At 40.2% G+C, this 72089-nt stretch overlaps 1 long non-coding RNA gene across 2 annotated transcripts, besides 2 other annotated features; it reads right to left on the bottom strand.

The window, feature by feature from the left end:
- Window positions 1–20957: 20957 nt before the first annotated feature.
- Window positions 20958–41364, bottom strand: LOC107985460 (uncharacterized). 2 transcript variants are annotated; one of them, XR_001737819.1, is made up of 3 exons: window positions 41246–41364; window positions 27312–27426; window positions 20958–21058 (listed from the first exon to the last, which is right to left on the bottom strand). It is a non-coding gene; the product is annotated as an uncharacterized LOC107985460 (long non-coding RNA). The 2 variants fall into 2 exon arrangements; XR_001737818.1 differs by lacking the exon at window positions 41246–41364 and adding an exon at window positions 31566–31845.
- Window positions 62198–63397: an enhancer, noted in NCBI's record as "MED14-independent group 3 enhancer chr1:208618537-208619736 (GRCh37/hg19 assembly coordinates)". NCBI's record gives its function as "activates an origin of replication core promoter dependent on BRD2, BRD4, P300/CBP and CDK7 cofactors, and independent of MED14, by STARR-seq in HCT116 cells {active_cell/tissue: HCT116}" and the evidence as "EXISTENCE:reporter gene assay evidence [ECO:0000049][PMID:35650434]".
- Window positions 62538–63038: an enhancer, noted in NCBI's record as "H3K27ac hESC enhancer chr1:208618896-208619396 (GRCh37/hg19 assembly coordinates)". NCBI's record gives its function as "activates a minimal SCP1, AML or CMV promoter by ChIP-STARR-seq in primed H9 embryonic stem cells {active_cell/tissue: H9 hESC(primed)}" and the evidence as "EXISTENCE:reporter gene assay evidence [ECO:0000049][PMID:30033119]".

Here is a 72089-nt window from a genome sequence, read left to right as displayed (position 1 = left end):
ACCAAGTGTCCTTTAAACAGAAAAGTCAAAAGCTATAAAAGAAAAGGAAATGGCATTTGCCTGGCATAGAGGATGGATAATTTAGAGGCCAATGCTTTAAGTTATAGAGAATCTGTCAGACCAGGTTCATGGACATTTATTTCTCCCTCTTGCCAGTAGGTCCTAGAAACCCCAGTTCTGTCTATAAAAGCAAATGTCAGGGAACCTGTAGCTCTCCCCTCCACGACCAGACATTAATGCAGGTAGTGCAGCACTAATGCCTTGAATTATTTGTTGCTCCCGTCTGCATTTTCTCAGAAGTTCCCTTTATCGACAACTTATGTGTATTAACACTTTGGGGGTGAGACAAAAGAAAATCATGGTGAGATTTGAGGCGTCTGCCTCATACTTGGCGGAAATGCTGGCTCAGCCACCGCCCAGATTGTTAACAGATCTAACCTGCAATAATGGTCTCCTTCTGCTCAAGAAAGCTCTACTTGATGTCATGCTGCTACTTCGGTGGCTGTCACTGCCTCTCCTCCTTCTCCTCCTCCTCCTGTTATTGGGGTATAATTCACTTTTTGTGTACCATTCTATAATTTGACCAATGTATACATCCACGTATACCCACCACCACAAGCAAGATATAGAAAATTTCCATAGCAACCAAAAATCCCCCCATGCTCTTTCATCATCCACCCCTACCCCCTCGCCTCAGTCCTATCCACCACTGATCAGTTTTCTGTAGTTTTTCCTTTTTCAGAATGTCAAAAAAATAGCATTACACTGTATTTAGCTTTTCAATTTTGGCTTTCTCTTAGCATGATGCATTTTAGACTCATCCATGTTGTTGCGCGTATCAGTAGCGTGTTCCTTTTTATTGCTAAACCAGAGGGTTTTTTTTTTTTTATTCACCAGTGAATGATATTTACATTGTTTCAAGTTTGGGGTAATTATGAATAAAGCTGCTTTAAAAATTTGCATACAAGTTTTTGTGTGAACCTAAGATTTCATTTTTCTTAGGTAAATACCCAATAGTGGGATTGCAGGGTTTACTTTTAATTGACACATAATAATTGTATGTATTTATGGAGGACATAGTGATATTTCAATACATACAATGTATAGTGATCAGATCAGGGTAATTAGCATGTCCCTCATCTCAACATTTATCATCTGTGTTGGGAGCGTTCAATATCCTCTCTTCTAGCTATTTGAAAATATATGTTAGTGTTAACTAGAGTCATCCTTCAGTGCTATAGAACACTAAAACTCATGCCTCCTACCTAGCTGTAATTCTGTATTCTTTAACAAATCTCTCCTATCCTCCTTTTCCTCCTACCCTTCTCAGCCTCTAGTAAATTCTATTCTACTCTTCACTTTTATGAGATTAACTTTTCTAGTTTCCGCATCTGAGTGAGAATATGCAGTGTTTAACTGTTTCTGGCTTATTTTACTTAACCTAATGTCCTCCATGCTCATCCATGTTGCTACAAATGACAGAATTTCATTCTTTTTATGGTCAGATAGCATTCCATTATGTATATATACCACATTATGTATATATACCACATTATGTATATATACCACATTATGTATATATACCACATTATGTATATATACCACATTATGTATATATACCACATTTTCATTATCCATTCATCTGTTGTTGGACACCTAGTTTTATTCCGTGTCTTGGCTATTGTGAATAATGCTGCAATAAACCTGAGTGGTGGGGCAAAGGGGAGGTAAAGATATCTCTTTGACATGATTTCCTTTACTTTAAATAAATACCCAGTAGTGCGATTCCTGGATCCTATGGTAGTTCCATTTTTAGGTTTTTGAGGAACCTTCCTACTGTTCTCCCTACTTAACCATACTAATTTATTCCTACCAATGGTGTATGAGAGTTCCCTTTTCTCTGCATCCTCATCTTTTGCTTTTTAACTGGGATGAGATGATATCTCACTGTGGTTATGATTTGTATTTCCCTGATGATTAGTGACTTGAATACTTTATAAGTTCAAACTGTTTTCCCCAATAGCTGTAGCAATGGGGATTCCTACCAGCAATGCATGAGAGTTCCAGTTGCTCTGCATCCTCGTCAGCACTTGGAATTGTTGTTGTTTTTTTTTAATTCCTTTTAAAATTTTAATTATTTTGAGAGTTGTATAGTGATATTTCAGCCATAGTTTTAACTTGCATTTTCTTAATATCATTCTCTAATATCTTTTTTTTTTTTAATGGCCATTTTTAAAATTGGGTAGTTTGTTTTCTTATTGAGTTTAGAGAGTGTTTATATATTCTAGATACATATCTTTTGTGTTTTACAAATATTTTCTCCTATTCTGTGACTTATCTTTTCATTCTTTTAATAGTGTCCCTTGAAGAACAGAGGTTTTCAATTTTTTGAACGTCCAATTTGTCAATGTTTTCTTTTATCGATCATGCTTTTGATGTCATATCTAAGGAATCTTTGTTTCACCCAAGGTCACAAACATTTTCTCCTACATTTGCTACAGAAGTTTTATAGCTTTAAGTTAAATATTTGAGTCTATGATCTATTTTTAGTTTCATGCTTCTTTTTAAGTTGGTTGTCTTTTGAGGACAGAGAGGAAGAGGAAGGAAGAGAAATTTGACTTAAAGTCTGTAAGGAGTTTGTCTGACGACAGTCAGCTCATCACTACACAGGAGGCCACATGATGTAGTGGTTAAACCTTAGGTTCTGACATCAAGTGCCTATGAATCTGCCATCCATATCGTAAGTTGTAACATAGAATGATTACATATACTTGAGGACCCTCAAGAAAATGAGTTGTTAAAAGAACTTGAAAATGAGTTGTTAAAAGAAAAGTTAAGATTAGAACCAGGAATGTGGTATTGGGCTTTAGAACCAAGGCCCAGTGGTTTCAGCTGGTTCTGTGTAAGGACAAAAAGAACTCTCAGCTGGGGAATTCCCTAAGAATGTTTGCCAAAGTGGTTTCTTGCTCAGTACTAGAATAACAGATGAGGTTCTATGATTGAGCCACTTGTATTCCCCATACTGCATATGGCTGCCTTTGCAGCCTGGTTCTACCTGTGTTCCCTGGATCTGAGCTAACAGGGAGCACTGGCTTCCTTGCTGCTGCTCTCACTGCTCCAGGCCACTCACCTACTTAGATGTGTCATTGCTTTACCTGTGCTCCCTGCTCCCAAACTCTCCATCTTTCAGCCCTTTGTTTGGAAGGAGCACCTATCAGCTTTTGTTTGGACTGTTTCTTCCACAAAGACACCTATTCCACACTCGAGAAAGGAAGACTTACAAATTCACAGCTAGCCGGGCACAGTGGCTCACGCCCATAATCCCAGCACATTGGGAGGCCAACGCAGGTGGATCACTTGTGGTCAGGCGTTCGAGACCAGCCTGGCCAACATGGTGAAACCCTGTCTGTACCAAAAATACAAAAATTAGCCAGGTGTGTTGGCACGTGTCTGTAGTCCCAGCTACTTGGGAGGCTAAGCCAGCAGAATCCCTTGAACCCGGGGGGTGGAGGTTGCAGTGAGCCGAGATTGTGCCACTGCACTCCAGCCTGGGTGACAGAGTGAGACTCTGTCTCAAAAAACAAACAAATAAAAACTTAAAAAACCCAAAAAAACAAATTCACAGCTAGAAATGATCAAAGATGTTTTTCTTCTCTGTTCACAGCATCGAGGCAGGCCTACCCTAAAATCTTCTGGGAAACATACATCCAACTAGTTAAATGAGAGGCAACGTGGCATAGAGAACAGCAGGTGGGGATGGGAGCACAGTGGTTTTGTTCTGAAACTTGAGTTAACATCACAATTCTGGCACTTATTTAAATGCCACTTTGGGCAAAGCACTTGCCTGCTTAGCCTCAGTTGCCCAATCTCAGGGTGAAGAATTTTGAAATCTTTATTTGGTTTCATGAGCGTTAGATGATATAGTAACTGCTTGTGAATTATCTGGTACATTGTGGCAACTTTCATAATTATGATGATAAAGTGTGCTCAGCCTTCCTCGACCCTCATTTCCAGAATTCACAACTCTTTCGGAGGAACTTCTTTTTTCCTGTCTAATCAAAATGCCCCCTGCTGCTGGCACAGCTCACTTCTAGGATCACATCTAATCAATGGCCCTCAGACTATCAGATGGAAGTTGAGAACATCCTAATGGCTTTTGAATTTTTTGTAAAGTACATGTGTATGTATAGTGCAATCCACTTGTGAAGAACTTGTAGCAGATCAATTACTGTAAATGCCCTAAACAGCCTCAATTGATTGCCATGCGTGATTTGAAGTTCTGATTAATACAGGCTTTGTTCAAAGGGGAAAGCTTTTCTGAAAGAGAAGGAAAAAAAATCGTTGTCCACTCTTGCCAATATCCTGAATTATGAGGCCGCAAAATAGTCTCCATTAGCAACTCCCCGCGTCCAGCAACCTGCTACTTCCAGAGAAAGTCTTGCTTCAGTGGGCACATCTCTTACTTGTTGGGAGGCTTGGAGAAGCATCTGGGATGATCTTGTTCCAGAACAAATTTTTCCCAGGTTGCCTCGGCTGAAAGTGCTGTTTTTTATTCCTGGGTGAGGGGCTATCTTATGTATCTTAATCCTGTGCAGCCTTGGTGACTCACCACAGCTCTTTGGGGCTTAGCTTTGAATTCCCTTGACTTTGAAGTTACAAACGTCAATCCTTCCACGTTACTTTACCTTCATTTCTGGAGCACTCGTGTGCATATCTAACCCCTGCGTGCACATGAGTATTCATTTGCCTGGAAGTCTTAAAAACGTTAATGTAAAATTGGGCTAGAATTCTACAGGCCAGACTCTGACCTCAAATATTAATCATGCCCGGGTAGCCAAGGGGAGCCATGGTCATTGTAAAGAGAAGGCATAAGCTCCCCCTGAAGCACAGTAAGGCAAACTAATCGAAATCAAACCCCCATTTTAAACCATTTCACTCATCAGCAGGCTGTTCATTTTTCTCAGGTGTACATCTTGTTTTTGATCAGACAGAAGCAGTGATCTGATCAACTTTTCGATGGAACAAGAAACCAAACAAGACATGGCCAAGTCACATCATGTTTCTCGAGTGGTTTTTGATAGAAATCTACTTTTTTGAATTCTGTTCTTGTTTATTCAAACATGATCTCAAAAAATGCTTTTTCTATCTCCCTCTTCTCCACCTCTACCTTCCTTCCCCCACCAACTCCCCTCCTTGCTCCCAGAACACTTTCTTATGTGCTGAAGAGTTATTTAAAGATGGGACCTGAAGTTCAACACTCTGGAGGGATCCCTTTTTAACTCTAGACCGTCCCCACCCAGAGGTCTTCGAGGGGGTCTCTGGAGTGCACCTGCTCTGTCAGAGCATGCCACATGGGTGCCCAGCACTGGGCCAGCATTAGTCAGCCCTGACTTGGGAGCAACAGTTGCAGTGTGGTCACCCTGCCCAGCTCCCCAGTGCCTTGACAACTTGGCTCTTGTCTATTTATTAAGCTCCTTCATTATGTCAAGGCCTGGGCCAGGTACTTTCATTTGTGATAGTGTATTTGATCTCAGTTAGTTCTTACAACAATCATGTGACTTAAGTGATATCACCATCTTCATTTTAGGCATAAAGATAACCGACCTAATAAAAGTTAGAGCTGAAATTCGAACCCAGCTTTTATGACTCCAAAGCTTATCTTTTTTTCCTCTGTATCTCACTGCCTCTAAATTACCATGCAGTTTCCTTCCAAGAAAATAAGACTTATACATAGGACAAGATTTTCTTTACTGGGGACAGAGATGACCTTACAGACCAATTGGTGTAAAATTTTAAATAATCAAATGATTTAAAAAAGGAAAAGAAACTAAAGTTGAGAGGCTATGTGACTTACCCAAGGTCACACAGCTATTGACTTGGATTTGTTTGCACTAATATTTGTACGGCACCATTCAGGATACCCTGCCCAGTCAAAGAGATGAAGGGACTATGCTTCAAAGTAAAAGGGATAAAGCCAAAGCCATATTACTCTTCCCTGGAGGGCAGTTACAAAGATTGCTAGATCCTACTATGTCTCATGCCCATAATATGGTCTTTCTACCACTTCTTCAATTCTCTATGGTTTATAATTTTGTTTTCTTACTGCCTAATTTGAGATTCTTTCTATGAATATGAAGAATAAAACAAAACAACAAAGTACCCACAAGTGCCCTGAAATATTTGAACAACTCTGAGCCTTTCTTTAGGTTTTCTTAGATTTCTATTAAACATGCCTCTAGCAATTTGTGAAAAAAGAACAGTCTTTCTTGTTTTATCTGGAGTGACCTGGTCTAGTTGTTTGTCTCAAAACAAGAATGAGGTGACCTCAAAACAGAGTATTACAGGCTGTAGCCATGTCCAGTGTTACTTGAGGGTAAGAAAGAGATAAAAAAGAACTCAATTATACTAGAGAGAGAGATTTCCATTCCTTCAGCAATTTTTTGCAAAAACAAAGTACCTATTAATGCAATGAAATACAGATCAGCAAACGGGTAAGGTATTTGGTTTGGGACTTTCTCATTGGTGTCTCCATCTAATGATTTGTCTCTTCACAGAATCTATCCTCCCAGGGCATCTACACATCAGGAGAACTAAAGGAAAAAGAAGTATTTCTTGGAATTAAGCCACATTTTAACCCTGGGGAAATATCTCCAGAAAGGAGAACAAGCAACATATGTGTGTTGGCCTAGTCCCCAGACCTGTCTCTATCCAATTCCCACCTTACTTTGTAAGGAAATGGGCCAAATCCGTACCACAAATACATTGAATTCGACTGGCAGTGATTTTGTCATTGTCAGCTCTGACCCTTGATCCATGAGTAGGTCAGCCTCCACCCCAACTGAGCTATGTCAGTGCAATGTTTGTTCATTTATTCACTCAATAAATGCCAAGCACCATTTTGTTGGGTGTTGGGGACATAGTAAACAAAATGGATAAAGATTTCTGCTCACTTTGTCAGATAAACAGAGAGGTGGAAATGAAAGGCCAGGCAATGATAAGCACAAGGACAGAAGGAAAGTGGTAAAGGAAGGTTCATAATGATAGTCAATAGATGAAGATGCCACTGGCACCTGGGCCAGCTTCTGTCTACCTGTTTCCCCTCCTCCTCACTGGCTGCTGTCTTCTCCACAATCCTCTTTGCCTTGGTCAACTGCGTCTCGGCCCAGAGATGCTCATCTTAAGAGAACTTCACTGAAATCATTTGTGTTCATTCTTCTGGACTGAGGTGTCCAACTGCTCCCAGCTTTTGTGTGGTGTCCATTTCCTTCCTCTTCCTTCTAGAATCTCTCACTCTGCTCCAACCCTTGAGCTCTCCTACATGGGCTTACATGTGTGTCTTTCTGATTCCCAACTCTCCTGGCTTTCTCTTCTATTTCCTGCCACAAAGCTTCCTTGTACTCGATGGTCCCTAATCTCTTCAGGGAAGAGTTTCCCTTTACTGTGTTTTTTTCCACACCTGGTTTTTGGAACCCCAGCAGTAGTCTGTAACTGTTACTTCCACAAACCTTGCTCTGGCATCTGTCTCCAGTCCTACATGAAAAGCCAAAGATGATTTCCAAATATCTTAAAGCAAAGAAGTAGCCATTTGTTAAGCACACATATACAGGTGCATCCACATATAGGTGGTGCTTTTATGAAGTCCTCACGCGAAAGAGCACAAGCCTGCCTGGGGCATAGTCCCCACAAAGCTTTGTTGTCCCACAAATTAAAATTCACTCACAGAACAATACTCCCAGGGAGATGGGACCGCCCCATGTATTCAGCCATAAGCCTAATGGGTTCTGAGTTTCCGTTAGTCCTTCCCCTCAACAATATCTTATGGCAGCCAGGGTCCTCAGGTTAATTATACCTTCCTACATTTAAAATAATTTCCTTTCTTAATCCACTTAAAATATGTGTCCTTCAGAATCAGAATGCTGCTCTCCCCATCTGGAGATGTCATATAACTAGATGCCTAAATGGATTTTCAGATGCACTAATTACTTTACAGCTTTCTCTGCCAGAGCTGCTGCAGTCACTGGCTCATCAGAGCCGTGGCTGTTGTTGCTCACTGGCACTGCTGTCCTGATGGCCTGGCTATGCTTGTTCCTTTTGGCTGTGGAACGGCTCTTCCCAGACAAGCCATTTATCTAACTCCTGGTATCCACAGACTTTAAGTCATCAGCTTTGGATCATTTCCAATGAACTACCAATATCCATCCTACTCTCCAGGAGAAAAAAAAACCTACCCTGTGATGGTTATTATTAAAAATTAGTAATAGATGTGTAAGCTTTAAATGAGTACATTTGTTCCTTGTCTTTTAACAAACATTATATTTTACATGAAAGTTAAATTGGAGTACTCCCAGTTACGTAGTCAACCCTGAATACACATGGATTCAGCTACCTGCCTTCATTTCATTTCTTTCTTTCTTTTTGAGATGGGCTGTCACTCCATCACCCAGGCTGGAGTGCAGTAGGGTGATCTCTGCCATTGCAACCTACACCTCCCAGATTCAGGTGATTCTCCTGCTTCAGCCTCCCGAGTAGCTGGGATCACAGGCACCCACCACAATGCCTGGCTAAATTTTGTATTTTTAGTAGAGATGGGGTTTGACTATGTTGGCCAGGCTGATCTCAAACTCCTGACCTTAAGATATCCACCTGCCTTGGCCTCCCAAAGTGCTGGGATTATAGGCATGAGCCACCGCACCCGGCTTCTGCCTTCATTTCGAGAGTAAGTTTATAATGGCCTGAATGTTTGCTTGGGCTTCTGCTCAAACCTTATCTGCAATCCCTGTGGCACTGCATCTTCCTGTGTTTAAACAGTAGATTTGAAATAAACAAGGATGGCACTACGACTGAAAAAGCAAAGAAAGAGAATTTGAGTCATTTCAGATTTGTCATTCTATGTGACCACTTGGAGTATTTATTTGTGTTTGATATTTAAAACAGTGAGTCAGAGTATAAACTGGGAGGTCTAATATTTTTGTTTGATAAGTGCCAATTTTAGTTTGTGCATAAAATGCCATGCTAAATCTGAACGATATCTTTAAAATTGAAATTTATTCATTTTGTTTTAAAACTAAAGTATGAATTAAGAAAAAAGGGTTTTATTAAAATTTATTAATTAGTTATTAGACAATGATGTACATTAAATATTATATCTGATTTTTATCAAATGATCCAAATTCAAACTATTAGGTATATATAAAACTGTAGAATAAATAGTTGTGATTTTTTTCTCGTTCTAGTAGGAACATGGAGGAACTTGAAACCATGACTGTATTGGCTCATAATTATTATGAATTTTGTAAAGAGATTTGAAGTGGGAACCCGACATAATGACATTGACTCAGTGAAGTTCAACAAAGATAATTATGAAACAAAACAAAACCAGAGGAAGTGACGCAACATCTAGATCTACTTTGAACTATATAGTGCCTTCAAAATCACATATAGCTTCATTTCATAATTGTCACTGAAAATAATTTTGTTGTACAGAGGAGGGAGGTGTTAAAAAATTATGTGTTCTAACTGTCAAATATGCTAGAGATTTCACCAAATTACTGTTGCTCTAGCATTTCCCTGCTTACTGGGAAAATGAGTGTCTTTTGTGTTTATTAAACATTCATGTTTCTTATTTTACAAAATGTTTGCTAAATCTTGTGCCTATTTTTCTATTGGGATTTATGATCAATCTGTACAAGTTCTTTATATATTCTTAGTATTAACCCTTTTATCCTCAAACATGAGTCTGTTCTTTATGTCCCCGAATTACCCTATCATGTATCAATATTTCGTGAGATTCTATAAGGCTATCTTTTTGTTCATGATTTTAAAATTTATTGTATTGTGGTTAAAGAACTTGGATTCTATGAGAGAAACTCCTTGAGATTCTGGATTTCATATTTCTTGTTAAATAGATTCTTTAGTTTTTATGCAATGCCCTTAGTTATTCTTAATAATATTTTTATTCCAGCCTATTTTGTCTTTTACTAATATTGTTAACACCAGGACTTCTGCTTCCCACCCAGATGGGGTAAGCAATGACTGGATTTACCTTCCTTCCTAAAAACAAACAAGCAAACAAAAAAGCAAATAATTTTCAAGTCACTAGATAGCAGATTATGAAGAATAATTTGAGGGATGGGAAACAAATGCAGTGAGCAATTGGTCTAGCTTAGGTCTTGATAGAGGTTCCAGGATGTGGAGCATGGAGGAAGAACTCAGGTAAAGTTTGGCAGACTCCCTGAATAAACAGAGCTCAAACTCAGCTGAAAACAGAGCTCAAAGTCAGCTGAGAACCAGGTGGCTGGGGTGCACAGGAGAGAATACTGAAAAGAAGGGAACTACAGAAAAGAACTCTGGCAATTGTAGAGGGTGCCGCTCGAGTATTCAGCTGAAGACTAAGTGCAAGCATGTGAGAAAAACCCTGAGGCTGAAGAAAGAGCCACTCAGAAAGGATTAGAAGGAACAGTAACCAGTGCTCACATAGGTCAAAGAATAGTTCCTTTCCCACCAGCCAAACTGGAAGGTTTTATGATTCATGGGTCTTTGGGTAAACTATTCCGAGGAATCTTTCCTCAGTGGTGGAGAATCCTTAGTGCTGCTCCACATACCACTCTGGTCCCTTTTAACAAAGATTAAAAGCAAAACCCAAGAGAGCCGGACTGTTTCAAAGTAACTTAACTGTATTCAAGAACAAAGCTCAAGACAATTTAAAAGAGTACAACATATCTAAGAACCAACAAAGTAAATGTGTAGTACCTGGCATCAGAAAAAAAAAAAAAAAGAAAAAGAAAATTATTTCATTTTTTTTCCAAGATGGCATTAGAGGCTTTTAACATGCCTCAGCCACTTGGAAATAGCAAGGTAGTGCATAAAAATTGACTCTGTGAGCTTTATTTCAAAATGGAAATGGGACACCCCAGATCCTGGGGAAGAGAACACCAGCAAAAAGCCCCCGTGAAGACATTCAGCTGATAAGAGTGAGTGCAGCCCCAGAACACGGGAGAGGCAGAGAGCTACCCTCCATGACTCACCTGTCCACTGGGGATCCAAGCCACCCAAGCCAGGGAGAAAACTTTGTTTCTCCCCAAGACCTAGAGCTAACTTGGGGACAGGCTTGGAGATCCTCAGAGGAAAAGACACTAGGAAAAGCTGCAGACATTTTCCCAGACTGGGAGCAGGAGCAGTTTTAATCTGGGCACACACAAAGTCATCATTTGGTAACGCAGCAGTGTCGCCATATAGACATTTTAATCTGAAGCCAGAGATCGGGAACATGTGCTTTGGAGCAGAGTAGGAGCCTCCATAGACATAGCTATGGAAAGCGCCTCAGCAGTAGGTGCTGGAATTGTGCCCCCGCACCCCATGTTACAAACCTGGGCCCAGTTTCTCCCGGGAAACGAGACTTGCAGCCAGGGCCAGCTTGGTGACCTGGAACCTGTCTGCATGTGTCCCTGCAGGGTGCTGAGGGAGAATACCTTCAGCAGTCACCGAGCACCCAGAGGTGTGCCTACATGTGGAGCTGGGAAGCCTCTTTGGCTCCAAGATCTTGGCCTGCTGCCCTGAGATCTTGGTGCGATGAGGCCCTATCTGCTCCACACTCAGGCAGATCTCCAGGCATTTGGGGCACCTACTCGCCTGGATGAGCAACCTGAGCTGCCCCACCGTTCCTACACAGAGATCCTGGTGCAGGGGGGCTCCTTCCACTCCATGCCTGGCAGATCACCAGGCATTTGGAGCACCCACTCAGTTGGACCAGCAGCCACTCCACCCTTCCTGTGCAGAGATTATGATGTAGCAGGGGCCTCTCTGCTCCATACCCATGCAGCTCTCCAGGCAGTCAAAGCACCCACTCACCTGGATTAGCAGCCTGAGCCACCGTATACGTTGTGGTACAGCAGGGCCCTCTCTGCCCATGCCTAGGCATGTCTCCAGGCATTCAGAGTAACAGCTCACTTGGATTAGCAGCCTGAAACACCTCACCCATCCTGTGCAGAAACCTTGGTACAGCAGGGCCTTCCATACTTCATGCCCTGGCAAATCTCTAGGTATCTGAAGCACCCAGTCTCCTGAATTAGCAGTTTAGGCCACACCCCCTCCCCATGCAGAGTACTTAGGGACAAGGAGGTTTCCCAGCTCCACATCTAGACACACGTCTGGGTGTTTGGTGGCTGTTCATTATATTCTCCCTCAGCACTGGTGCTTGTGCCATACCTGGTCCCTCCCCTTGCATTTTTGCCTCACCTGTACCCCTCTCCCCACTCCAGAGCTGAGCAGGGAACTCAGACCACTGTGTACTTCACAGATCAGCTCACTGCCTGAGGCAGCAGAGAGTTTCTCCCAGTAAACATGCATCAAGTATATACCCAGCCATATCTGCCACAGCTGGCTCTTACCCATAAGCACCATCTACTGGCTTGTAGGTTAGCCCAATATAAAACCTGCTGACAGAAGTGCATACAGCTATAAAAGCAAAACCAAGAGACCCTACCCAGCATTCTCTAAAGCCACACCCCCTGGTGGGGAGAAGGAAAAGGAAAATTTTAAAATAATAATAATATTACAGGGAAAAAATGAAAAAGAAAAAATCTTATCCACATAAAAATGGTTATAAAAGTTAGAATTGCCAGCATCTCCAAATGAGAAGAAACCGGCACAAGAATTCTGGCACTATGAAAAATCTGAATGTAGTAACACCACCAAAAGATCACACTAGTTTTCCAGCAATAGTCCCTAACAAAATGGAAACTCAGAAATGACAGACAAAGAATTCAAAGCATGGATTGCAAGGAAGCTCAATGAGATCCAGGACAAGACTGAAAATCAACACACAAAAAAACTTTTAAAGCAATCCAGGAAATGGAAGAAGAGATAAACATCTTTAAAAAAATAAATCAGAGCTTCTGGAATTAAAAAACTTACTTAAGCAATTTCAAAACACAATTGACAGCTTTATCAATAGACTATACCAAGCAGAAGAAATAATTTCAAAGCTTGAAAAACAGCCTTTTAAACTAACCAAGCCAGACAAGAATTTTTTTAAAAAAAGAAATTTAAAAAGCACACAAAGTCTTTGAGAAATATGGGATTATCTTTGAGACATATGGGATTATGTAAAATGACTAAACCAATGAATTATTGGCATTCCTGAGAGAGGAGAAAAAGTAAACAAACTAGAAAATATATTTGAGGGAATAATTCAAGAAAAGTTCTCTAATCTTGATAGAGCAGTAGACATCCAGATACAAGAAATCCAGAGAACATCTGGATTATACAGGTGTCCTGGAGATATTATACAAAATGAACACCCCCAAAGCATATAGTCACCAGACTGTCCAACATCAATGCTAAAGAAAAAATCTTAAAGGCAGCTAGAGAAAAAGGTCAGATCACGTACAAAGGGAACCCCATCAGGCTAACAGTAGACTTCTCAGCAGAAACCTTACAAGCCAGGAGAGATTGGGGGCCTATTTTCAGCATTCTCAAAGAAAAGAAATTCCAACCATGAATTTCATTTCCCACCAAACTAAGCTTCATAAGCTAAGGAAAAATAAAATACTTTCTAGATAATCAAGTGCTAAGGGAATTCATTACCACTAGACAAGACTTACAAGAGATCCTTAATGGAGTTCCAAACATGGAAATAAAAACACAATGCCTGATACCACAAAAACACATTAAAGTACATGGCCCACAGACCCTATGACGCAACCACACACTAGAAACTGCAAAGAAGCCAGCTAAGTTCACAATATGATCAAACCCTCACAATCTCAATATTAACCTTAAATGTAAATTGTCTAAATGCCCCACTTCAAAGGCATAAAATGGCAACTTGGCTAGGAAAAAAAAAAAAAAGACAAGACCCATCTATCTTTCTTGAAGAGACCCATCTCACTCACAATGACACCCACAAGCTCAAAGTAAAGCCTTTGATTTGTTGGAGAAAGATCTATCAACAAACAGAAAATTAAAAAGAGTGGGGTAATTATTCTCATATTAGATAAAACAGACTTTAAACTAACAACAGTAAAAAAGGACAAAGGGGAACATTACACAATGATAACAAGTTCAGTTCAACAAGAAGGCTTAATTATTCTAAATATAAACACACCCAACATTAGAATACCCAGATTAATAATAAAACAAGTACTTCTAGGCCTACAAAAGACTTGAACAGTTACACAATAATAGTGGGGGATTTTAATGCCCTACTGACAGCATTAGACAAATTATTAACATAGAAAATTAACAAAGACATTTTGGACTTAAATTCAACACATGAGCAATAGGACCTAATAGATATCTGCAGGATACTCCACCCATCAACCAAAGAATATACATTCTTATCTGCACACAGAACATAGTCTAAGATAGACCACATGTATGGCCATAAAGCAAGTTTCAATAAGTTCAAAAAAATTGAAATCATACCAACTATACTCTCAAACCACAGTGGAATACAAATAGAAATAAATATCAAGAAGATCTCTCAAAACAACACAATTAGACGGAAATTAAATAAATTAAGGCAGAAACAAAAAAATTACTTGAAATATTAAAAACAGATATACAACATACCAAAATCTCTGAGATGCAGCAGAAGCAGTGTTAAGAGGAAAGTTCATAACATTGAATGCCTATATCAGAAAGTTAGAAAGATTTCAAATTAATGGTCTAATGTCACACCTAGAAACGACAAGAAAAGAAGCTAGAGAAGCTAGAAAAACAATACCAAACTAACTTCAAAGTTAGCAGAAGAAAAGAAATAATTTAAATTGGAGCAGAACTGAAAAAAATTCAGACCCAAAATACCATATGAAGAATCACTGAAACCAGAAGTTGGTTATTCGAAAAGACAAACAAATTCAGTAGACTGCTAGCTACATTAAAAAACAACACAAAAAAGAGAATATGCAAATAAGCAGAATCAGAAATGGCAAAGGTGGCATTACAACCAACCCCACAGAAATATAAATGATCCTCAGAGACTATGATGAACACCTCTAGGCATACATACTAGAAAATCTAGAGGAAATGGATAAACTCCTGGAAACACACAACATCCCAAGATTGACTCAGGAAGAAATCAAAATCCTGAACACACCAATATTGAGTTCTAAAATTGAATCAGTAATAATAATAATGATAATAATAATAAAAACCTATCAATCAAACAAGCCACAGATGGATTCACAGCTGAATTGTACCACTACGGGCCAATATCCCTGATAAATATAGACACAAAAATCCTCAGCAAAATATTAGCAAAATGAATCCAGCAGTACATCAAAAAGTTAATTCACCACAGTCAAGTCGGCTTCATTTCTAGGACACAAGGTTGGTTCAACACAGGCAAATCGATAAGTGTGATTCACCACATAAGCAGCATGTAAAACAAAAATGTATGATCATTTCAATAGACATGGAGAAAGCTTTTGATAAAATCCAACATCCCTTTATGATAGAAATCTTCAAAAAACTAAGCACTGAAGGAACATACCTCAAAATAATAAGGCTCATTTATGACAAACCCACAGCCAACATCATACTGAGCTGGCAAAAGCTGAAAACATTTTCCTTAAGAACAAGAATAAGACAAGGATGCCTACTCTCACCACTCCTATTCAACAGAGTACTGGAAGTCCTTGCTAGAGCTATCAGGCAAGAGAAAGAAATAAAAGGCATCCAAATGGGAAAAAGGAGGCAAATTATCTCTCTTCACTGATGATATGATTCTATACCAAAAATCCCTAAAGACTCTACCAAAAAGCTCCTAGAACTGATAAATGACTTCAGTAAAGTTTCAGGATATAAAATCAATGTACAGAAATCAGTAGCATTTCTATACACCAGTAACATTCAAACTGAGGGCCAAACCAATAACACAATCCCATTTACAATAGCTGCAGAAAAATGAAGTATCTAGGAATACATCTAACCAAGAAGGTAAAAGATCTCTATAAGGAGAACTATAAAACATGACTAAAAAAAATCATAGATGATACAAACAAATGAAAAAAAAATATTCCATGCTCATAGTTTGGAAGAATCAATATCATTAAAATGGCCATACTGCCCAAAGCAATCTACAGATTCATTGTTATTTCTACCAAAGTACCAATGTCATTTTTTACAGAATTATGGAAAAATATTATAAAATTTATATGGAGTAAAAAAAAAAAGCCGGAATAGCCAAAACAATTCCAAGCAAAAAGAACAAAGCTAGAGGCATCTCATTACCTGACTTCAACTAATACTATAACGCTACGGTAACCAAAACAGCATGGTACTAGTACAAAAACATAGACGCATAGATCCATGGAACAGAGTAGAGACCCTAGAAATAAAGCCACACTTCTATAGTCATCTGATTTTTGACAAAGTAAACAGAAATGAGCAATGAGGAAAGGATTCCCTATTCAATAAATAGTACTGAGATACCTGTTCAATCATATCCAGAAGAATGAAGATAGGTGCCAACTTTGAACCATATGCAAAAATTAACTCAACATGTTTAAAATTTTAAAATACAACAGATACTGGTGAGGCTGTGGAGAAAAGGAAATGATTATACACTGTTGCTGGGAATGTAGATTCATTCTGCCACTGTGGAAAGCAGTTTGGAGATTTCTCAAAGAACTTTTAAGAGCTACCATTCAACCCAGCAATAACATTACTTGGTATATAAATATAGGAAAATAAATTGTTCTACCAAAAAGGCACATGCACTCATATGTTCATTGTGGCGCTATTCACAATAGCAAAGACATGGAATCAAGCTAGGTGCCCACTTCTTTTCTTTTTCTAATCCCATGGTAGATTAGATAAAGAATCCACCATGGGATTAGATAAAGAAAAGAAGTTCATATATGCCATAGAATTCTACACAGCCATAAAAAAAGAATGAAATAATTTCCTTTGCAGTAACATGGATGCAGCTGGAGGCCATTATCCTAAGCGAATTAATACAGGAACAGAAAACCGAATACCACATGTTCTCACTTATAAGTGGGAGCTAAGCATTGGGCAAACGTATACATAAAATTGGGAACAACAGGCATGGGGAACTGATAGAGGCAGAAGGGAGGCAGTGGACAAGGGCTCAGAAACTACTTATTGGGTACTCTTCTCACTACCTGGATGATGGGATCATTTGAACTCCAAACCTCAGCATCGTACAATATACTCATGGTGCATGCTGTAAGTAACCTGCACAGGTACCCCTTGAAACTCAAAAAAAAAGTTGAAATTATTTTTTAAAATAACAAAATTCAAGGCATGACAAGAAGTAGGAAAATGCAATTCAAAATGAGGATACCAATTGGTCAATAAAAACAAACTGAGAATAGCACACAAGTGTTAGAATTAGCAGAAAAGTCACTAAAACAATTATTATAACCATTTTATATTTTCACAAAGTTAAGTTAATGGATAGAATGTACATTATTCAGGTGATGGTACCCTGGAAGGTCTGACTTCGCCACTATGTATCTTTGCATATAACAAAATTGTGCAACTACCTCATAAAGTTATACAAAAAATAAATAAATAAACTATACCTAACAAAAAGTTAAGTAGAGTCATGGAAGATGAAAAAGATACACATTGAACTTCTATAAATGAAAACTACAATGTGTGAAATAAAGAATACACTGCATGTAATTAATGATAGACTAGAATTGCAGAAAATAATAGTGAATTTTAAAACATAGCAACAGAAACTATCCAAAATAAAATACAAAGAGAAAAGAAAAGGAAACAATGAACAAAGCATCAAATAACTAATTCAACCATTATATGCCTAATATATGTAATTGGAGTTTCTAAGGAAGAAGAGAGATGAGAGAACATATTTTTCAAATATCCTTTGAAGAAATAATGGCAAAAAAGTTCCAAATCTGAAAAAAACACTATGAACCCACAGATCTAAGAAGCTCAGCAAACCCCAAGCACAAAATACATGAAGAAAATTACACCAAAGCACATTATAATTAAAGTTTTTTAAAACCAATGTTAAAAAAAAAATCTTAAAAGTATCCACAGGGGAAAAAATTATATATAGGGAAGGAAAGAAAGATGACAACAAATGTCTTATCATTAACAAGGCAAGCAAGAGAGTGGAGCAACATCTTTAACATACAAAAATTAAAAAACAAACAAACCACCAGTCCACGATTCTAAGTCCAGAAAAAAAAATCTTTCAAAAATAAAGGTGAAATAGAGATTTTCACAGACAACAACATGGACAGAATTCATTACCAGCAAACTCATAAGAAATGCTACAGGATATTACTCAGACAAAAATAAAATGATATCTGACCAAAACATCAATCTACACAATGGAATGGATAAGTAAATGGATAAATATGTAAGATTTTCTTTCTTTAAGAAACTTCTTTAAAAGATAATTGACTATATTAAAATTGACTATTAGTAAATGAATAAATATGTAAGATTGTCTTCCTTTAAGAAACCTCTTTAAAAGATAATTGACTTCTAGAAGAAAACATAGAGAAAAATTTTGAATTATGCAAAGATTTATTATATATGACACCAAAAGTATGATCCTTAAAAGAAAAAAAAACCAGATAAATTTATCTTTATTAAAGGTTTAAAAATCTGCCCTAAAAATGCCACTAAGACAATGAAAAGACAAGCCACAGACTAGGAAAATATATTCGCAAAACATGAAGGACTTGTACGTAGAATACAAAAACTCAAGACAGTTGTTTGGGTGGCCTTGGACTGACCTAGTTTTCTCTTCTTTCTTTCTTGTAGTTCTCAAGAATAACTGTTGAATGTTTTGGGAATGTAGTATCCTTAGAGAGGGGAGAACTGCCTGAAGCAGCCTAGGTTTTGTTCCTATTCATCATCTTTGGATATGTAATATCTTAACTTAGGGAGGAACTCTCTGGGACAGCCTGGTCTTTGTTCCTTCTTCCTCTAGAAGCAGGATGTCCTTCAAAGCTTCACTTGATAAGGCACATGGTTCCTGAAGTATATAATCAGGGGTGTGCTGCCCTTTGGGGGTCCCACCCACAGTCAAGACCTTATCCACTTTGGCCAGCTTTCTTGATCCTTTGGGGACCAGTTCACAATGGATCTGAGACTTCTTCTGTCCCTTGCTGTTTATCTTTAAGTAATAAACCCCTTTACATAACTCGTTGCATGTGAGTGTATTCTGTCTCACCAAACTCAGACAAATAAGTCACCCATGCATGGTGGACATTAGCAGTAGCCCATGATGCCATGGACATAAGTATAGGGACATCCGTTTCTGGTAGTTGGCATAATGATGATCTTTGCTATCCTCCACGAAATGGGAATCTTCTTTTGGTATTGGTAATTATCAAAACTGTTTTACAATAAGAACTCTCAAAACTCAACAATAAAACAAATAACTAAATAAAGAGCAAAAGATTTGAACAGACACTTTACCAAAAAATATATATATAGATGGCAAACACACACACACACATACACACATACACACACACACGAAAAGATGTTCAAGATCATTTGTTCCTAAGGACACAATAAGATACCACTATACACATATTAGAATGACTAAAATTAACTGACCATACCAAGTTGAGAGGTGACAGCGTGCTGGCAGTCCTCACAGCCCTCTCTCGCTCTCGGCGCCTCCTATGCCTGGGCTCCCACTTTGGCGGCACTTGGGGAGCCCTTCAGCCCACCGCTGCACTGTGGGAGCCCCTTTCTGGGCTGGCCAAGGCTGGAGCCCACTCCCTCAGCTTGCAGGGAGGTGTGGAGGGAGAGGCGCGAGCGGGAACCGGGGCTGTGTGCGGCGCTTGCGGGCCAGCTGGAGTTCCGGGTGGGCGTGGGCTTGGCGGGCGCCGCACTCGGAGCAGTCAGCCGGCCCTGCTGGCCCCGGGCAATGAGGGACTTAGCACCTGGGCCAGCGGCTGCGGACGGTGTACTGGGTTCCCCCAGCAGTGCCAGCCCACCGGCGCTGCACTCGATTTCTCACAGGGCCTTAGCTGCCTTCCCGCGGGGCAGGCCTTGGGACTGCAACCCGCGGTGCCTGAGCCTTCCCCCACCTCCGTGGGTTCCTGTGCAGCCCGAGCCTCCCCGACGAGCGCCGCCCCCTGCTCCACGGCGCCCAGTCCCATCGACCACCCAAGGGCTGAGGAGTGCGAGCGCGTGGCACGGGACTGGCAGGCAGCTCCACCTGCAGCCCCAGTGTGGGATCCACTGGGTGAAGCCAGCTGGGCTCCTGAGTCTTGTGGGGCCTTGGAGAACCTTTATGTCTAGCTCAGGGATTGTAAATACACCAATGGGCACTCTGTATCTAGCACAAGGTTTGTAAACACACCAATCAGCACCCTGTGTCTAGCTCAGGGTTTGTGAGTGCACCAATGGACACTCTGTATCTAGCTGCTCTAGTGGGGCCTTGGAGAACCTTTGTGTGGATACTCTGTATCTAAGTAATCTGATGGGGACGTGGAGAAACTTTGTGTCTAGCTCAGGGATTGTAAAGGCACCAATCAGCGCCCTGTCAAAACAGACCACTGGGCTCTACCAATCAGCAGGATGTGGGTGGGGCCAGATAAGAGAATAAAAGCAGGCTGCCCGAGCCAGCAGTGGCAACCCGCTCGGATCCCCTTCCACGCTGTGGAAGCTTTGTTCTTTCGCTCTTTGCAATAAATCTTGCTACTGCTCACTCTTTGGGTCCACACTGCTTTTATGAGCTGTAACACTCACTGCGAAGGTCTGCAGCTTCACTCTTGAAGCCAGCGAGACCACGAGCCCACCGGGAGGAACGAACAACTCCAGAGGCGACACCTTAAGAGCTGCAACACTCACTGCGAAGGTCTGCAGCTTCACTCCTGAGCCAGCGAGACTATGAACCCACCAGAAGGAAGAAACTCCGAACACATCCGAACATCAGAAGAAACAAACTCCAGACGCGCCACCTTAAGAGTTGTAACACTCACCGTGAGGGTCCGTGGCTTCATTCTTGAAGTCAGTGAGACCGAGAACTCACCAATTCCGGACACAAAGTGATGACAAGAAAATGAAGGAACTTTTCATACACTGCTACCTGAAATGTAAAATGGTATAAGTATTTTGAAATACAGTCTTGCATTTTATTAAAAAGTTAAACATTTACCTACCTAGGTTTTATACATTCCATTTCTAGGCATTTGGCCCCTAAAATTGAAAGTATATATCCTTACAAAGTTTATACATAAATATTCTTAGCAGCTTTATTTGTAATAGCCCCAAACTGGAAACAACCCACATGCTCATTCACAGGTGAATGGCTAGACAAACTGTGCTATATTCTACAGTGGAATATTATGCAACAATGAATGAATAATTCTAGTAATAGTGGATCAATCTCAAAAGTAATTATGCTGAGTGAAAGAAGCCAGAAAAAAAGAGGCTATATACAACATTCTTACATTTTCTAGAAAATTCTAGAAAAATACAGACAAATCTATAGTGACAAAAATAGATTGATGTTTGCCGGACAGTGAGGGGTTGAAGGGAGACATTACAGTGACATTCAAGGAAACTTTTGAAGGTAATGGGTATGTTCACTATTTTGATGATGGTCATGATTTTATTGGTGTATATGTATGTCAAAGCTCATCACATTACACACTTGAAATGTGTGCAGTTTATTGTATATCAACTACATCTCAATAAAGCTTTTTAAATATTATTAACTGTTGAGATATATTGCACAATAGGGTGACTTTAGTCAACAATAATGTATCATAGATTTAAAATAACTTAGTCAATTTTAGATGTCCCACTACAAAAAATGATAAGCAAGTGAGGTGATGGCTGTTAATTAGCTTGATTTAATCATTCCACATTGTATACATGTATCAAAACATCACCTTGTACCCTGTAAATGTACAAAATTATGGTTTGTCAATTTAAAATAATGTTCATTAGAAATTTATTACTACCACCTTTCTTTGGTAAGCATTCTGTCTAATATCCTTATTTCTCTTTTACTTTCAATTATTTTGTCTCGTGTGTTTTAGGTATTGTCTCTTGCAAACAGCAAATAACTGGATTTTTTTCCTCTTTCTGAAAAATCTCTCTTTAACGGAGCATTTAAATCATTTATATGTGTTATTCTTACTTATTGACATACTTCTATCATTGTATCTTGGGCTTTCAAATTACCAACTTTTTAAAATATTTGTTCTTTTATGCTTTTCTTCTGTCCTTTATAGTGTTCTTTAGACCCTTTCATTTTTTAAAATAGTTATTAATTTTGTTTCTCTTCATGTAATTATTACCCTTATTAGAAAAAATAAATAAAGCCCAGTGCACAGAAATGAGCTAATAGTACATCTTGGTTTATGGCATACTATTTCTATTAATCCATTAAAGGCTGCTATATTCTTTTATGCATTTATGTAATGTATGTATCCATTATTATTTCTCACTCTCATTTCCCACTTCCACTGTCATTTGTTTTTTGCATATTATTTAATTCTTATGTGTTGCTGTAAAACAGGAACTGTAGAAAGTTGACTCATCTGTGTATCGTCACAGGGTACCTGGTAAATCTGGAAAATGCTTTATGGGAAATTGAGAATCACTTGAAAGATCAACACAATGTAAGAGAGCTTTAAGTAAAACAAATGTCAAGTTTCCTCTGATTTGTGACAAGTAGGACACAAATGACCCCATTAAAATGTTCTTGTGAAACAATTTAGCCATGAGAATTTGTACACTTACTTTAAAAATCCATGTAAAAAATCTCTCTGAGAAAGGAATTTGGATGTTTAATTTAATTTTTAAAAATCTCAACACAGATTCAACAGATCTCATGGCTTTTCCAGGCCCTAAGTGATTTATACTTTTAGTCCAGGTCCATCTGACCAAAATCGCACAAATTGGCCAATAGACATGACCTGCAGCCTGTTCCTCTTTATGAAATTACTCTAGGCCCCAAAATAACACATGACGAAGAGAACACCGGGTAACAAGAACTAGGATGAGGATGAACATCTGGAGAAAATTATGTTCTTCTCCCCAAATGATAGAGAAATGGGGAAAGATAGGTCATTTTGCAAGCTTTTTATCAGTAACAAAAAGTTACGAAAAATCAGTTTTATGCAGACTTTGTATATATTTATTGAAGAAAAAATTTTGAAAAATAAAGTCTTTAGGAAATCTAGGTAAAATCCTGGTATCCAAAAATAAAATAAATATAAAAACTATTCACAAGGATTCCAAACAATCCTACCATTCATAAAATGATGGAAATTTAATCCACACTTATTAAAAATACAAAATTAAGTTAGTAATACTTTTTGGACAATTGCTTAAAATTACCTAAAAAGCTACTAAATGTGGCAGAAATGTTTTTATAAAATAAGATCTTTTAAAATGATGTAAAGAGAGTTTTTATAAGAGTTGAATTTTAGGCAAACTACAATATTGATTATCAAGATAATTTGCTTTAGCCAAATTGCTTTTAGGCAAACTGACAATCAACTCACTTCAACAAGAAGGTAAAATTTTCTTACACTATAAATATTGAGTATTAATTGTTTAAATGTGTGCTGAAGATCAATATATGATGAATGTGCGTAGACTGTAGGAGAGTATTATAAAGAATGCTAAACTAGCCCAGAGAAGAGAGTTCCTTCAACTGAGCCAGATAAGGGCAGAATTGAGAATATTTAACAATTTTCACTGATCAAACTGAGGATATAGGAGAAGAAAGTCAAGTTTCAGACGAAGTGTAAAAGAATTCAGGATGAATCTCTAATAGCATAACAGGAAAGTTAACAGAATCTATGATAGAAAATCCAAAATGCAGAGGAAGAGTCCATAAAAGATACCCTAGATCAGAGGTAAGAGACAAAGGAAGGAAAAGAGACATTCTTGATAAGAGATGCAAAGAACACATGCTAGAGAGCAGAGGCAGTGCAAGCAGAGAGATACTAGAGCTAAAACCAGCTGCCCTTTGCTCTTTTGGTAGAAAATGTAGCTGCAAATTTAGAGCGGCTTTGACCAGAAGTAAAAAACAGTGGTCCATAGCCAAACAGAAAACATTCTCTTCTCTCCCTCAGCACCTAAACATGTGTCATGAGTGGGATGATCAGATGATGGTAATGATGTGATGGGTAGGCTGGCTCAGAGTGGGCAGATCAGACACCCTGAAATCCTGAGTCTCAGAAGATGTTGGAACTAGTGGGTCGTGGCAAAGAAGAGCACTTGGAGAAAACTGTAATAATCCTTTAATTGGTAAAGCAGAGTTCTGTGTGGCAGGGGCAAAGTGGAAGGAGAAGTTTGTACTGAAAAGCACAGGCTGAGTTGGATAAAGCTCCTGATTTGAACTTTTGTGTAATGTCTCACAGAAATTCTAAAAGCAAGCCCCTAAATGCTGTGGTATAGCTAGTATGGAATTCATGCTCCTCACAGGAGCTCTTCCTGTCTTTAGCCCCTTTCTCTCTCCCCTTCCCTACCTTCACTCCATTCTGACTTTGGTGGCCTTCATCTGAGCACCCATAGTAGCTGCCCTTACTTGGTTTGTAGCACAAGTATATGATGTGAACATTTGTTTACTTCTTTTTCTTCTTTACTAGACCATGAGTTTCTGGAGAACAGGGACTCTTGTCTTTCATCTTTGCAACCCCGGTACCTAGCCCAGTGCCCAGCTCACAGCAGATAATGATACGTGAATGGAGAGATACAAACAGCTGGATGGATAAATGAATGGTAAGGGGTGCAGCTGATACATATGTATGCACACATATGTTCAAACAGTTATGCTCATAGACTCCCTCTGTGCTCCTCTGATGCTCATCCCTGGGCCAGAACTTTCTATGCTGTTGAACGTAATCCTGGGAGAGATGGCCTTCTCTTTCCATTTCCTGTCTTCAGCTGTCAACAGTTCCAGCTCATCATCTCTCAAACTGTCATAGTTAATATAAGCTATGTGAGTTTGGAGCATGCTCTGAGATCCCATCCCCATCTCTGGCATTGGTCTCCATCCTTCCAGCATCTCCTCTTTGGTCATTGCTCAGCATTTTCTGTCTGTTCAGAGAAGGGCAGCAGCAATTTGCTTTCTTGCCATGTTTACTTTATGTCTTTGTCCAATATCTATTTGTCATTTTTATTGTATTTCTCTCTCTTTCTCTGAATTCATCTTTGGATGAGGCCTTGTCCTTAGCATTTGCTTTCAGAAAAGAGAACAGAACACCTGGTGGAACCAGGAATTTATGTCACTGGTTTTGAACCCAGCTACATAGGAAATGGAACATTCACATACCCATTGGGGACTGTAGAAACTTAAAACTATACAGTGAGTTTATATTCTTCAAAGTACTTTCAAAAGCATTATTTCTTTTGAGGCCCACAAGGGTAATGTAGGGCAGGTATCATTACCCTCTAGCAATACATCAGGATTTTGAAAAGAGCACTGGAAATCTCATTGGTGTTTGAGCCCTTCCTATCTGCTAGTGTGACTTTGGGCAAGTCACTTATTACTTATAGTGACAAATAACTTATAGTGACAAATAACTACCTTTCAGTTTAGAACAAATATATGTAAAAATATATGCCTAACCATCTCACATGGTTATAAGCCTCACAAAAAATAGTTTAGATAAAAGTTTTGAAGTCATGAAGCATTATAAAATTAAAAGAGATTGGGATTGTTATTATCAAAGTATTACTATTATATATAATATATTGCCAAATTCCAGGGAGGGAAACAATTCTTGATGATCGGAACTCAACTCCTTTACCTCCCATTCCAGGAATGCTTTTGTCCCCATCATGCTGCCTATACTAGAACTGAGAGAGGACCCTAAGTCACCTCTTTATCCCTGAGGAGAAGGAGTAAAAATGTAATCACACACACACACACACACACACACACACACACACACACACACACGTTCTCAAAGTCTCCCTGCTTCTGGGCGGAGGAGCAGGGCTTCCTCCACCAAAGAGGGCAGCAAGCTAAGTTTCTCTCCATCCCAGTGACTCATAGACTAGGTGGTCAGTTTGAGCCAGAGAGATGAAAGCACAAGATCTCTTTAAGCATGTGAGACCTACCCATCCAGCTGCTGTATAACCAGCCTTGAGAGCTGTTAGAGGGGACAATGAAAAAAAAATCACATTTGCTTCTTCTGTTTTTTTCTTGGATTTCCATGGTCTCTCATTCATGGCTCCCAGACCTAGGCAATTTTCTGATTCCTTGAATGATTCGACTCTCTGAAAAGCACTCCAGCTTACAAACAGATTTTCTTTCTGGCAGATACCTCAGTGGTTACCATCTGAGGGCTTTCTCTTATACTGTATTGGTAAGTTTGTCACTGGGGCTAACTGCTTTTTAAATGCATTTACATATTAGGTCACCATTGGTCTGAAATCCACAGTGGAAGCAAGCTGTGGCCATGTAAATGGATTGCAAGAGAGTGACCTCAGAGAGGAGCACTGAGGTTAAAGACAATTTTGCACAAACAAGATGAGTTATATTTTCTCAATTCAAAGGTAACTTGATGGAAACATCTTAGCCTCAAATCTGATTGCTTTCACCAGGACAGTGATGAAACTGGCTCCATTGATAAAAGCCAACACATTTCCCTCCCTAATTTCATCAGCTTGACCCTTTCTTCTGATTAAATGCTTATAATTTTTCTCCCAGCATGTAATTTTTTAATTATAATATGTTTGAAGAACATCAAAATTATTTGGCTGTTTGCAGGGTGATTGTTGAAAGCAGAGTCAATTCGTTTCTTCTCTGATGTGCCGGGCACCCAGTGGGTGCCTGAGAAATAATAATTGACGACAGTGGCAGACATGTCCCTGTGGATGGGCTGATGTGCTCACGGGCAGTGACAGTGGGGAGAAGAAGGCTCTGAATTTCCTAGTGCTGAATTCCTGCCTCCCCATGCAGTTGGGATGGTAGAGGAGAGAGGAAAAAGACAGTGAATTTCATACTGAATGTCTTATGTATCATAAAGGAATTTCTGCTCAAAGGCCTCCAACTAATTTAGTTGGTTTTCTCTGGGATTAGGAATGGGATAGAGCAATGTTTTAAGAGAGAGATTTTGTTTGGGAAATATTTACTTGTCATAGTTAAAATAATCTTAAACCAAATAAAATATTTTCTGGACAGAAAAACAATAAAAAATAAATTTCTGGAAAGACAGGATGAGAGGCATAAAAGACAAAAGATAGATTTAGGGAAAGTGTCTCTACAAGGAATGCAGAGGGGTTCAGGCTTCCATCTTTGAATTTCAGTGTGACGTGGAAAAATGGTTGGCCTCAAAAGAACTATTCTCAGATTCTGCTCTACCACTTACCAGCTGGGTAACCTTGGGTGATATGCTCATCCTCTCTAATCCTTGCTTTCCTCATGAATGGTAGTGACAATAATATACCTGCTTCAAACATGGCGATGCTTAAATGAAGTGATACCTGTAACAGAGCACAGTACAATACTACACATGTTGAACGTGCTTGGCAATGGTTAGCAATAGTATTATATCAGGAAATTTCTGAGTCAGCATCAAGGACAGCCCTCTTCCTCTGCAAACTGTTAACACAGTTTAAATTTCCAGCTCTCTAGACTTCTCTGAGCCTGTCCTTTCTGGAAGCAGGAAGTTAGACAAGATGGCCTCTGAGGGACTCCTTGTGCTATCGGTCTGCACCTCTAAAGTTGTGGCCCTTTGGCTCCATTTCCTGCCTGTCTGATCTGTGTGTTTTTTGTTTGTGTTTTTCTGTTGTTGTTGATGTTTTTCTTGGAGTCAGCCGCATGACCCTCAGACCTGAATAGGATACTGAATTGCCAATTCAATTTACCTAAAACTGGTGGAGCCTGAAAGCCTGGCCTATAATGACATACAGCTAATCTAATACAAATTGATTTTGGTTTTAAATCCCAGCAAGTCAAGAAATTGCTGTGGATTTTTCCAAAACACAAAGAACCCTGCTTTGTTGTAACTGCAAAGCATCTGACCTCGGCTTCCTGGGTCCCAGTCTTCGCAGCCTTATTGATGCTTTCTATAACTGCAGCTACTAACCACACTCTCCCCACCCCACAGACACTGAACTTAGTAGAGATTGAAGGAGCTCCAGCTCCTTATTCTGCAACTCCCCATTCAGTTGTCCTTGGGGCCAGTTTGGATCTGTCCTGGAGCCTAAAGTCTGATCACACTGTCTTTGACTTATTTCTAAAGCTCCATCATTGTGCACTGCTGTTCTGATAACTATATCCCTGGATGTGAGCTCTTATCCATGTGATTAACTCTGGAACTGGGAAGCTGCACTATTTTGGCAGCCATTTCCATCAACAGGACTGAGTTCCTGAGTTCTGGTGCAAGGCTCAGATCCCTACAACTCAGGACCCTTCCCTGTTGCCAATAGCCTGTCTGCCGTTCTTCTTACTTGGATTTCCTGAACGTTCTGACTTAGGATTCCTTATTAGTCCATAATCAATTTCAAATTTCACAGATGCCAACTTCTTGCCTGGGCCAGCTCTGGTTATCTGTCTATGAAGAATTCCCAGTAGCATTTTTATTGAGCTGCCCAGAAAACAACCTTAAGCTGGATTTGTGGATCTGAAGGGATGGACAGGACTCAGATGTGACGATCCGGAAGGACATGGCAAGAAAGATCACAATGTTACATGCTTGCAGGAAATTAACAGTCATACTCTAACTCTTTTGAGCATATGTGCAAATGTAACAAAATAATAATATCTGTTGGGGCTGTAATGATTAAATGAGACAATGGTACATAATAATTGCTTACATACGTTGACTGCAGTGTTGTGCTTTTTTAAAGACCCTAATTGGCAGGATGGGAAATGAACCAATTGAACAGGGTCGGAACCTAGGAAAACCAGCTAATGGAGGTGGAGCCAGCCCCTGGGAGAAAGACACAACCAGCTACACGTCTCAGTAAGAAGTCCAGTCCAGCAGACGGCACTCTTTATCTGGAAACTATGGCAACAGACAGCATCAGTCTTCACACGGAGATCGAAACAAGCAGATAGGTAGACACGAAGTCAGCTATGGGACAATTAAAAGGTCTTGGGTCTGAGACAGGAATAAGAATTTCAGCCCTTATTTGTGTGGGACAATAGTTGTTTAGTGTGTGTAAGAATTACATTGAGTCCCAATTAAAAATGGAGAGTCTCAGTCATCATCTACAGAGTTTTTTAATCTTTAAGTGTAGTACAGAATTTTAATAAGTTCTTTGACGATTCTGATGTGGATGACTTTAGGATCACGCTAGGGGAAACTTAAGTGTAGAGAAACAGGCAATGGCAAGGCAGACCCCAACACTAGAGAAACTGAGTCACTTGGAAAGTTAATCAGAGAAAGACTCAGGACCTAGGATTCAGTTAGCACAACTGCAATGCTAGGATTCTGAGCCTCAGAAAACAAGACAAAATCCCCCAGTCCTCTGGACTATTAGGGAAATTAAGCCATTCTGCAGGGGATAGTTCAGGCTTCAAAAAGAAATGAATCAAATGTACATAAAAAAAGATATGTTTTCATAAGCGCAAGAAAAATACTGATTATTTTGACCAAGAGTTTGGTGCCCTTTGCCCCTCCCTCTCATCTATTCATTCGGGTAGGCATTCATTTATTCATTTATGTATTGACTCCACCGTGACTCCTGCTTCTATTGCTCCAACTATGATCTCACTCCTGAATCCAAGAACTACATGTAAAAATCCTCTTAAGAACTTGACATATACAAAGTCTAATTCAATATCTTTCTTTTCATCTCCAAATTAACTTTATCTCCTAAATTCCTATTATCTAAAGGATCAAGAAAGACAATGAGAATCACGTTTTATATCTGCATGTCATGAACTAGAATACCAAGAAGTTTACCTATATTTTCTATGATAACTGGTAGAGGGGCAAGAGTTTTCTGGCCATTTTACTCATCTTGAAACAAAGACTTGAAGATGATGTGTAATTCACAAAGAGAAAGAGACAGGATCCCTGTAGTCATTATTCCCAGCTTAGAGCTCTTTTATTTGGCCTCCCATTGGTGAATTGAGTGTCTCTGGTGTGGTTTTGAAATGGGAAGTGCAGAGTTACCTACCAGGTCATCTCCAATAATAGTCTAGTGTAGTGCCCCAAATTCTTCTACTTGCAGTTCATTCTTTAGAAACCTTCTTTTTAAATATAAATAAATGCCATTGCCAAAGTAAATATGCAATTACATCAACAGCTTTCAAACCAAATTTCCAGGACCCTTAGCAGTTCCCTGAACATTTCCTCGGAGGTGCACCAGAAAGGGCAGGACACACCAGCCCTTGAGCCCACCAATACCACCAGCACCACCAGCTTCAGTAAGAGGAGTTACTTTTCCCCCTGCTAAGTTTAAGGAGCTTCAATGCAAAAGCATTTACAGAAAATGTACTTTACCATCAGAATGTTAAAAATCATTTGTAAGAGTGGAAAAAAACTAGAAACAGCCTAAATGCCTATCATCCTAAATTATAGTACATCCACACAATGAAATGACAAGGAAGCTGTTAAAAAGGAGAGGTAGACCTATATATTCTGATGTGGAAACAAATCTGGACACATCTTTAAATGGAAAAGTCAAGTAGCAGGTGAGTATCTATGGTGTGGTTCTAAATGTGTTTAAAATATACATTTATATGCTTGTGTATACATAAACTAGTTTGGGAAAGACATAATTTCTGGCCTGGAAATTGTGACTTGGAGTTTGGGGCATGCATTTAGCATTTTACTGTACTCTCTTTTGTACTATTTCTCTTTTTAAATCAAGATCATATGTTGATTTTTAAATAAAAATATTTTTTAAAAAATGTATGAAAGTTATCAAGTTAAGGTATCATTGGTCATTATGAACATCTTGGCAGATATATCTTTTTCATAATAACAATGATCTCAGAGGAGAGAAACCCTTGAACAGGTAAACTTTGATATGAACGGTGTGAAAAGGAAAAGGCCCATCTACAGAGTGTTGCCTAACAGAGACTTAGGAAGATGGGGAGAGCTCCTGATCTATTTGAGGCCCCGACATTTGACAGGAAAATACCACCTGGCTGGGAGAAAGAAAAACAGAACAACTAGGAGAAAATACTCTCTTTTCCCATGTTTTTACTTGGTCCTCTTATTATGAATATAATCTAAACGATTTCCAGCAGGGAAACTAGGTTCAGAGGGCAGAGGAGTAAGAGTCAGCTATTAAAGAAAAATAATTGTCTTTGAGGGATTGGAAGGCTGTTATTTGGGTCGGACAATGATCCTGATGAAATCAACCAGATTGTTGCTCAGCTCTCCACTTCCTGAGTCTGGGCAGGAGGTACAGGACTTACATTCTAAGGCCTCTGGAGTCAGAAAGACTGGGTTTGTGTTCTGGCTCTGCCAGTTAACAACTTGCGACCTCTGCACAATGGAGGAATCAGACTAAATATTGTCTAAGTTCTCTTCAAACTCCAAGCTCTGTTATATCACAGGCATAAAAACCCCTGAGGGCTTCTCACTCTCTACTTCCAGTTTCTGTCTCTTTCATAGACTCCAAGAGTGAAATACTTGCACCCCCTCCCCTTTTCTGTGTACCTTCTCTTTGCCAGGTCGCGAAGGCAGGTGCCTGTGCACCTGGCTTGAGTCCATGACCCCTTGCTTCCTTGTGAAAGATGATTCTTCAGCTCCTGCACCACAGCCCTGCCAAGCTATGCTCTCAGAGCAGTCCATCATGTTCACTCAGATGGGGAGCAATCTGAACATCACAGTTAATTAAACTGCATTCTCAAGCAGACTCCCAGTTTCCATTTGGGAATTCAATTTAGGTGGCCCTAGTCAGGCTGTCTTTTGATCTACAAATCACTCTTACTTTCTGTTTTCCCCTGCAGATGAGGCACCCCCACTCCCTCCACCTCCTCCTCCATGCCTGATCTGAGCGGAAAGGTCAATAATGACCAGGAGATGATGTCAGAGTGGAGCTGGAACAAGGTCAAATGTAGGCAGTATCTTATATCAAGCCCAGGGCAAAGCTAAACTATAAACACTCTCTTGCCTGGAGACTTCTGCATCCTGTTAACACAGCATCCCATTGCTTTCTGAGCTCTCCCCTGGGTGGTCTTGCTGAAACCCATGGTTTGGAGAGTGTCAAAGAGCTCTTAAGTATAAACACAGCATTCCAGCCAGCAGAGGCAGTGCACACAAGAGAGAGGGGCCAGGAATTCCTGGCTCATATTCTTTTTCCCTTGCTTACTCAGGCAAGTCTTTTATCCATGGATGGGACAGTTTGTTTTTCATAACTTCAGTCATGAGAGCCCTAACTTCTGTAGTGTCTGAGAGTGATCTTGACTTCTCCTCTCCTTCACCTCCCATCCAATCAGCCACTGAGTCTTGTTGGCTTAATTTCTTAAAATTTCTTCAAATTCGTCCACTTCTCTCCATCCTTTCTGCCTCTTAGCCCGCAGCACTGCTTTCTGAAGGATTGGTGAAGCCTCTCCAACTGGCTTTTCTATGCCAATCTTGCTCTTGAAAACCCATTCTTGGCTTTGCAGCCTGAGTATCTAAATAAGCAAATGCAATTATGAAACCCACCAAACGCAGTTATGAAACACAGAAAAACTATTCGATGATCCTCACTTGTCCATACACACACACACACACACACACAGCCAATCTTACAAGGCCTTTGGTAACCTGGTGCCAAGTCTGCCCCAAACAACAACAACAATAAAAACAACTGCTGGGTATTAAGTAATGAGTATGTCCAGATAACAAAGTGAGCATTCTGCATGAGCAAAAATATGCTCTTGAACACGTCCTTCTCCTTTAAACCTCATCCCTTCAGTATATGCCATTTCTTCTGCAGAAAGCGCACTTCTCCCCTCTCCTCTTGGCAATCCTATCTCCTTTCATTCAAGATCCAGCTTGTGACATCCTCCTCTGAGTCATAGCTCCGCTGCGCATGGCTAATTACTCTCTCCTCTGAGTCCCCATGGAATCTTGTAATATCATAGCATTTATTGCACTGCATTGCAACTGTTTAACATGCTGTTTTCCTCATTTGGTTGAAGCTCTTCAGGAGGCAGAGGCTATTTTTCATTTATCCCTATGTCATGGCTTCCACTGTGCTTGGGGCTTACACAACTCAGTTTTCAATAAATGAATGAGAGAGAGGAGCACTATGTGATTGAAAGGCAGGAGTTCAAGTAGCAAAACATGGACCTGAGAGGGCAGGTTAGGAAGCTCTACTGGGATCTCAGGTTAACCCACAAGAAGAGAGCTTTCCTTCCCTCCTCATCTCCTAAATACACAGTGGGGAGCAGAAGCCAAGGGCCTCTGAGAATGGGGATGGTGCTGAAAATAAACTTCACTCCAAAAGGGCTGAGGGGTTTTGCCATCTTAAGACACACCTTTGCAGTTATGAGTTTATCTTCTCTCATCTCGTAGAGGCTGGGTCAGTATAAAGCAGGCTCAATATGGCAGGATGCGAAAACTGTTTTTATTACAATATTACAATGGGGTGAAAACCCAGGCATTTCCTTTACTCTAGGGGACGAGTTTAAGGCAAAGAGCCTTTATTTAATAAAAGGTTATTGTACCTCAACATTTTTCAGAATCTTTCACTCTTCTCTAATTGTCTTTCACTCCCCCACCTTTGTGTCTACTCCCATTCCAGTTTGCAGATGAACAGCCCTGACTGGTCCTTTCTAGTGACATACCGCATTGCAGTTCCAAACAAAAATTAGTATCTCCACAGATCACTGAATCCTAATTAAAGAGTTTTATTATCCTTCCCCTTCTTTTCTATTCACCACCCCCATCCCAGATTTTCACTCAGGGAATCTTAGCTGTATGCACTCAGCAAAGGCCTAGCCACGCTGAGCCGCAGTCTCCTTGTCTGCACAGGGTAGTAGTATTACCTAACTCAGGGCATCATTATGAGGATTACAAAAGGTAAGCAAAAACTTAATGCAGATAAATATTAAATAATAGTAGCAAGAAACTCCATCGATGGGGCAAGGATGCCTTAGATGCTTTTGAAATTTCAGTCATTTAGATTTGTCTTTCTAACAGATACAACCAGCTTCTCTGAGTTACTCCCCTCAGGAGCAACTATTTCCTTCTAGTCCCCTTCCTCAGTACCTTTACCTGGAGGCTTCTGTTGTTGGGCCTGTTTCTAAGCAGGCTTCCCTTTCCTCTTTATGCCACACTCGCGTCCTGGAAGAGGCACAGAGAAGTCCTGCAATTCTGGGTCTCTGTCCTTTCTGTGTATGTCCTAAATGCACAAATAAGCCCATAATATCTTCCACAACTGTCTTGGAAAAACAGATGGTAAGAATTCTGCAGTAAGTGAAATGGGAATATTTACCCCAGAGGGTCATCTGAATTTTTCTTTCAATTGAAGCAGGAAAATTCTCCACAAGCATCACCAAGGAAGCCCAGTCTCCCAAAGCAAAGACTGAGGAAAAAAACCAAACTCAATGTGATGAAGTTATCCATGGAGGACAGCTGTGCCTGTTCAAGGAAGGGGAGGCATCTGGGAGCAGTCCCTACCTCCTGTCTACACACTGCCTGATTGAGAGACTCAATGCTCCAGCACCTGAGGGGCTTAGGGAGAAACAGAGCCTGAGAAATCCAGGGAGATTTTGTGAAATTGTTTGGTTTTTGTTTGTCTGTTTTTTGAGACAGGGTCTTGCTCTGGTGCCCAGGCTGGAGTGCAGTAGCACAATCACAGCTCGCTGCAGCTTTGACCTTTGAAGTGTACTCCTCACTCCTGTGTGTTTGTGTGGCTGCAGGGACCTCACCCTGCCTGCTGTCCTATTCCGTCTCCCCACTCTTCTATGCCCCAGGACAAGGACAATGATGCTGCCTTTACTGTGACATCCCTCTGCTTCTCCCATTGCCAGTCGAGCTGTGCTCCTCCACGCCTGGCACTCAGACCTCTGCCAAAGATTTTCCTGTGATTATTATCAACAGTGCAGCTTCCCAGCTGCCCAGATTTCTTGACTAAATCACAATTTCTGAGTGTAGGCTCTGGGGCTCTCCACTTCTGGAAAGCACTGCTAGTGGTTCTTGTACAAGGTAAAGTATGAAAACATTTCCTACAAAAGAAGGGTCAGCATCCGTAGCCTGTTTAGGACCCTTCGTGAAAAATCTGTCTCCAATTCCTCATCTCCAAGTTGATTTCCCAACTCCTCCACGATCCGCACCTCCAGCCATGCCAGCATGCATACTCACCTCTCCCCAAACATGACACGCAGGTTCTACATCAAGATCCTGCTCATGCTGCTCCCCCTTCCTGGAATACTCTGTCTCCACTTGAGTCCTATTCTTCCCTCAAAGCTCACTTCAGTTAAGACTTTCTGCGCATGAATTACTGAGACAGGTGTTGAAAGGCTGTGTGTCTTCAGTCTACTGCAAAGGACAACGTGTGGTCTTGCCCTCGAGGAGCTTTAACGTTGAGTAAAGAGATAAGACATTGTACATCAGCAACCATAATAAGAGGTAGAATATAAAAGAAACAAAAGTGTTAGAGAAGGGGGGGGCGTGAGGCAACTGGGGGTGTTATCCGAATTGGCATTTTCTGCAAAGCCTGACAGTGTGCATAGGACTGCAGATGTGGAGAAGTGAAGGCCAGGCCAAGGGAAGAGTTTCAGCAATGGCACAGAAGTAGGAATGGGAAGAGAATATAGAGAAAATGAGAAGTAGCACAGTTTGGCTTAGCTCAGAGGGAGACTTCATGCAGAAATGTGAGAGACTCGGCCAAAATACAGACCAGGTGACCTTAGCTCTCCTCCTCCTCTGAACTCCTTTAGTTTCTATGATCTGAACCTAGACCACTTAGCATATACGGCCATGTATTTTTTTTAATTGCTCTACGTATGTTTTTGAAAGCAACATTTTTCTCTTTATAAAACATTTTTGTTGGAGAAAATTTGGAAAATACAGAAAGGAAGTAAAATTTGAGTTACCCATAAATCTACCATGTGGAAATAACCAGTTAGCATTTTGGTTAATCCTTAAATTCTTTTCCCCCATCCACTTTTTTTCACTATAAAACTGAAATTAAAACTTTAAAACTGTGCTTTTTTTTTTTTTTTTCTTGTGATCGAGTCTCACTCTGTTGCCCAGGCTGGAGTGCAGTGGCGCGATCTCAGCTCACTGCAACCTCCACCTCCTGGGTTCAAGTGATTCCCCTGCCTCAGCCTCCTGAGTAGCTGGGATTATAGGCATATGCCACCATGCCCTGCTAATTTTTGTATTTTTAGTAGAGAGGGATTTCACCATGTTGTCCAAGCTGGTCTCAAACTCCTGACTTCAGATGGTCCATCCACCTCGGCCTCCCAAAGTGCTAGGATTACAGGCATGAGCCACTGCACCCGGCCACCTGTGTATAACTTTCTATCCTATTTTTGTCACTTAGCAGAGTATGATGAACACAACCCCACATCTTTGAATATTTCTTGAAAAGTTGGTTGTTAATGGCTACATAATATTCCAACATACAAATATTCAAGTCTCTATGTAACTCAGTATTTTCCAACTGTAATTTTTTGGGATGCTAATAAAATACACATTAACAGGTTAAACCAAGTTAACATATTTCTCTTTATTCTGGATTCTATAAGTCTTCAAAGAGTCCCACGTGGATTTTGATTCTTCAAAATGACAGTATAGCAGGTAGTATTCACTCTGGACTGTTTTTTAAACAAGTATCTCTTAGAGCTCATTTTCCACAAAAGTTTGAGAAACCTTTCTCCCATTGAAGGATATTTGGATTGTTCCTAGTTTTTCACTATTATAAATATTTGATAAAGATTTTGTACATAAAATTCAGGCTGAAATTCTCATTATTTCTTTAAGATATATTTTTGGGAGTAGAATTGTGACATTTAAAAAGTCAAAATGTATGACTTTTTAAATTAAAAAAAAATTTTAAACATAATACTTCCCACCTCCCTCCCCACTTGGCCACTAGCCTCTCTAGCTCCATGATTACATTATATATTTTTGCATCTTCTTAGTGCAGAGTCTTGTGCCTTTTATTTAGAAAGCCCTTAGCAAATGTTTGATGATGGCGATAACAATAAAGAAAAAGAAATATAAGATAAAAGGGTAGGTTGTGAGGAGGAAAGAATTGCATCTTACAGTTGAAAGTGGCAGATAAAATAGTCCTTAAATGCAGGTTATTTTACGTCAGACAACTTGAGTTCATAGTACTGCACTTGCCTTCTTTTTGACCTTGGTCAAATTACAGTGCTAATAATTCCTAACTCAGAGGTTTGCAGAAAGCACTAAATGAGAAAAGATGTATAAAGCTTATAGCACATGCCTGGCACATACAAGCATTGAATAAACATGGCTGTTACTATTATTACTATTATTAGCTGATTTCTGGAGTCCAAGGGAAAGGCGACCATTTCTTTAAGATGTTTATAATGTATGAGAGTTATATAGGATCAGGGCAAATAGCAGCTGATTGGAGCAAAGCTTGCAGCAGAGGAGACATTCAGGAGAAATGGCTAGGGAATGGATAGGCTCTGCTAGAAATGTCCACCAAGGCAGCAAATGTGAGCCAATGGAGAAGGGTGGAAGTCAGCCAAGGCAACCAGAGACTATACTAAAGATAAAAATCAAATCTGTTTTGGCATGGTAAAGACTAACATTTTCATTCTGAACTCCTCTCCCATTGGAAAACTCCATTCTGATCCCATTTTCCATTCCAGAGATAATCAACCGTCTCCCCCTGGACACAATGTGGTGGCCATCAGCCTGGCTCTTACCTGTTCATTTCCTGTCACTGCCTAATTGACAGCAGGCCCCCCAAGCTGGCAGCTCCTGCAGAGATGCTGACAAGAGCAACTCTGAAGCTTGGCATCTCCCTGAGCCCTTTTATTTATTGCTCTGTTTCAAAGAGGGATTTATCTGTGTGTGGTTGAGGCCATTACTACCTTTTTCTAGATTTCCTGGGTGCACCCAACCCAGAACCAAAAACTTGGCCATTTGGCTGCATCTCTGACACCTGAAGAGAGCTGCAACTTAACCCTCTAAAGCGAACACTACACAGTGGAGGCTAATGGCTCCAGGTAGGTCCCAGTTCTCCTCCACAGCCCCCTTCTCTCCTCCCCATCTTTCCCATCACTTCCAGAGCTTCTGAGATTTAACAAGCGTTAAAATTCCTTACATCTATTTACAGGGAAGGCCAATTTACTGTGATTAAATGCAAGGTAGCGTTCAATTAGCAGAAGATAAACACAACATATCAACCCACTACGATAATTTTTAAATCAAAAGTTAGAACACACATAGGCTGCTGCAATAATAATTTACTAATTTAATGATGATGGAGCTTTTCAAGATCTTGCCATTCTCTTAGACTGTGTATGAAGGACACTCCTAATGTTAATTAGAGCTCACTTCATTAACAACTTAACCAAAAGACCACACTTTGTGAAATTATTTGGGAGCCTACTAGGAATGAGATGATGGAAGGAAATTACCATGAGTACGTTTCCCATCGGTTAATGGAGGGTATGATGTATAAATCATCAGCAAAGGCCACATGGTGACAGTCGGCAAAAGAAAGGAGAATTTGGAGCTTGTGTATGAGAGCAGGGCAGATGGCTGTGAATAATGTGTGAAAGCACATGCCTCTTCATATATATGGTGCTCATGGTAGTAAAGACATGATCTGCCATGCAAACTCCAGGGCAGTTTTGTTTGGCACACAGCTGTTGCTTACACCTCTGGGCTTTGCCCGATAGAGTCAGAGCCACCTTCAGCACAGTGTTAAAGCTTTAACAGAGAGTAAGTGCTTGGGAACTTACGAAGAATTCATGGGCCTGCACTCCAATTGGAGGATGCCTCTTAGATTCAGCATAGTTCTTTCTGTCCCCAGCAGCCAGCTGTTTTGAAGATACATGCACTGGTCCACAACTATCCAAAATGACTTTGGGATTCTAGAAGTCAGGGGTCCCCGAGAGCCTAGGACAGCAGTTTGCTAAGGTTGCTGTTGATTGGAATCAATTGGGGATCTTTTAAAAATACAAATTGCTGGCTCTCATCCCCAGAGATTTCATCTGTGTGGGGTATGATCTGAGTATTAGGATTTTTAAAGTTTCCTCTATCCAGGTGATTCTAATGTGCAGCAAAATTGGAAAATCACTACTCTACTACCCACGTCTGGGGCTTAAGGTAAACAAAAATCTCTGAGCCCCGTGGCAGATGCTGGAATCTGAGCAGAGCCTGTTCCTGGCAAAGCTGTTGATCACTGAGAGGAAGGGTAGAGGGAGCAAGGTGCTTAGCATTAACAGGCCTGGTTTCGAATCTCAGCACTCCCGCTTACTTTGAGTAAGCAAAAGAAAACTCCTCTCTGAGTTTTCCACTCTGTTAAATTGAGGAAATGATGCTTCCCTCAGAAGTTGTGAGAGCATTAAATAAAATAATATGTAAAGAGCTTAGCCTGTAATACGATAAGTGGAAAAATGGTTTATCTAACCAATGATTATTAACTAGTTAAAGAGGAAAATAAATCATAAGCCTATTAGTATCTAGTACTTGTTCAAAGTTGCTAAAGGAACTGTGAGCATTTTGTGCAAGTGCCTTAATAAACCCAGAAAGCCGCTGGTAATAACAGTGCTTTATTGCATGTCTACTATTAGCCAGGTACTGTTCTAGGCACTTTATAAACATTTTTAGGTTGCTAGCTAGTACATATGTCAGTAAGGATTTTCTGACAAGGGATGGAATAGAGAGTAGCCAGCTGTTCATAAGAAATTCCATGAATCCAAAGCACATGCTCCTCTGGCCTATGGCTGCAGGCCATGGGTGTTGAGAGGATACCTGCTTATTTTAGAAGTGGGTAAGATACACTCTGATGGAGAAAAGACTGGACTTAGCAAAGACCCGGTTACAAGTCTCAGGTCTTCCACTCCCAAGCTGACCGACTGTGGGTATGTTTCTTAACCATTCTGAATCTGTTTCCTCATTACATAAGCTATGGATAAAGACAGTTGCCTCACTGAGTGTAAAGCATGAAATGAGATAATGTATATAAGAGTGCAGATCATGGTGCCAGGTACATGGCAGGAACCCAATAAACAGTTTGCTGAATTATACATTCTAAATAGCAGGAGAAGGGCACATGGTTCGGGAGGTTTCCAGGTGACAGCCTGGGAGCCAGAGCTCCTGGATCCTAAGACAGCATGGGAACTCCCATGAAATGCATTCTCCTATTTCCCAGCAATCGCCGAGTCTAATGAGCTCTTGAAATTGTCCTCTTCCTGCTCCCAGACATATTCATATACCTGTGGGCACTTTATTTCAAGCAAACCCCTCAGCTGGAGCCACGAAAACCAAAAGGGCCTGCCAGCAGCCTGTGCCACCCCACAGGCATAAGGGCTCAGAGCCTCAATTAGAGTGTGGCTGAGAAAAGCAGGGCCCAAACCCCCTCTCGGCACCAATCCTTTCTACAGAAACAACCAACCCCCCTAACTATGAAAATCAATGGAATTTTCTCCCCTCCAATATCTAAATAGCTATTTGAATGTGTTCTGTAACAGGAGGAGCTGTTGAACAAAAGGTCAGGGCTGATTTGAAGTTGGTCTTTTTATCAGCAATTGCTTTTAAAGACACAATTCTCCCAACTCTGAGCCCCTGAAGATAAAAAATTATATAAATGTACAAATGACTTTATGACTTTGATTATACAACTTCTAAGGAAATATCCATATGAACCGTTAAGAAAGACTAAAGATATGGTGATAAAGAGGACTCTTTGAAATTCTGCTTTTAAAAAAAATCTATGTCATGAGATATGAATGTAGCCAAAGCCTTGATAAAAGTCGTGTCATCCTTTTGCCATAGAATCCGCTGAGGCATGAAAGGGACCATGGGCCTGGAGATCTTTGCTGCCTTTAAAGTCTGGCTTATTAACATGCTTTAGAGTCTTCCTGAAGATGGGTCTGGCCAAAGGTTATCAACAGAAACTTAATTTAATGAGCCCAGAACACGAGGAGAGGAGCCCTGCAAAGCCAACACTGAGAGAAATTTGGGGCAAGGGCATTTCATTTTCTGAAGAGGAGAAACAAAGATAAACTCATTAAAGCAGAAGGCACTACATTGTTGGTTTTTATCCTCAGAACACCGCTCTCCCAGTATGGGGGCCCTGCTCAGTTTCACTACAGAGACTAATATTCCACTCCACCCAGAATAGAACCTGACGATAATAAAGGCTTTAGAGGGTAGAGAACAGCTACAGGGAAGGCTGGTTTACAGACCAACAGCAGCGCTGAGATGTCACAGTTGACGCAGGCTGGAGTCCACCAGGCTTCTCAGGGCAGAGGAGGTACTTTTTGACATTTGGTTCACAGTAGATCTAGGTCAGTTACTCCCATCATGGTTGGGTGGAGGCAAATAAAAATTCTGGAATCCTGAGGACAGAGATAGCTGCTTAAAGAAATGTTGCAAATGCTCTCCAGTCATAAGAATAAATTGTTCCAAGGCCAAAATGGTGGGAACATCCTTTTGAGGTAAATGACACAGGGGTCACATATTGACATGCCTACAGGAGACAGGCGAATAACACAAATTAGTGAAACAGGGTAGGACTGAGATAATAGGGCATGTTGGGACAAGGTTGTGGCCTTTTCTTAAGGAACAGCAGATCCTAAGCTTGAATGAACGGTTGCCTCACTGGAAGGGTGATATGTTGCCAGAACTGATTGATCAAGCGAAGCTGGAAGTTGGAATTTTAATATAAAATCTCCTTATTTTAAAGGAATGGAAACTAGGGTTTTTGTTCTGTTTTGTTTTTAACATTTTGTGGACCAAGCAGAACTTTTGTGTGGGGGTAGATATAGCCTGTGAATTTGGGGCATCTGACTAGAACATTAGATATAATTAGCATGTGGTAGTACTAGAAGTCAGAGAGGAAAGTACCATTTAGAAGGCTAAATGAGTTATAGCATGTGCATTTATTTCTGAAAGGAAAGTATTCTCCAAGTAGGGTTCTCATGAATGACCATGTGTGCTGCGCATTGCACACCTCTGGGGGGCACCCTTTGTAACAAAAGGCTATATTAATATCCCCTTTTGGAGTTGCAGTATATGAACCTGAACAACCATACCCAGCAGCCCTGTTGGTGGCACATACCTAGTTTTCCATCTCAGTGGGTTCCTGAGTGGCAGAGAACAAACCCACTCAAATTCCAAATCATTGATTCAGATGGACCAGCACACTCATTCTTGGCTCTCAAATGGACTTTCATCAGAATCAATTATAAAGGTCTTCTTGGCATTATAAACAACACCCAGGAACGATTAAATTTTTGTTCTTCCCTTGCGGGCCACAAATCAGGATGACTCCCAAAGTTTAATCAGCATGGACCCAGTGGACTGGACTTTGGAAGTGACTCAGCCTTTGTAGATTCAGGTATATGAATAATTTTTTAAAAAAGGAAATGGAAATATATACATTCTATTAATTCTAGTCACTTTGTGGTAGGTTTATGAACATTGCCATGTAGGATTGACCATAGGGCTATATATTCTGTACTAGACTAATATAATAATGAAATGCTATTTATGCCAGCACTGGCTATGGAGTTATATCTCAAATGTCCCAGGGGCTTCAAAGGCAATGACGACACTGGCTGCTCTCTGGAGCAATAAGTCACCTGGACAACTTACCTCATGGCAAAGAAATGAAAGGAAACACCAGAAATGGGCAGAAGAAAGCTTTCTTAACACTTTGAATCAAAAGATAATTATTTTCCCTGGAAGCTCAAAAATGACAGAAATATGTGGCTGCAGTTAAGTATCCTCAATGAAGAAAAATATAGGAATACGTTAGTGAATGTGATCAGCTGTATTTCAATGGCTCAGAAAATATGTAAGCAGTAATTCCCATAAATAAGCCAGATAGATAAAGACAAAAGGGGATAGAAACACATTCATAACACAGAATAAAAAATGTATCATAAACATTTGTTGACTAAAACAATATTTCAATTTGTATAATCCCCCAAAGACAGTGTTTCATTTCTGATGACAAACAGTGGCATTACCTAAAGGAGGGGGTGAAAAAGAAGGTTGGTTCTTTCGGGCTGACCCTGCTGAGCTGGTCTTGGTAGCAGTGGTAGAACATGACAGCTCTCTGGTCCACTGGGTTACTAATGTGGAACTTACTATTCATTCACACACATAGGCTGTGCTAAAATGGGCTAATCTGTGGTTAGTTTCTAGAACACGAGAAAAAAAATCTACGTGACACCCATCTTCTTGGTTAAGACTGGGTCAGCCTACCAAAAAAAAAAAAAAAATGAGTGTTTAAAGTAAGAATGGCTATTGCAGACTTGTTCAATGCTTTACATGGGGGAAAAAAATGAACCGCCACAAACAAAGAAGCATTAGATCAGAAGAGTTCAAGAGCCTAATAAACATCTTCATGAAAAGTTAAAATGGCTGCCTCATTTGTCTGCAGCATGAGGCAGGCAGCACTGAGGGTGCTTCTAACTTCCTTTCCAAATCAGAGGCAATTTACTGGCTTCAAAATAAAGGAGGGAAAAGAGAAGAGGCTTGTCTGGTCAATGATTTATTCATGGAGCCAAGAAAATGTTTCTCTTCTAAAATGATATTTTTCCTGGGTTCTAGCCTTTCAATCTTCCTCCAGTCTGGGAATATATGTTTCTCTCCTCCATGTATTTTTCAGTGGTTTCCATTATTACGTGACACACTGTTCACCTCGATCTACAGCACTGAGACCTCCGTGGGGTTGCCCTTGCTTAGAGAATTTTGCAGTGCCAAAACTCAGAACTGATGCTTTGTCTTGCCTGAGGAGCTGAGCAGTTTCTCTTCTAGAGTGGGGCCTTCCTCCCTACCCCAAGAAGAGATGCAACAAGGAGAGGTAGTGGCATCTGCAGTTGGTAATGCCCACAGTTTGTACACAAATGACTTTCTAAAAGCAAACAGATGAGTGGATGGGCTAGTGGCCCAAGAAATAGCCTGTTTGGGGGCAGAGATAAAAGTCTTAGATTGTGTCTCTGGCTAATCTGGCTCCAAATTAACTCAGACTTTAGAATTATTATCCACAAGCATGTGCAGATTTGCGAAATCAGGATATATAAGAAACTCCAAGCTGGGATCTCTGGGTATGGTTTAACTCAAGTGTCGGAGAACTCTGTATGAACTAGATACTGATCCCTTAATCAAAAAAATAAATAAATAAACAGTAAGGTGTGAATGAGTTTTCAGCGTTGTACAAATAACATAATGAGATATTATCTAGCCCGAACTGGAGTGAAACACCAGTTTGGAATTGAAAAATGTATCTATCCACTCACTTCTCTGGTGATTCTGAAGGAGAAACAGATTTAATGGAGTAGTGTTTATCTGCAGAATCATTACTTTAGGCAGATGCTCCATTGTCTCTCATTTCCTACCCACAGATCAGCTTGGAAAACTGGTCTTATACCAGAATTCAACTCAGATATCATCTCCCTGAAGAAATCTTTTCTCTCGGTATCCTGTACTTCACTTGTGCAGTTGCATTTGTCACCCTGCTTTGTAACTCTGTGGCATGGCTGCTTCTCCTTAATAGGAGTCCTTGAAGGCAGGTCCAAGGTTTACTCAGCTCTGTATCACGAGCACCTAGCACAGTCCTGATACATAGCACGTAAGCAAGAAATATTTGCTAATTCTGTTTGTTAAGTGGGATTTCATTCTGATTTCCATTTTCCCTCCCTGGTCCACCATCACAATCCGGGCATCACCTTAACCTTGGAGATCATTGCTTCTAGTCCTCTGCCTCCTCTTTTTTCAGGCACTTTTCTCTATTCCTTTTCATCTGTCACTTTATCTTCCTGTCCCTCTTTCCCGCTTTTCCAGCCTTGTCCTTGGGTCTGCCAGTGGCTCCCATTGGTATTTCCTAACAAAAAGTACCTTTCATGAAGATAGGCTATTTTCAGTTATTTGCCGTCCCTTGGAATCACCAGAAAGAAGGGCATAGAGCAGTGAAACTTCTCAACGGGATAGGATGAAGGAGAAGAGGAGTGCTGTTTGTCCTCCCTGGTAGGATAGGGACCTGCATAGGGAATGGGAGACCTTATGGTAACAATCAGCTTTGAGCTTCACCAAACAATACTCCAGCATCCCTAAAGATATTCATGCCCACAAGTTGGGACTCTTTCATCTAGCACAACAGGTAGATATAGGGAGCCAGCCCTACTTTGGTGGATTTCGTTTTTTCCTTACTCGATAGGGCCCAACCAAAAAACATACATTTTTTTAATTCTTAGAAAAGGATACTCTCACTAAGTCCAGAAGTCGCGAAATGAATAGAATCATCCAATGGCAGACTCCATTAGTAACATCTCAATGCTCTCTAAACATAGTCCTCCTAGAGATGCCAGATTCAGCAATTCTGAGATGTGCTCAGGGAGCCTGTGATATTAATCAAATTCATGAGGAAGACTGAGTCCAGAATGGTCAAGGCCGTTGCATCCTAACATGCTCTTCCCCCATTACAGGGAGAAAGCAAGCCCCAGTGTAACATGACATCATCAATCTAAGTAGGCAAGCGGAATAGATTTCCCGATTACCAGGTTAAGCGATGCATCAAGCAGGAGCAAGCCTGGTCATTGCTAATCATTTAAATTTAAGAAGACTGAGCTCAGTGACATTATCAGGCCCACATTAAAGAGCGACTTCTCTCTGCTATCAGGAATGTACTGGTGTTCCCTCCAGGATTTATTACTCTGGGAAGCGGCAGGATGGGCTGATGCTGCAACTATCTATGGCACTAGCTCCCCATCCATCATCCCCACCACCCCTGTTCTGGTCAGCCTAAGAGCCTGAGGCCTCTGATCTCTCCTCTTTGCTGGGGTCTTCAGTGGCCAAGTCCACAAGCAGACTGAGAAGCAAGTGTCTAGAAATGAGTTGAGTTAAAACATTCTTTTTCACATCATCATTAAATCCCCAACTGGCTTGTTTTCTCTCTGGTTTTCATCTTGGGAAAATACAATGTTTTATCATACTCTGGACTGTATCTGAACCCGAAGATAGTTTTTGCCTAGGATATACATGATCCAAACTCACCCCCAGAGAGTCTATTTCACTTGTTTTACAGTGGGAATCAGGCATATAAATTTAGAATAAAATCCTCAAGTGATCCTGAATCATACATATCATTAATAATCATTGATTTGCAAGGTTTCCCTCTGAGGAAAACTAGGAAGTAGAGCAGATCTGTGAGGACTACCCACCAAGATTACTAATTAATAAATTGCAAACTAGATCTGAAAACCAGGGTAAAGACATGGGGCATGATCAAGGCCTTGAGCATTATCATCTATAACACTGGTGCTTCGCGAACTTTAGTGCCATGTGAATCACCTGCGCAGATGTTAGTCTGCAGATTATGACTCAGTAGGTCCCAGGTAGAGCCTGAGGTTCTGCATCTCTTACAGGCTCCCAAGTGAGGGCAGTGCTGCTAGTCCATGGACCACGCTTGGGAGTAGCAAGTATCTAGAAGAATGGTTCTCAAAATTGACCTCACATTAGAATCACCTAGCAAGCGAATTTTGAAAACCCCAATGCCAGGCTCCCCCCGGACCTATCAAATTAGAGTCTCTAGGGATGGGCGGGGAGGGGGTCTCAGCCATGGTATTTAAAAAATCTCCTTAGTTGGTGCCATTGTAAGGCCAAGGTTGAGAATCAGGATCTATACTGATGAACAGCTCTGCCCCCTGTGACCAAATTCAGTAATTACATTATCTTCTCTGTCAAGCATTCTAGTGGACATTTACTGTAGAGATCCACCTTCTACCCAAACACGCAGGCCTAGTGCTCCCAGGGAAGCTGACCCCACTCCTGGCTCCAAGTATGAATCTGAGCAGTCCAAAGATTACTTGACCCCCCAACAAACAGGCCCTTTCCACTGGTCATTGAGGAATAGGCATGTGATCTAATATGGGCCAAGTGATGCCAGCAGAGTCCCTGAAACCAGTCTTCCCTGTAGATATATGTTAGCCAATAAAGTTCTTATTGCTTAAGTCAATTTGACTTGGATGAGGATATTTTAACCCATATTCTCACTTGGCTTATGTAGAATGAGGCATTGGATAATATGGTAAATCCCTCCTCATGGGATTAGATCTATAAAATTTTACCAAAATCTATCCCACCTCCCTTAACTTTCTCTCACCTTTATTTCTTCTGCCACCCTCCTCTCTGTGGACAAGGCAGAGTAGAAGGTAAAGGAAATAGCTTTAGGGCTATAATCCTGTTTCTACCCTCTCATAAGAAGAGTGACCTTGGAAAAGTCCCCGGCTTTATCTGAGTCATACTTTGCTGATATTAATCGGAATAAAAGTAATATCTGTGCCCCAAGGCATTTGTGAACATCGAATGAGAAAATGGATGGGCAAGCATCCTGTAAATGTCAGCTGTGGTTTTTTGTGGTTGTTGCTGCTGTTAGAAAAAACGAGCAGTGATCTCAAAGGTGGAAGTTTCCCCATAGTGATAGCAATTGTGTGTCCACTCGCTGTCCCATGGGAGAATCTGAGCAAGGCTGAGAATACTGCTGGGGCTGGCATAGCTCCCATCAGTGAAGATGTCCCTGTGCTATCAAGAGCAATCAGGGTGGAGGGAAAGACATAAATCCTACTGTTTCTTGTAGGCAGAGTGGGGAATTGGGGCAGGGGGAGGGAAAAGGAGGTTGCACTCTAAATGATTTTTAATTATTTTCTGACTCACTACATCATTAGGAAGACAGGAAAACTCTTAAGACTTAAGACACAGTGATCTAATGTCATTGACTTTCACATATATTTTATGAGTTATGAAATATGATGAAGCTGGGAGAGAAAAGCTTTTCAAATATGATAAGACTAGAGAATATCCAACCCACTTATAAAAAGGATCAAATTGTGGACTCAGGGTTTGCAAAAGCCAAGTTTCAAGATACCCACAGGTGGGTTTGGCCTTAAAGCTTCCTACCCCAAACCTACTATGAGGGTGTTCTAATCCCCCTGCTATCACCACTACCAGTAGCCCTCACTCTCAATTATAAATGTAAAAATGATTTAATCTGCCTACTAAAATGTAAGCTTCTCTATATTATCTCCATCATATACTCAGTTTCTAGCATAGGGTACAGCACATAGTAGGTACTCAATATATTTCAAATGAATGAAATCCAAGTGCCTAGCACTGTATGGGTCCTTCAGGGAAAAAGGAGAATGAGACTTGTACTACCTTCATTGAAGTTATAATTGTTTGGAAACCTAGATGAAAAAATAATTTAACAACAAACAAATAGACAATGGCACAAAATCATCCAATCAAGTATCAAAGAGCCACAACAAGCCATGAGGTATTAGCAGTAACTGAACAAGGGGAAAGTGAGTGTTGGCTAATGCTACATAGGATGATATTCCAAGTGGACTAGAGTGTTTGTTAATACTCCAGAGCCTAGGATGTTGCCTTGAGCAATTACAAAGTCTTTAAACATTCAATCAAGTGGCTTTGTTTTCAATCAATAAGCTTTTCATTTTTTCCAAAGGTTAAAGTAAGCGAATTTCAATCAACCCATCTAATGTATGAGTTATTAGTAATGGCATGCAAGAGTGTATGCTGTGTTCCAGCTTTGGACTTAGAATAAACTAGGCATAGATGTAAAGTACTGGAATAAGAGGGGTCAAATATCCTCATGAGATGCATATGGTGGAAGGAATAGCAACACTGTCTATTAGAATTGGTGTTGGAAGTCTCCCTCTCTAGAGTCGGTTCAGACATAGGCTTGATGCAAGCACAAAGAGGGGATGCTAGAAAGAAAGAACAACTTCAGGCATCACAGGTTTCATGTCATTTACATTCTTTGGCTATTCTTGTCCTTCCCAACCATACCATTATCAAAGACCTAGGAATCTTTTAATACCATTAATGTCTTAATAAAAAAATCTTTCAAATAATAATAATGCCAAAACAAAACTGTCATTTATTTGAGCACCTTTTATTCCCCAAAATCAATGAGTGATTTATTTTTATTTCTTATATTCTGACGACAACTCTAACAGACAGGCATTCTGCTCTTATTTTACTGATAGAGAATCTAAGGAATACAAAGCTTAAGTAACTTTCCCAGTGTCACTTAGCAAGTAGTAAAACCAGAATTGGAACCAGCTCTGTTTGACCCCAGAGACAATGCTGTTAACCAGGATACTACACCATTTCCCCCTGCTACTATGTTATTAAATCAGAATTTTTGTAAAAAACAGAGGACAAGGCACTGCTGTTTTAAGACCTACCTAGAAACAGAATGCAGTCAGGAGGTAGGAGAGGACTGGGGGATATAACTTATTTCCTCTTCTTTTTCATGGCCAAGGGACTCTCTCCTGTGATCTGGGAGCCTGTGATCCGGGAGCCTGTGATCCACATGGCAATCCTAGGTGAACTGGATGTCAAAAGTTCACTAGAGACTCGATGAACAGTGAATTAAACTTTAAGCCCTGGAGTCCTTGATATAGAAATGGAAGGGCCAAAAAGAAAAAAAAAAAAAAAAAAAGAAAGGACTCTCACTTTCTCACTTAAGAAGATGATTCAACAAGGCCAAAAGAATGATTGGCCACCTCAAAGGAAAGAAAAAGGATTCAGAGAGTTCCATAAGTCTATGCTGTGGGGATAACTAGAGAATCATGAGTCCTTTCCTAGTTCCAGGGATTTCACAAAGCATCCTCAACTGTGGTTGGAGAGACAGAATGTGTGCATGACCTCCAGGTAATAAAGGTTAGAACTCAATAAAGTGTTGTGAAAATACGAATGATCAGTTGAAAAGACTATTTTAGGAAAATGAATCTATTAGTGGAGAGCAGGATAAACTAAGGAAGGAGGAGGCTGGAGTCAATGCCTCAGGGACTCAGCAAACTTTCGCTAAAGTAACAGTTCATTAAAAGGTTATTATAATGCAATAAATGTTGATTATTTGGAGTGATCATAGAAATTTTTGAAGTAGATAGGAGAGTGGTATGAAAAGAAGGCTTACTATGATGTGTATAGCCTACATTGCTTACAGAAGACTGGTTATGGCTAATAAAAAATGGAAAAATAAAGACACATATCCAGTTAGAAGAAAAATTAACAATAATAGCCACCAATTATTGAAAAATCACTATGTGCCAATCACAGCGTCAATCACTCTATAAACCCCATCTGCTTTAGCACAAAAATTCTGTGCCCTAGGCAATATTTTTAATTCCCTTTTCAATCAAGGAAACTAAGCTTAGGTTAAATTGTTTGCCAAAATCACATAGGTCATATGTTATGGTGCCAGAATAACAAACTCAGTTTTAAACATGTTGAGATGGAACATCTCAAAAGAAACATGGAAGACAATTTGGAAAATGAGGTAAAAAGAAACTCAACTGGAGGTGTCACCACAGTGACCTTGGAGCCTGGAAGCCACACAGCTAACAAAGATCTGACCAAGTATTGCTCCCTAACAGGACACCAAAGTGAGGTTACCAGAGTAAGGAGGAAAAATAGGGAGAATTTTTCATGGACCTAAACCAAAAAAAGTTATTTATCTAAGAAGGTAAGTGTCAAAAATGATGGAGCAGAAGGCCATGTGAAAGGATTTTGTGAATTCCCACAAATTAAAGAGTAGTTGGCCTTTAGGATGACTATTATGTAATACACACACACACACACACACACACACAGAGAAGACAACAAGTGTTGGAGAGAGTGTAGAAAAATTGAAACCCTGGTATAGCCACTGTGACAAACAGTATGGCAGTTCTCCAAAACATTAAACAGAATTACCATATGATACAGCAATCCCAGTTCTGGATATATACCCAAAACAATTGAAAGCAGGGACTGTAAGAGATACTTACATACCATCACTCATAGCAGCATTATTCCCAAAAGCCAAAATGTAGAAACAACCCAAATGTCCATCAACAGATGAGTGGATAAACAAAATGTAGTAGATACATACAATGGAGTATTATTCAACATTGAAAAAGAATGAAATTCTGACACATGCTACAACACGGATGAACCTTAAAGAAATTATGTTAAATAAGCCAGACATAAAAGAACAAATATTCAAGAAACAACAGATGCTGGCAAGGTTGTGGAGAAATAGGAACACTTCTACACTATTGGTGGGAATGTAAATTATTTCAACCATTGTGGGAGACAGTGTGGCACTTGACCATTTGACCCAGCAATCTTATTGCTGGGGATATACCAAAGTAATATAAATCATTCTATTATAAAGATACATGCACACATATGTTCACTGCAGCACTATTCACAATAGAAAAGACATGGAATCAACCCAAATGCCCATCAATGATAGACTGGATAAAGAAAATGTGGTACATATACAATATGGAATACTATGCAGCCATAAAAAGGAACAAGATCATGTCCTTTGCAGGGACATGGATGGAGCTGGAAGCCATTATCCTCAGCAAACTAACACAGGAACAGAAAACCAAACACCACATGTTCTCACTTATAAGTGGGAGTTGAAAGATGAGAAAGCATGGACACAGGGAGGGGAACAACCAACAAACACTGGGACCTTTTGGGAGTAGGGGTGCGGGAGGAGGGAGAGCATCAGGAAAAATCGCTAATGCATGCTGGGCTTAATACCTAGGTGATGGGTTGATAAGTGCAGCAAACAACTATGGAACACCTTTCTATGTAACAAACCTACACATCCTGCACACGTACCCTGGAACTTAACATTTAAAAAAGGACAAATATTGCATGAGTACACTTATATGAGGTACCTAGAGTAATCACATCCATTGAGACAGAAAATAGTATGGTGGCTGCCAGGACCTAGAGTAAAGGGGCAATTGGGACATTATCATTTACTGAGTACAGCATTTCAATTTGGGATGATGAAAAAGTCCTGGAGTGGTAATGATTGCACAATAATGTAAATGTACTTAGGACCAATGAACTGTATGCTTAAAAATGGTTAAAATGATAAACTTTACGTTATGTATATTTTAACACAACTAAAAAGAAAGAGTAGTTGGCCAAGCATAAAATTAGAAGTTGAATACAGGTTCTCTGAGTGTTGTGAGCAAGTGGGAGAGACCCACCTTTTTTCACTCAAAGGATAATCCAACTAATCATTTAAAAAAGACCAGCATTAGGAAAACAAGCTACAGGTATGTGGTTGCAGATTTTTATGCAATGACCCACTTTATTAAAACAGAGGCTGGGACTAACAAAATGATTTTAAGAATTTAGTAGCAGATTCATTAATTTATCCCCCCAAGAAATGTCACCTTCCATATGGCACATAACCAGCTCTGGTCCCAGCATGACCTCAGAGTAAAGGGCACTGTATAATTGGGATTAAGAAATTGAATAGCAAGACTAAATACACGGACAACTTTCTTCACAGTGGGAGTCCTTTGACTCTGGCACTGGGTACCTCAGGGAGCATGCAATATTGTTTTCTGGAGGTACTCAGGCACAGAGTAGCATCAAATCTTCTAGGTTAAAATAAAAACAAGAAATGGACACCATGACTCCACAGCCTCCTTCCTGCCTGGTGAGCTTGTGACTCATCCAGCTAGTTGTTTTCTGCTAAGTGTCTCATACAGACTTGAATATTCCTCAAGACTTCTCAGCTTGATCAAACAGACAACACAACTCCAAGGCTACGCAAACACTTAGATGGGGGCTGAGGGAGAGGAGTTGACATTTAGTGGAGATAATTCTCACAAACATTTTTCATCTCAGAGATGTTACAACTCTTGACGGCTTCAATCTTTTATTTTAGAGATTTCTATTGATTGGATAAGAATCACACATATTTTGTCCACAGCACAGAGATAGCAAAGCAAACTTTTCCCCTAGTGCCATTTCCCCAGGGATGGGAATGATTGATTTTTATTGGTTCAGCTTCTAGGATACTCACATCTCAATTCAGCCAATTTTCTTTGGAGAGAGCACACTCCAGTACACTTAATGTATTTTCTTTCTTTTCTTTTCTTTTTTTCTTTTTTTTTTTTTTTTGACAGAATTTCGCTCTTGTTGCCCAGGCTGGAGTGCAATAGCGTGATCTCGGCTCACTGCAACCTCCGCCTGCCGGGTTCAAGTGATTGTCCTGCCTTAGCCTCCCGAGTAGCTGGGATTACAGGCACCCACCACCACACCCAGCTAACTTTTGTATTTTTAGTAGAGATGGGGTTTCACCATGTTGGCCAGGCTGGTCTCGAACTCCTGACCTCAGATGATCCACCCACCTCAGCCTCCCAAAGTGCTGGGATTACAGGCATGAGCCACCACACCCGGCCATATAGTTAATTGCATTTTCTAACCAAAGAGTTGAGAGAGATTTGTCATCTTTACAGTCCAGAGAAGATGAACCTCCAGCCTCCTCTTCCAATTGTGTAAGCTTGTATCTGAAGTTGGTAATCAAAGGAAGGGAGCCAGGGCTTAGGGGGAAAAATTAAGTAAAAGCATAAAGCAGAAAATACATAGACTACAATACAGGCAAAAAATAAAAAACAAAACACTAATCAGTGCATAAAGAAATTGAAAGGTCTGAGGAGAAGCAATTTGCTCCAACAGTTACTTTAAGTGAGTCTTTCATTTGGATCTGAACAAGGAAGTCTCATATACTTGCTACAAAAGTCATCCTCACAATTCTCTGATTATATTTTCCTTCTGTTTGCTGTGTCTCAGTTCACTCTGCTCCTGTGAACTTCTCATCATCCCACCCCTGCTTATTTTACTCTCACACCAAATTCCCTATGCCTTATCTGCCCCTATAATAGCCTGTTCTGAAGTGTGGACAGTTTCTAGAGAAAATTAGGAATTCTGTTTTATTTGGGTACTCTGGAGAAATTAATGCCCATGGTAAAAGGAAGCCCTCCTCCACTCTTTTGGCAAACAGAAAAGGTGCCCAACGTTGTCTCTTCTGCACATCACTACTTTCCAGCTCCCCAATCTTGCGCTTGTTCATGTTAAATATACACCAGCCCTGAAAATTTATTTACACTGAACCTCTCCAAACCTATATATCCTATACTATTTTACATATTTCTATTTGGTGCATGGATTTATTTTTATCCTCACGACTAGACTGTAATATTCCCAATTAGACTGAAATATTCCTGCAGATCCAGTAATACTATTTATTTTGCATCTTTCATAGTGCCTAGCAAACACAGTGTTGGGTAAGACTTTGGAAATGTAAGATAGTACTATACAGTGGCAATATGACTTTTTTTTTTTAAAAAAAGGCAAGCAGAAATTATACAACCAAAGTAGTACTAAAACTTAAAAGATATCATTGTAGAGCTGCATCATTTTTTCCAGCAATGCTGCTGATTTACTTTTTTGTAACTTTTGCAGCCAGTTTGCAAGGCCCAAAAGAGAAGTTGGTAGTCTTAGTTGGTAGTAAATCTTAATTTTTGATACATTGTTGTGACTTTATTCTTTACTGGTATTTTTATATTACCTAACTTGTCTGCTACTTTACTTACCCCATTAGGTCAAATTATTATTCTGGGGACTTAAAAAATTACTACTGGTGATTCCCTTAAAGCAAAAAATATATATATATACACACTCAAGTAAAAACAATGTAACACTGGGACTACAAGCCATCCTCAAATAGGAACATAAAATATTTTCAGCACGGATAATATCTTAGAGTCTGTGTATGGCTACTTAAGGTGGCTTCTTTGCAGAAGATATTGGGAAACAGCTCTCCGTGAATATGTTCACCTTTCTGCATGGTCTGGGCTTTCTTGCAAACCCAGGTTAAAGAGAGGATTCAATGGTAAACAGTGGTAAACATTCAATTAGAGACAGTGCATACCTCCAGAGATATTTAAAAGATTCATTTCCTCCAGAGCTATTTTGCTATTTTCTTATATTCTAAGAGTGGTGAGTAGAGTTCCTTCTCTCCACCCCAGAGAGGATCTCTCTCTCTTTCTCTTTCTTTCTCTCTCTCTCTGGAATTAGATCAGTGCAGATGTGCCAGACATACTGTAGAAGTTTCAAGCCTCATGAATTTGGGGCTCCTCCTCTGTGGTGTGACCCCACTGCTTGCACAGATAGTATCAGGCCCTTGGCACACCAGTCTGTGCTTGACTGGGGCACAGGGAACCAGCACTAAGATGTTCTAGGAGTAAATGGTCTGTTCTCTAATGCAGAGGTCTGGTGTTTCTGTTAGTGTGTGTGTGTGTGTGTGTACACACACTCGTACCTACACAGGAAGGTTAGCTTGCAAGTCAAGTAACATCTCAGCCCCATTATAATTTTGGACTTAACAGAAGATAATCATTATAACACTCTTTACATTAATCAAACAAACTACACAAATAAGTGCTTGATGATGGCATAATTAGTGGAGAGTCTTCTTTGAAGGATGTAAAAAACTCTGCCCTTAGCCCTATAGTCTTGCCTTCAAGTGGTTGCCTAATACACACAAGACAGGGTCATTGTCTTTGGGAGCCACAACAATAATTCAACACATTCCCAGTCCTTAAGGAGCTTATAATCTACAGAAAATGCTAAGGTATTTACCTAAATACCTTTACAACAAAATAGAAACTGCTTTTGTGAGAGAAACATGTTTGGGATGAGGAGCGAGAAAAGGAAGAAGTTGTTGTTATTTCTAGCTGTATATGTTGTAAATAGGGAGAAGCTAACTGAAGAGTTCTTGTGAAGGAAAATGTTCAACATTTGTGTTTATCATTTAGGTAAAACCACAGAATCCATGCTTCTTGAATTTGTGGATCACACAAAGCAGAAAGTGATGGCCAGTAAACTGGTTGGCAAAATCAAGATTGTCTACAAACTGGAATGTCAAGAAAAGCTAACAAATGAAACTTTACAGTTATAAGTGTGGCAAAATAAATGGGCTAGTTGCAATATTTACAGAGGAAAAATAACAAGGTTTGTAGCAGACTACATAAGCTCAGTATCAGTACAATTGAACCCAAACTCTCATTTTTGTGCTATAACAAATCCCTTCATATATCGTTCACCTTTGAAGCTCACCCAAATCATTTGATGGCTTCACCATGTAAGTTTTATTGTTCCCATTGAATAGAAGGGGGATTTGGTCTCAAAGCATGAGTGATTTGACCAAGGTTGGTAGCAATCAAAGAGGTGAGAGCCATCTTTGGTCACACTGATAGAAGAACATCACAATCTAAGAAGGCCCAGCAATGACCAGAATTCTGTACTCAGCTTCAAGAATACCATTATATGAAAGATATTGCCAATGTGGGCACAATCCATTTATGAGGACAAAGGGTCTGGACATTGTGGCATATAAGGAATGTTTGGAGGAACTTGGCCAGGAACAGAAAAGACCTCAGAAGAACTGCTGTCTGCAAATACGTGAGGAGCTGTCCTGAGGAAAGGAATTATGCTTGTTCTGGGAAGGTTCATGAAGCAGAACCAACACAGCTATATGAAAGCTAGGGGAAAGAAAATTTCAGTGAAGTTTAAGGAGAGCATTCTGTCATCTAGAACTAGGAGAGATGAGCTTGCAAGAGTGAATCCACCATTAAAGGACCCATGATAGCACAGGTTGTAGCCTGCCACAAATTGCAGCTGTTATAGGAGGAATGCCTGGCTAAAAATAAAAAGTCCATGGCTCCTAAGATCTCTTCCAACTCTAAGATTCTATCACTTAAATAACAACCCACAACATGAGTAAATTCATGTCCCAATAATAGATCTTGAAAATATGCTTAGACATTAGCATGCTGACACCATGAGTTAGCACTGTATTCATCTGGGTTATAAAGACATCATAAATAATCATAAGGCCAAACATGTATCATGACTTTTGCATTTTGCTGGTCTTCATATCCCTCCATGAATGAGAACAGGGGCTGAATTATTTTCTCAGAAAAGATAAGTGATGATTTTAAGGTGATATGGCAAGCTAGTGGTAAAATCAGAGCCATAAAAACCAAAAAACCAAAAAACCAAAAAAACACACACCAGTATCCTCTTACATTCCTTGAGATCTCAGCAGTAATATTAACAACAGAATGACTAATACTTACACAGATAGCACCCACTATGTGACATCCATGGTTTTAAGCACTTTACATGTATGACCTCATTTAATTATCACAAAAACCCTGTGAAGTGGGAACTGTTTATATCCCTATTTTGTAGGTTAGGAAACTTAAGATGCAGAGAGCTTAGGTAACTTGCCTAAGATAGCAGATGTTATGGCGACAGGATTAAATTTCAAACCTTAGCAATATGCCTCGAAAAACTGTACTCTCAACCACTGTGCCATGTTGTCCCTTAGACCCATTTTATATGTGAGAGAGAAAGAGACCATTCTCCTATTTGCACATCACAGCTTCTGTAGAATACGTTGCCAAAGGAACCAAATAATCGAGTTTGACAAGCTAGAGACATAGAACAGGCTCCACTTTAGGAGATGTCTTCCTGCCTGGCTCCGCTCGGCCTCTGCAAACAAGCAGCGTGGCTGCAGGAGCTTCATCTCACCAATGGGATGGCGGAAATTACCCAAGCAAGTCGCAAACTCGAGACTCAGCGGTTCTGATCACCAGACTGGGCTGAAATGTGACCCAGATTCAGCCAAATCCAATGGAGGAGGGGCACTCAATAGAAGGGTAGATGGCAGAATCCACATTTGACCTTTAACTGGAGTGCGAGGAAGACAAAACCGAAATAATGGGTACCACAGATAACTGTTTATTCCTTTCCAGCACAACAAGCAAATAAACTGCCACTGGTGCCTCAAAACTTCATACAGAGTAATATTCCTTTAATGGAATGCTTTTAGAGAAGAGTCATAAAAATAAATTGAAAAGTGCTTTCTGCTGGCTACAGCTGGCATAAGCAGCATCTGAGCAAACAGGATAACACAAGGCTTAACTTAGCATCGCCATTTTTATTACTCACCCGCGACAGGTCTTATAATAGTATAAATTCACTTAAAAAACGGACTCTTCCTCCCATTGTCGCCCCTCCCTCTCTCCACCACCAACAACCCGACAGTCTTCTGTGTTAATTCTGAACAGCATAATTACAGGTCTTTTTATGATTTAGGTTTGAGACCAATTAGCTGATACTGCAAGCCTTTCAAATGCCAGCTTCCCTCTCGGCACTCCCTGTGCTGCTGGGGATTTATCTGTGTGCTTGTAAAAAGCAAATGTTTTGTGAGGAGCAGAGAAATCGGGTTTGTTTGTGGGTTGGTTCCCTCCTCCCCTCTCCCTTTCTCATCTGCCTGTGCATCTTTGGTGCACCTGGTCTCTAAAATTGTCGTGGTGTGAAAGGCACACTGAATATTTATGCTGGGGCCTCAGGCAGCCTCTGATAACAGGTAGTTGTTGCATAGAGCTGCCAGTTGCGCCTGCTCTGTGATTGCCTTCCTTACAGGTGGAGCTGCAGACCCATACTGGGCCATGAGCTGCCGCCATTTTAGAACCTGTTGGCTGCCGACAGGAGGCGCAAGAGTTCAGAAACTCAGAAAGCACATGCTCAACAGCCCTACCTCCTCCACTCCCTCTGCCCCTAACACCCCCCGACCCCACACTAATCATATACAAGTTGACAACATTGTCCTTGAAGTCAGATATTCAGCAAAGATCTACATAATCAACTAACAAGCATGAATCGTATAAATCCCTCTGCACCATTGGGGGATTCGGGGGCAAAGAAAATAAGATTCCTGCCCTCGACGTGCTTTTAATTGGATGTAAGAAGACAACTTTCTTTGTCGTGGGGTCCCCAGTAATCAGACCGTCTAGGCATCTACTGTGTAGCAAGCACTTTATAAATGTTGTTGTTAATCCTTACACAACCCTTCAAGATACATATAATTACAGATATTCTCCAGATGAAGAAATTGAGCTCACAAGATGAAATAATGTGCCCAGTGTCACAGGATCCCCAAACTAGTAAATAATAAAAATGGGAAACCTGATTCTGACCTGACAGCGAAGCCTTTACCACCACCCGTGTTTCCTCCCTATAGGCCAGTAGAGATGAAGTGGAACGGGCATTCTGCTGGTGGTTGTGGGGGTGGTTGCAGGTAGAAGTTTAGGAATATTTGGGAAAGGAAAGGCAGACTAATTTGAACAGTGCAGAGGAATTAAAGAAGTCTATAAAAATACTCAAATATTGGGCCAGCAATGGATATACAGAGCTAATACCAGATATATTATTACATTAACAATTCTACAATATACTGGGATATTATGCAGCCATTAAAATAACTGTAAAGACCAAGCAGAAATGTGGAAAATGCTAACTGTACAATGTTTAATAATAAAATAATAACAAACTAAAACAGAATACTAAGTACTCTCTTGTACTTTGATAGTGTTTTCACATAAAACTTTCAGTTAAAATTGTTTAAAAGGAAAAAATAAGTCCATCCCCTGGGCATAAGCATGACTATATTTACACTGTTCCAGACAGATGGTTTTCTCTCCTCTTCTAACAGATTTCCACAGAGGGAACTCTAATGCCCTCCCTCTGTTATTTTAGTGCCTTGCAACCCTATTTTTCTCAAGTCTACCCTCATGTCCCTACTGATGCAATTTCACCCCACAGTTGGCTTCTGTCTCTGTGAGCAAACTGCTGGTTTAACATTTTTAACATGCTTTGGGATCCAGGGATCGAGAAAGTAAGATTGTCATTCTTCTCACCTTCTTGCATTCTGCATACCTGCTTTTGATACTTTTGATATGACTGAGGGGGTGGAAGGAGGGAAGGTAATGACAGAGAAAATACTAAGTGCCGTAATTCACCAAACCTATTATTTTCCAATTTTACGCTTCTCTTTCACACTACTCCCAATAATTTCACATAATCTCCCAATATTATTCATATGTAGCAATTGTTAAAAGCTCCCATACCTTAGCATCTCCACCTCTCCTCTAACGTTTGTCATGGTAATGTCACATACCTCTCCTTTCAGACGTAGTTACTATTATCTTCTCACCTTCCCCCACCTGATCCCATCCTGAATAACATGTCTCTTGATGAGGTTATAGAAACCACATCTGTTTTTCTCTTACAAGTAGATCTCAATAGCACTCATTAAGACAGGCCTTTGCCCATCCTATCTGATTCTCTCTTTCCAGGATGGTACCTAGCGCTGGCATATATGGTCACTGCTTAGCTGGGCAAAGGCCTGAAATGCCAGTGGAGAAGATGAAAGCAGGGCCTTAACTGAAATAGGATATAAAAGAGGCCATGGTTAAATCAGTAGAGCGTAAAAAAAATGAAATGAACAAAAGAAGGTGGGGATGTCTAAACAGAAACAGATGCCATGAAGCAAGGTCAAGAACAAGCCCATTGGTTAGTCCCCAGACCTGTAGCCACTGAGTAGGAAAGGCAGCATGAGGACAGACATCTGAGCTTGGAATGGGTGGTAATTTCAAAAGAAGAGAAAGTCAGAATCTTCTGCTGATGTCCCTTTGGAAGGTCCACCCTCTCCCCCTTCCCTTGTTTTTTTGGGAGGCACTCTGAACCTGATATCTGATATTCACATAGGGGGAGCTCTGTTACTGCCAGCCTCTAATTTCCCTTTCTAGCCAGGCCTTTGCCCTCTCTCCTCTGCCCTCACTCTCGCCTTCTGTCCTGTTCCACAACCCAGCTGGCCATTCCTCCACACTCAGAGCTGCTTATGCCTGAATGCAGTCCTCACCTTCCGTATCTGAGACACTCCCAGTCATTTGCAAGGCTCACTTTTTGACACACTGTCCCTGGTACCCCTGGGAAATTTATAACTTCATCTTCTGGACTCCCATGGCATTTTGCAGAGGTCTCTGTCGGAGAATGTATCAACATGTTATAATTGCTTGTCTGCATGTCTCTCTCTCCCACTATATATGAAGATGCTTAAAGACTGACTACTTTCTTACTCACCCTTGTGTTCCTGTGCCTGGCACATTGATTGGCACATCAGAGGTGCTTATGTGTTTTCTTTAAATGCCAAAACCAAATATTACTTGTTGAATTTTCACCTAGTTTTTTCATTCTCCTCTAAAATCTTACAAATCAAGAGAAGCAATGTCCCAAGACAAACAATATGACACCTAATAGATGTGTCTATTAACAGCCAGCCAATGTCCTCAGTCAATAATAATAATAATAATAATTAGCATGCCCAGATACTGTGTTACTGTTTAGCCCTTTATTCCCAGGGCTTTTTGTCTAGGGAAGGGCTCTGTCTCCGTCAGAGCTGGGGGCACATGCAAATCTATTTTCTGAGACTAGCTCTGTGGAGTATAGAGTGAGATTGTGAAATTCAAAACACACCTGGGAAATTCAGACAAGATCTCAATAATAAGGACTGTAATCAAGGAAGAAACCCTTAGTTAAGCAAATAATTTGCCTTGGGAGAAAAAGGCTGAACATGATGTTCTTCACACACAGGGACTTTAGCTGGCATTTCATCTTCAGTCCGAATAGTCCTTGCTGAACAAACCTCAAAAATGAAATATTTACACTATGCCTGCCACCAGTAGAAATGGTCTTCCAATCAGAGAAGCAAGCTGTGGGAGGTGAATGAATGTCTTGAATTCAAAAAAGATACAAAAAAAAAAAAAGAGAGAGAGAGAGAGAGAGAAAGGACAAGTTTAAAATTAAAGAAAAGTGTTATCCAAGGGTAAAGAAATTTGACCTGAGTTCTCCCCAAGTGAGGATAACATGAATGGTAATGAGTCCTGTCTTATCTCTGCAGTTACGGGGATGATTTGCAGACATCAGATTTTGTGATGTTACAGACATGGTTCCCAACTTCGAAAAGCAAGAAAAAAAGTGGATGCAAAATAATATACTTGCATTGGACAAACAATAGCCAGATAACTGTATATCACAGTGAGATATAATGTCAGGTTTAGAATCAGATAAATTGCAAATAACAATGGAGAAACAACTGAACCTTGAGGACTCTCAGCAGATAAACCAGATGAAGTGGATAAAGACTCGCTGTGTGGAGAAGGCAGGGCAGCCCACGCAGAAAGGTGGGAGGCAAGTAGACAGAGGAGGTGGTAGAGCGGTGATGGAGTGTGAGCATCTAGATAAAAAGCTGCAGTCAGCTTCCCAAAAATCAGGGAAAATAATAGCCGGAAATAATAAAGTAGAATGGTAGCAGTGTCAACTGTGATAAGCAGATAATTTGTTACTCTGGACAGCCTGGGGCCCCTTTCCAGAGACAGGCAGAAGTCCAAGTTCCTAGACTTTCAGCCTGTGCAATCAAGAAGGAAAGAAGTAATGCAAAGGGCAGCAAGAACCACAGAGAGGGGGATTTCAGGATCATGGCAGACGGGAGGGAGGACTAGATTGCAGCTGGGAACAGAGCAGCATGCGGGGGCTTGCACTGTGAATTTTAGCTCCGGATCAACAGCAAGAACAAACCAGCAATCCTGAGAGGACCCACAGACCCTCTGAAGGAAGCACACTGCTACTGCAGGACCCGGGAGACACCTCAAATATACTCTGGGAGGCGGAAAGCGTCGGCAAGTTTTCAAGCCCGTCTAGCCCTCTGCCTGGAAACAGACTCAGGGCTGTTTTGGTGGGGCACCGTGGGAGGTAAGATCAGCCCTTTGGTTTGTGTGGGAGCTGGGTGAGGCCTGTGACTGCCACTTCCCTGACTGCCCTTCCCTGACAACCTGCATGACTCAGCAGAGACAGCCATAATCCTCCTAGGTACACAACTCCAGTGACCTGGGAATCTTACCCTATCTGCCACAGCAGCTGCAGCAAAACCAGCCCAAGGAGAGTCTGAACTCAGACACACCTAGCCTCGCCCCCACCTGATGGTCCTTCCCTACTCACCCAGGTAGTGGAAGACAAAGGGCATATAATCTTGGGAGTTCTAGGGCCCCACCCATTGCCAGTCCCTCTCCACACTGCTACAGCTAATGCTTTCTGGAAAGTGACACCTCCTGTCAGGAGGCCGACCAGCACAAAAATGGAGCATTATTTTTTGCACAGAGTCCAATGCACCCTCTGCCACCTCCACCAGAACAGGTGCTGGTATCCAAGGCTGAGAGACCCACAGACGGTTCATATCACAGGACTCCGTGCAGACAACCTCTGGTACCAGCCTGGAACTGGGTAGACTTGCTGGGTGGCTAGACCCAGAAGAGAGACAACAATCACTTCAGTTCAGCTCACAGGAAGCCACATCCACAGGAAAAGGGGGAGAGTACTAAATCAAGGGAACACCCTGTTAAGGGAGGAGACCACCCCTCATATTGTGTTATGCCCAATTTCTGCCTCCAAAGAAAGAAGTAAAAACTAAAAGGCAGAAATGAAATCCACAGGCAGACAGCCCAGCGCCATGCCCTGGACCTGGTAGTTAAAGATTGACGCCTGACCTAATTGGTTATGTTATCTATAGATTACAGACATTGTATGGAAAAGCATTGTGAAAATCCCTGTCCTGTTCTGTTCCATTCTAATTACCAGTGCATGCAGCCCCCAGTCATGTACCCCCTGCTTGCTCAATCGATCACGACCCTCTCACGCAGACCCCCTTAGAGTTATAAGTCCTTAAAAGGGACAAGAATTGCTCACTTGGGAAGCTCGGTTTTTGGAGTCCTGAGTCTTGCCGAAGCTCCCGGCTAAATAAAGCCCTTCCTTCTTTAACTCCATGTCTGAGGGGTTTTGTCTGTGGATTGTCCTGCTATGCTGTGGGACAAAAGAATCTGAACAACATCCTTCAGCCCTAGACCTTCCCTCTGACAGAGCCTACCCAATGAGAGGGAACCAGAAAACCAACCCTGACAATATGACAAAACCAGGCTCTTCATCACCCCCCAAAAATTACACTAGTTCACCAGCAATGGATCCAAACCAATATGAAGTCCCTGATTTACCTGAAAAATAATTCAAGTGGTTAGTTATTAAGCTAATCAGGGAGGGACCAGAGAAAGGTGAAATCCAATGCAAGGAAATCCAAAAAATGATATAAGAAATGAAGGGAGAAATAGTCAAAGAAATAGATAGCTTAAAGAAAAAAAATTAAAAATTCAGGAAACTTTGGATACACTTTTAGAAATGCAAAATGCTCTGGAAAGTCTCAGCAATAGAATTGAACAAGTAGAAGATTGAAATTCAGAGCTCGAAGACAAGGTCTTCAAATTAACCCAATCCAACAAAGGCAAAAAAAAAGAATTAGAAAATATTAACAAAGCCTCCAAGAAGTCTGGGATTATGTTAAACGACATAAGAACAATCGGTGTTCCTGAGGAAGAAAAAATTCTAAAAGCTTGGAAAACATATTTGGGGGAATAATCAAGGAAAACTTTCCCAGCCTTGCTAGAGACCCAGACATGCAAATACAAGAAGCACAAAGAACACCTGGGAAATTCAGCACAAAAAGATCTTGGCCTAGGCACATTATCGTCAAGTTATACAAAGTTAAGACAAAGAAAATAATCTTAAGAGCTGTGAGACAGAAGCACCAGGTAACCTATAAAGGAAAACCTATCAGATTAACAATAGATTTCTCAGCAGAAACCCTACAAGCTGGAAGGGGTTGGAGCCCTATCTTCAGCCTCCTCAAACAAAACAATTAGCAGCCAAGAATTTTGTATCCAGTGAAACTAAGCATCATATGTGAAGGAAAGATACAGTCGCTTTCAGACAAACAAATGCTAAGAGAATTCACCATTACCAAGCCACCACTACAAGAACTGCTAAAAGGAGTTCTAAATCTTGAAACAAATCCTGGAAACACATCAAAACAGAACCTCTTTAAAGCATAAATCACACAAGACCTATAAAACAAAAATACAAGTTAAAGAGCAAAAACAAAAAACTAAGTATGTAGGCAACAAAGAGCATGATGTATGCAATGGTACCTCACATTTCAATACTAACATTGAATGTAAATGGCCCAAATGCTCCACTTAAGAGATACAGAACTGCAGAATGGATAAGAACTCATCAACCAACTATCTTCTGCCTTCAGGAGACTCACCTAACACATAAGGACTCACATAAACTTAAAGTAAAGGGGTGGAAAAAGGCATTTCATGCAAATGGACACCAAAAGTAAGCAGGGGTAGCTATTCTTATATCAGAGAAAACAAATGTTAAAACAACAGCAGTTAAAAGAGACAAAGAGGGATATTATATAATGGTAAAAGGCCTTGTCCAACAGGAAAATATCACAATCCTAAACATATATGCACCTAACACTGGAGCTCCCAAATTTATAAAACAATTACTAATAGACTTAAGAAATGAGATAGACAGCAACACAATAATAGTGGGAGACTTCAATACTCCACTGACAGTGCTAGAAAGGTGATCAAGGCAGAAAGTCAACCAAGGAACAATGGATTTAAACTATACCTTGGAACGAATGGACTTAACAGTTATATACAGAACATTTCATCCAACAAATGCAGAATACATATTGTATTCAACAGCACATGGAACTTTCTCCAAGGTAGACCATATGATAGGCCATAAAATGAGCCTCAATAAATTTAAGAAAATTGAAATTGTATCAAGAACTCTCTCAGACCACAGTGGAATAAAGCTGGAAATCAGCTCCAAAAGGAACTTTGAAAACCATGCAAATACGTGGAAATTAAGTAACCTGCTCCTGAATGAGCATTGGGTCAAAAACAAAATCAAGATGGAAATTTAAAAATTATTTGAAGTAAATGACAATAGTGACACAACCTATCAAAACCTCTGGGATGCAGCAAAAGCAGTGCTAAGAGGAAAGTTCATAGCCCTACACGCCTACATCAGAAAGACTGAAAGAGCAAAAACAGACAATCTATAGTCACACCTCAAGGAACTAGAGAAACAAGAACAAACCAAACCCAAACCCAGCAGAAGAAAGGAAATAACCAAAATCAAAGCAGAACTAAATGAAATTGAAACAAAAAAAAATACAAAACATAAATGAAACAAAAAGCTGGTTCTTTGAAAAGATAAATAAAATGGATAGACCCATAGCAAAATTAACCAAGAAAAGAAGAGAGAAAATCCAAATAACCTCACTAAGAAAAGAAACAGGAGATGTTACAACTGACACCACTGAAATACAAAAGATCATTCAAGGCTACTATGAACACCTTTGCACACATAAGCTAGAAAACCTGGAAGAGATGAATAAATTCCTATAAAAATACAACCCTCCTAGCTTAAGTCAGGAAGAATTAGACACCCTGAACAGAACAATAATAAGCAGCGAGATTGAAACGGTAATTTTAAAAGTACCAACAAAAAAAGTCCAGGACTAGATAGATTCACAGCAGAATTCTACCATTCAAGGAGGCATTGGTACCAATCATTTTGACACTATTCCACAAGATAGACAGATAAGGAATCCTCTGGAATTCATTTTATGAAGCCAGCATCACCCTAATACCAAAACCAGGAAAGGACACAACCAAAAAAGAAAACTACAGACCAATATTCTTGATGAACACAGATGCTAAAATCCTTAACAATACTAGCTAACTGAATCCAACAACATATCAAAAAGATAATCCGCCATGATCAAGTGGGTTTCATACCAGGGATGCAGGGATGATTTAACATACACAAGTCAATACAAGTGATACACCACATAAACAGAATTTTTTTAAAAATCACATGATCATCTCAATAGTTGTAGAAAAAGCATTCAACAAAATCCAGCATCACTTTATGATTAAACCCTCAGCAAAATTGGCATACAAAGGACATAGCTTAATGTAATAAAAGCCATCTATGACAAACCCACAGCCAACATAATACTGAATGGGAAAAAGTTGAAAGCATTCCCTCTGAGAATGGGAACAAGACAAGGATGCTCACTCTCACCACTACTCTTCAAAGTAGTACTGGAAGTCCTAGCCAGAGCAATCAGAAAAGAGAAATAAATAAAGGGCACCCAAATTGGTAAAGAGGAAGTTAAACTGTCCCTGTTTGCTGACCATGTGATTGTTTACCTTGAAAACCCTAAGGACTCCCCCAGAAAACTCCTAGAACTGATAAAAGAATTCAGCAAAGTTTCCAGATAAAAGATTAATGTACACAAATCAGTAGCTCTTCTATACACCAAAACCAATCAAGCAGAGAATCAAATCAAGAACTCAACCCCTTTTACAATAGCTGCAAAAAAAAAAAAAGACTTAGTAATATACCTAACAAAGGAGTCAAAAGACCTCTACAAGGAAAACTACAAAACACTGCTGAAAGAAATTATAAATGACACAAACTAATGGAAACACATCCCATGCTCATGGATGAGTAGAATCAATATTGTGAAAATGACCATACTGCCAAAAGCAATCTACTAATTCAATCCAATCCCCATCAAAATAGCACTATCATTCTTCACAGAGTTAGAAAAAACAATTCTAAAATTCATATGGAACCAAAAAAGAGCCTGCATGGCTGAAGCAAGACTAAGCTAAAAGAACAAATCTGGAGGCATCACACTACCTGATTTCAAACTATACTATAAGGCCATAGCCACCAAAACAGTGTGGTACTGGTATTAAAATAGGCACATAGACCAATGGAATGGAATAGACAGCCCAGAAATAAACCCAAATACTTAAAGCCAACTGATCTTCAACAAAGCAAACAAAAACATAAAGTGGGGAAAGGACACCATTTTCAACAAATGGTAATGGGATAATTGGCTAGCCCATGTAGGAGAATGAAACTGGATCCTCATCTCTCATCTTATACAAAAATCAACTCAAGATGGATTAAGGACTTAAACCTAAGACCTGAAACTATAAAAATTCTATAAGATAACATTGGAAAAACCCCTTTTAGACATTGGCTTTGGCAAGGATTTCACGACCAAGAACCCAAAAGCAAATGCAATAAAAACAATGATAAATAGCTGGGACCTAATTAAACTAAAGAGCTTTTGCACAGCAAAAGGAACAGTCAGCAGAGTAAACAGACAACCCACAGAGTGGGAGAAAATCTTCACAATCTCTACACCTGAGAAAGGACTAATATCCAAAATCTACAACAAACTCAAACAAATCAAGAAGAAAAAAAAATCCCATCTAAAATTGGGCTAAGGACATGAATAGACAGTTCCCAAAGAAGATATACAAATGGCCCACAAACATATGAAAAAATACTCAACATCACTAATGATGAGGGAAATGCAAATCAAAACCACAATGCAATACCACCTCACTCCTGCAAGAATGGCCATATAAAAAAATAAAAAAACAGTAGATATTGGTGTGGATGTGGTGATCAGGGAACACTTCTACACTTCCGGTGGGAATGTAAACCAGTACAACCACTATGGAAAACAGTCTGGAGAGTCCTTAAAGAACTAAAAGTAGAACTACCATTTGATCCAGCAATCCCACTAATGGGTATCTATCAAGAGGAAAAGAAGTCATTATTCGAAAATGATACTTGCACATGCATGTTTATAGCAGCACAGTTCACAATTGCAAAATTGTGGAACCAACCGAAATGCCCATCAATCAATGAATGGGTAAAGAAACTGTGATATATATATAAACTGATATATATCATATATCATAGATATATCACATATATATGATGGGATACTACTCAGCCATAAAAAGGAATAAATTAACACCATTGCAGTGACCTGGATGAGATTGGAAACTATTATTCTAAGTGAAGTAACTCAGAAATGGAAAACCAAACATCGCGTGTTCTCACTGATCTGTGGGAACTAAGCTATGACGATACAAAGGCATAAGAATGATACAATGGACTTTGGGGACTTGGGGGAAAAAGTGGGAGGGGGAGAGGGGTAAAAGGCTACAAATATGGTGCAGTGTATACTGCTTGGGTGAGGGGTGCACCAAAATCTCACAAATCACCACTAAAGAATTTACTCATGTAAGTAAGTAGAAATACCACCTGTACCCCAATAACTTCTGGAAAAATAAAATAAAATAATAAAAATTTTAAAAAGATTTGCTAAAAAAACAATAATACACTAAGGTAAAGGTGAAATTTTGCTTTGTCTCTTGAACAAGATTTTCATGTAATTTTTATCAAAGATTTGTGTTTGCTTTTTAAATAAACTGTAGGAAAAATAAGAGAAATAAAAGAGGGAACCAAAAAAGAATCACAGACAGCTTGCACTGCGAGGGACCTTAGGAATTATTTAGAATAACTTCCCTTTCCATGACACCACGCTCCATTGGCTTTCCACCCACCTCACTAGCCATTCCTTCCCAACCCCTTTTCTGGTTTCTCTTTCTAAATATTGCAGTCACAGCCTTGGGTCCTCTTTTCTATCAACATCCATTCCCTAAGTGATCCTATCTAGTCCCTTGGATTTAAATATCAAAATGCCGATCATTGCCATATTTGTGTTCCAAGGCCGTGACTGTGCTCCCAACTGAGCTCCAAACTTGTATACCCAAGCATATACTTGTTAAATCATTTGAATGGCTTAAAGGCATCTCAAATATAGTATGCCCAGGGCAGAGTTCTTGATTCTGCTTTTTCCACCCAAATCTATTGCTCCCCCGTCCCTCCCCCAACCCCTACATCTAAGTAAAGATTACCTCCATTTATCCATTTTCTAAGCCAAAAATACAGAAACCCTCTTTGGATTATTTTTTCTTCTTACAAACTATATTGCATCTATTGGCAAGCCATGCCAACTTATTTATTAGTGGCAAATATATGTCTCTGTTCTATTTCCATTGCCACCACCCTAACTGAAGTCATCATCCTGAGTTCATCTAGATCTTTCAAAGACATTTCTTACATAGTAGAAGTTGGATAAATATTTGTTAAATAATGAATGAGACAGAAAAAGTAGGTGGGCAGAACTTTCCTGGAATGATTATTGTGAGTAAACGTAACTTCATTCCAGCTAAATCTTCCAATCACATAATTGCCCACTGAGCACCCAGTATTTCCAGCAGCCCTGCCATGTTTCCTAACACTACACCATCTCTTCTTAGGAGCTACCTGGACTGTACCTCTCCTTGCCCAATTACAAAAACAAACAAACAAACACTCTTTCCATTGTTCTTTCCTCCCTCACTCCAGAAACATTGTTTCTAAATTGTGATATAAATCTTACCAAAACACTGGACCATCAGAAATATGTGGATGGTTAGGAACGTTGCATACTTTTCTTTTGAATGCTGAATAATGCATAGTCATAGCTACAGAGTCTCTTAGCTTAATAGAAAGCAGAAGCAATTCAGGATTTGGGAGCCTGTCTCATTCCCATTAATACCACTTCTCAACTGGAGCACATAGGTCAGTGGTCATGTCCATAGTTGCATTAAAGCCATTAAGCTGGGGACGAGGAGGGGTGAGATGGAGAGTTGTGTGTTTGCTTGCTTATGATAAGTGCTAGAGTAAGGGCTCTGAAGTGCCCCCAAGGACTCTGCATTCTGAATAATATAATGATGTGCACTTTACAAAGTATCATCACATTCATTATGTCATTATTCAGCCACATAATGCTATGGCTATAGGTTTTAACATCTCTATTTTATAAAAGAGGAAACTGAGGCTCAAAGGGTAAAGTAACATGCCAAACATTACAAAGCCATGTTATTTTATGAAAAATCCTGAAAGCACTTTAAAATGAGTGGATGGTGAAAACATCTCACATCTCCCTGCTGAATGAGCAGATAGCAAAAGGCATTCCAGCAAGGTTACATGTTATTTATGGGAATTCAAGAAAATCTCTTCCCTGTCAATAAGCCCTTTGGCTGGCACTCTTTCCCACAGCTACTATAAGCACCAAATGGGGTCCAGGTTACCCTATTATTTAAGATATTCAACTTCTGGTGCAAGATTTCCCAGTGGACCCGCAGATTGTCTTTTCGCCTCCTCACCTCACTGTTTCTGTGGGTCTGTAAACTAGGTGTCCTTGCTGCAGGGACAACCTCACATTCACACTCTGTGACCCACCTGGGGGAATGACTACTGATTAGACTATGGGCTCTTCCCATTCACAATCCAATCTGAGGCCTGAGGCATTGTCAGACGGCCCCTCCGTCATCTTGGGCTCTCTCTGCTGTGTCTTACTATGCAGACAGAGGAAAGTGACAGTTTTCATCATTTCCTGCTAAATGATTCAGTGCTGATTCAGCCAGTTTCAACTCCACAGCAATGCAATAAAAAAAAAAAAAAGAGAGAGAGAAAAAAAGACCCAGAATAGAGGAGCAAATGCTTATCAACCATTCTGAGGTATTGTTACAGGTAGGCCCTCTCTTTTCTTTCACTCAGGAAAGTCCTTGTGCTTCTCCAAGGACACGCAGCTGTACTGGATATCAGCCTCCTGGGGTCTGTCCCTTCATTAACCCTTCATATTTCCATTTTAGAGGGGGCAGGTGTTTCTTGGGAAAACAACAACAACAACAACATTATTTCTCAGGCCCCAGCAATGGAAACCACATGCCAAAATAAGAACCATCCGATCAGGAGTGTAGTGGCACTGCTTCCAAGTGGAGCTGCAACCTTAGGTAAGTCATTTCCCATTTCTGAATCTCAACTCCTCTCTACTCAACAAAGATGACCAAACCCTCTTCAGATATATGTGAAATACTTTGCAAGCTATACAGTATAGGAAGAAAGCAAAATGAATGGAGGGTTTTTTTTCCCTTTCTAAAATCCCAAATTAACTTACACCACAGGCTCTCCCTGCATAAAAGCATGAAGGCAGGTTGGCCAAACTAAGGGTTTTTGTGCCTGAGAGACACTCAGGACTGAGTTATGGTCTGGACAACACTTCAAGTGAAGAAAGTTTATCTTCTTACCAGCTGAGGGCATGAAAGAAGGTTTCTCACCTCTCTTTGTGCAATTTTTTTTGCCTTGATATCTCTAAATACCTCCAACCATGCCCCAGAAGGCTCATGCTATTCCCCTGTAACCTATCCCCCAAAACTCCACTGCTTTATTCAACCAAACCCTGCCGGTAAGAGATAATCCCCATTTTTTAATCCCTACCAGATCACTTTAATCTGGATCAAAAGGCATGTATTCTTTCTCTGTCCTCCCCTACCTCAACTTTTAATTTAATGTAACCAATTAAGCTGTGAAAATAAGTCCATAAGGTTCTCCCTGACTACCACATTTTGTTTTGTTCAGACATTAAAGCTAAAGGGTAATTCC

Source organism: Homo sapiens, chromosome 1 (genome assembly GCF_000001405.40).
Source record: "Homo sapiens chromosome 1, GRCh38.p14 Primary Assembly".
NCBI lineage: Eukaryota > Metazoa > Chordata > Mammalia > Primates > Hominidae > Homo > Homo sapiens.
This window is presented reverse-complemented; position numbering and strand designations above follow the sequence as displayed.